Source organism: Convolutriloba macropyga, chromosome 12 (assembly GCF_964194025.1).
Source record: "Convolutriloba macropyga chromosome 12, txConMacr16.3, whole genome shotgun sequence".
NCBI classification, from domain to species: Eukaryota; Metazoa; Xenacoelomorpha; order Acoela; family Convolutidae; genus Convolutriloba; species Convolutriloba macropyga.
The window spans coordinates 23,634,725-23,706,813 of record NC_134479.1 but is presented as its reverse complement, the minus strand read 5'-3'; the positions used below and the strand labels follow the sequence as shown (position 1 = coordinate 23,706,813).

Sequence of the window (72,089 nt, the reverse complement as noted above, 5' to 3'; positions counted from 1 at the left end):
ATCAAATGCCGAAGAGTTACAAAAATGTCTTTGAAAAAGACAAGTTATTGAACCAAAAATGTCAATTCTACAACGCTTAGGTTTTTCAATTGTTCTCTGAGAGGTAGTGAAGTTGTTGAACGCAGCAAAACAACTTTTCTGAATAAAAAAAAACAGCTATTACCAAAGTTTGAGGTCAGTTGGACGAAAATGAGAAAATAATATTTGAAAAATTTGATAGCAGAAAGAATTTTTCTAATTGTCTAAATAAAATAAACAAAATAAAATTTTAGTGTCTCTGTGTGCAGGTTGCACATTCTATTGAAAAAATCCTTTAAAGCACGTTTCTCTGATAATCAATTTTTTTTTAAAATGGGTAACTTGTTCGAGATGTTCATTTGGCCATTTCAAAAAATTTTTTTCCTAAAGAAGAATGAACTACAATTGTACTATCCCTGAGACCTGGTTTATTTTTGAAAAAACCCCTCCATGTTGGCCAAAACTAAACGCGATGAAAAATTAAAAAAAAACAGAAAAAACCTAATGCCTAAGAAAAAAAATTCTACGACAGCAAAATTAAAAAAACAAAAAAAGTTATAGTGTTCTCATTTTTCTGATCAACAAAACCTTTTAATTTTTACTCAAACTCATTCAACGCAACGAGAAACCATTTTTTGAGTTAAAAACAAACCAAAATCGGCAAAAATTTGCCAAAATCTGCACAGTTGTTAAAACAACATATACAAAATTGAACAACACTTGAAGCTGTTTAACTTTGTTTTTGTTAAAACTCAACGCCCTATTCTGTTTCTCAGGTTTTTTAAAAAACAATTATGGATCAATTACTTCCTCTAAATATTTTTGAGACAAAAAAGTTACATTTTTTCCATTTTGGTCAGAAAGTGGAATATGGGTAATGGTGAGGTTTTTGAAATCAAATGCGGAAGAGTTACAAAAAAGTCTTTAAAAAAGACAAGTTATTGAACCAAAAATGCCAATTTTAAAACGCTTAGGTTTTTCAATTGTTATCTGAGAGGTAGTGAAGTTATGGAACGCAGCAAAACAACGCTTCTGAACCAAAAAATACAGCTACTACCAAAATTTGAGGTCAGTTGGACGAAAATGAGAAAAAACTATTTGAAAAAATTGATAGCAGAAAGAAGATTTTCTAATTGTCTAAATAAAATAAACAAAATAATATTTTAGTGTCTCTGTGTGCAGGTTGCACGTTCTGTTGAAAAAACTTTTAAAGCACGTTTCTCTGATAATCAACCTTAACGTTTACAGTTGAGCAAAGTTGAATAGGCTTAAAATGACGAACAAAAATAGCAGTTTTTAATGCGGCCAAAAAAATGGGGGACCATCCCGAATTGGAGGCCCAGCCTCCAATTCGGGCGGTCCCCCATTTTTTTCTTTGAAATTTTTTTCCTATTTTTCAAGTTTTTCAATTAAAATCCAACTTTTTTTGCCAATAGCAGGCACACTGTTGCCTACACAAGAAACTGAAATTATTATTAGTAACCGAAGAAATGATTTTTACAGTGTTTGCTGCAAAACTTAAACAAAAATGGGCAAAAGAGAACAAGAAAAAAATGTTGGACACAAAGGTTGGACCTTATCACAAGAGACCTAGGTCAGCAATTCTAAATTGGATCAGAAACACACACAGTGATAACTTCACTATAAAACGGAGCCATTGACGCTTACAAAATATTAAAGCTTGCAACATAAGCTTTGGCTAAATCAACCTTAACGTCTACAGTTGAGCAAAGTTTTATCAGGACAAAAGCTAAAACAAGTCACAATTTATAGTTGTTTCTGGTTTCTAGAAATAGGCTTAAAATGACGAACAAAAATAGCAGTTTTTAATGCGGCCAAAAAAATGGGGGACCATCCCGAATTGGAGGCCCAGCCTCCAATTCGGGCGGTCCCCCATTTTTTTCTTTGAAATTTTTTTCCTATTTTTCAAGTTTTTCAAGTAAAATCCAACTTTTTTTTGTCAATAACAGGCACACTGTTGCCTACACACATAATTGGAATTATTATTAGTAACCCATGAAATGATTTTTATACTGTTTGCTGCAAAACTTAAACAAAAAAGGGCAAAAAAGAACAAGAAAAAAAATTTTGGACACAAAAGTTGGACCTTATCACAAGAGACATAGGTCAACAAATCTAAAATGGATCAGAAACACACACAGTGATAACTTCACTAAAAATTCGGAGCCATTGACGATTACAAAAGATTAAAGCTTGCAACATACGCTTTGCCTCAATCAACCTTAACGTTTACAGTTGAGCAAAGTTTTATCAGGACAAAAGCTAAAACAAGTCACAATTTATACTGGAGGAGTTTCTGGTTTCTGGAAATAGGCTTAAAATGACGAACATAAGTAGCAGTTTTTATTTCGGCCAAAAAAATGGGGGACCATCCCGAATTGGAGGCCAAGCCTCCAATTCGGGCGGTCCCCCATTTTTTTTCTTTGAAAATTTTTTCCTATTTTTCAAGTTTTTCAAGTTAAATCTAACTTTTTTTTACCAATAACAGGCACACTGTTGCCTACACACAAAATTGAAATTATTATTAGTAACCCAAGAAATGATTTTTACAGTGTTTGCTGCAAAACTTAAACAAAAATGTGCAAAAGAGAACAAGAAAAAAAATTGGACGTATGTATGTATGTATGTATGTATGTATGTATGTATGTATGTATTTATGTATGTATGTAAGTTTTATTAATATTTCTCCACTGCTAACAGTGTTCAAAACCCTGATAACACTTGCAAATAGCAGAATAAGATAACAAAAATGTTTGAATCTAAACTGTTAAATGTCATAGAAGCTTAGGAAACAAACAGTCTTCCAGTCCATGTAAAAATTTTACAATTGCTCTTCAAAACTTCTTTTAGAATGAACGTCTTGTAAGCAAATTTATGTTGTTTACACGTAATCAAGCATAAGAAGTGACAAGCAGAAAAAAATAGTTAAAGCAGGCCACAGTATTTAGGCTCTTTGCAAAATGTTTAACCAAGTAATAAAATTAAAATCCATCTTTTGCTTCGCGCTCTGAGTGCGCAGCCAAACTTTTAATGAGGTTTAAACAAAGTATTATCCACTGACAAAAGAGGGCAACAATTTCTGCAGCATAGATTACAGTGTTACTGAGAGAACGGAAAAACGTGTGGTAAGAAACACAAAAAACTGCAAAAATCAAGAAGATATTTAACGTTTTTCTCTAGTTTTCTTTTTTCGAATTCCATAGAATTGATTCGTAGTCCGAATTGCCAGCAATTTTTGCGATGAAAGAGCAACCCACAAGGTTAGTTACGCTGTAAATGAGCCTGATTGTAAAATGTAAAGCCCGCAGTTTTTGTAAAATTGTGACATCACATTTCAAACAGACAGATGGAATTTGACTGAAATTGTCTACGCTTCTTCTGTAAAAACCACTCAAATATCTGTGAGTTCGGAATCAATTAAATTTTGTCTTCTGAAGTAAGCGTTTGTAAATTTTCTCTAATTTTCAGCAAAAAATAAGAAGCTGAGCACTGTTCTTACGCGAATGAAACGAAAAGACAACTCACCAAAAAACTTTTTTGCAAAGCAAAAAAACACAATACAGGAGTAACGACACATTTTTCAACATTTTCCTCAAAAAATACTTTATCTAGACTAATTATCGGCCATTGTTTAGTGATTGGCCGCAAAAATACAAAATACTACCCAAATTTTACTCTAGTCAAATAAGTCATATGACTCTGAGTGAAAATGGGTATCGGGCGAAAACTCAAAATGGTCGAAAAAACAAAAGTGTAATATGGGCACCCTCGGATCTTAATATGGGTACCTCTTTCAAAACTTAATTTGGTCATCTTAATATGGGTAAGGGCACATTCTGTGGCCAAAGTGTAATATGGGTGAAAAATGGTCCATATTACCCTCCTGCTACAGCTACTACTACTACTACTACTACTACTACTACTACTACTACGGCATTTCTGAATTTGGACCACCAAATCCACGGATTTAGCATACCCCCGCGAACAATGAAAACGCGTTCCGGGTCCAAAACACATGCCATAACGTGATAGGTCAACGTATTTGTAGCTCAAAAATCGAAAAAAGCCCCGAAAAAACAGTTCATAGGACCATTTTTAAGTTGATCGAAAATTTTTCAAAAATTTTTTTTTTGCAAATTTTGGTACTTTTTTAGACTTTTTCTCACAATTTTTCCAAAAAAATTGCATTCTGAATAAAGTACGGCTCACGCACAATCCGTAGCAAATTGATTGATGGTTTTAAATTGAATATTCGAGGATTTATGATCCGAGCGGAGTAGGGTACCAAAAGCGGCCAAACACCACCAAAACTGCGAAATCCAGAAAATGCATTTTCTCCGCAAATACACGTTCTTTTGCAAAAATTTTTTGATATGTGTCCTGTCGGAGTACTTTAAAGCATATTTGGTATTTGCAAGATAGTGCGTATTCTTTTTAGAAAAGACCGTTTTTTCAGCTTTTGATTCAGGTTTGTACTAGTAGACCTCACCTGCAAAACCCAAGGATCCAAAAATAAGTGATTTGGCAAAAATCATCATAGAAACCTGAAATTTTGCATGTGTCTTCCCTTTAGTACAACAAACTCATATGCAAAGTTTTGAAACAAATGATCTTATTGATTTTGAGAAAAAAGGGTTGAAAAAAAAAGCGTTCTTAATTTGGGAGGCGGAAGTTTCCCTTAGTCTGGCCACTTCAGCATTTCTCCTGAACCCATGAGAATTTGCCACTAAAACAACTCATTTGAAAGTCGAGATTTTAGGCACATGCCGGAGACAAATGCGGCCATTAAAAAAATGCCAGTGACAGTTTTTTTTTAAGAAGTTGTGTTGATGTCAATTTCGAAATCAGACCGTTCATCAGAAAACTTGAGGCCATTTCAAAGCAATAGTTATTTAACTTTTAAAAAAAGCTGCCTTTGATTGCTGCTGTAATGCAGTGATGGTCTCCTTAAAAAAACAGACCTACAAGTTCTAGAAGGGGGCAAATTGAAACAATTTTTCTGCAAGGAAAACCTAGAATTTTTCATTTTTGAATGATCACTGACACTGACTTAATTCGTTCTACGCCTCGTTTTTTTGCAGCGATCAGGTATTTATTTTTACCGGGATGAGGCTAAAGTAAAAAAAATCTGTAAAAAACGTTTTTGGTGATATTTAGAGCTTTTGATTGCATCAGCGAAATTTTTCTGAATTTGGGTATGGAAAATAATTCCAATTCCAATCCGCTTATATAAAAATACTCTAGGTACTCTAAACGTACCTAAATGGTCCAAAAGTGCTATTTTTATAATCTTAGCAGATTTGTCTGCAAATGGCATTGAAAAAAAAACATGAACCAATGGTTCTGCTTTTATATAAGTATTCGCATTTACTGCAAATCTATAAATCAAAAATATTTCAATTTGCTTTTCTCTAATCACTCCTGTACTTGAGATCTTCTACGCAAAAATTGGACACAAACAAATATGTCCACGTCAACTACAATGTAGGAGCTTTGCAACGATATGTGTTTCATTTGGTTAGTTTTTCAATTAACATCCAATATCTTTACTTTTTACAAAAATTTTTAGAAATCAGCACGAAAAATGACAGTTTTGAAAAAAAGTGATACTTACAGCCCTCTTACGATCCCAATTAGCTAATGGCTGCAACAAAGGGATTCTTGTCTTCAAAGTGGACTATATATCAATTCACTTGAGTGATTATTCGTTGAGAAATTTTACATCATATACAAATCGAAATTTCAACTCGCTGACCAGTGCTTCTAGGAGACATAAACGCACCTAAACGGCCAAAAAGTGCCCGTTTCTTTTTCCTTGCGCAATTGTCTACACAAGAGCTTTTCAAAACTTTATATAGGGTCATTGTACCAGTCTTAAAAGTGGGCGGACTCAGCCACTATTTACCAAGTCATAATAGCTTCGATTTTTCTTTTGTCTTTGAAGCCACTTTAGGTACCCTTGAAGCAATCGTTTACAAAAAATAAAACATACGACTGCAAAGCCTATCTAAAATGCATTAAAATGAGCTATAAAGAACGCAAATTGAGCTAATATTCGTTACGTTCTGAGTAAAACAAACAAACATCGAATCTTGTCTATTCTGGGCCTAAGCGTTCAAAGGGTCGTTTCATGGTCAAAGCGGTCAAAAAACGCATGTTATATTATCATCGCGCAATTTTTCAAACAAGATCTTTTCGAAACTTTATATAGAGCTATTGTACTATTAAAAAAAATGGGTAGACTTAGCCAATATTTACCAAGTCATAAACGACTCGATTTTTCTTTTATGTTTGATGCCAATTTAGGTACCCTTGAGGCTTTTATTCATAAAAGTTAAAAAAATGGCTGCAAGTCCTATTTTATGAGCTTTAAAATGAGCTATATATGAAGCAATGTAAGACAATATTTGTTACCTTTTCAAAAAAAACAATCACTAGTTCTATCTTGCCTTTTTTGGACCTAAGCGTTCAAAGAGGCGTTTCATGTTCAAAGCGGCCAAAAAATGCCTGTTTTATTATCTTCGCCCAATTTTCAATACAAAAAAACTTCAAAAATTTATATACTGCAACAATGTCGATCTTAAAATTGGTCAAAAATACCCTCAGGATGACAGAATAGATAGAAAACTTGAAAATATTTCGTTTCTCCAGGTATTTTTGCTTCCTAGAGCAAAAGTTTAGAGAAAGAAAGTGCATATTTATTGTTTTAATATAATCTCCCACATTGAAGAAGTTCAAAAATACAATTTTTAACTCATTGGACGCCTATTTATACACCACAGGATGACAGAATACATAGAATCCTTGAAATTCGTTTCTCCAGGTATTTTTCTCCCTAAAGCAATGTTTTTCCGCAAAAAGCCTGGAATTTTTTTATTAGCGCAAAATGACGCACGCAAAAGAGGTTTGTGATGAGGGGTCAAAAAAATCCCCAGTGGGCCAAATGGCCCACTGGGGATTTTTTTTTTGTTTTTTGCAAATAATTTTTTTCTAAAAATAGGCAATTTATCAATTGAAACTGAGTTTCGGTGCAAAAATTTGACACTTGAAGGAAATTGGTGGTTAGCAAATATTTTTGCAAGGCAATTTGTTTTCCTGGAAAGCCAAAATGTTTGAGATAAAACAGTGATATCGTGCAAACAGTTCTTCAAAAAAGGATCTCATTGAAAAATTTTTCGAAAACTTTTGTGAAAAGAGTGCTTTTACAAATCGCCAAATGCATGAAACGCTAATGTAACAAAACACTTGAAACTCACAAATAACAGACTAATCCAATTGCAGCCGGAACATCCAAAAAAACGCAAAAAACGTTGTTTTTTAGTTGTTTTTTTAATAGGAACAATATTTTTTTTCACGGCTCTCCACGTCAAAACGAAATACGGCTGTCTTTCCGTAATACGCCTGGAATTTTTTATCAGCGCAAAATGACGCACGCAAAAGAGGTTTGGGATGAGGGGTCAAAAAAAAATCCCCAGTGGGCCAAATGGCCCACTGGGGATTTTTTTTTATGTTTTTTGCAAATAATTTTTTTTCTAAAAGTAGGCAATTTATCAAGTGAAACTGAGTTTCGGTGCAAAAATTTGACATTTGGAGGAAACTGGCGGTTAGCCGATCTTCTCTCAAGGCCATTCGTTTTCCTGGAAAGCCAAAATGTTTGAGATAAAACAGTGATATCGTGCAAACAGTTCTTCAAAAAAGGATCTCATTGAAAAATTTTTCGAAAACTTTGGTGAAAAGAGTAAATTTACAAATCGCCAAATGCATGAAACGCTAATGTAACAAAACACTTGAAACTCACAAATAACAGACTAGTCCAATTGCAGCCAGAACTTCCAAAACAACGCAAAAAACATTGTTTTTTTTTAATAGGAACAATATTTTTTTTCACGGCTGTCCACGTCAAAACGAAATACGGCTGTCTTTCCGTAATACGCCTGGAATTTTTCATTAGCGCAAAATGACGCACGCAAAAGAGGTTTGGGATGCGGGGTCAAAAAAAATCCCCAGTGGGCCAAATGGCCCACTGGGGATTTTTTTAATGTTTTTTGCAAATCATTTTTTTCTAAAAGTAGGCAATTTATCAAGTGAAACTGAGTTTTGGTGCAAAAATTTGACATTTGGAGGAAACTGGGGGTTAGCCGATCTTCTCTCAAGGCCATTCGTTTTCCTGGAAAGCCAAAATGTTTGAGATAAAACAGTGATATAGTGCAAACAGTTCTTCAAAAAAGGATCTCATCGAAAAATTTTTCGAATACTTTTGTGAAAAGAGTATCTTTACAAATCGCCAAATGCATGAAACGGTAATGTAACAAAACACTTGAAACTCACAAATAAAAGACTAATCCAATTGCGGCCAGAACTTCCAAAAAAGCGCAAAAAACGTTGTTTTTATAGTTGTTTTTTTATTAGGAACAATATTTTTCTTCACGGCTCTCCACGTCAAAACGAAATACGGCTGTCTTTCCGTAATACGCCTGGAATTTTTTATTAGCGCAAAATGACGCACGCAAAGGAGGTTTGGGATGCGGGGTCAAAAAAAATCCCCAGTGGGCCAAATGGCCCACTGGGGATTTTTTTAATGTTTTTTGCAAATAATTTTTTTTCTAAAAGTAGGCAATTTATCAAGTGAAACTGAGTTTCGGTGCAAAAATTTGACATTTGGAGGAAACTGGCGGTTAGCCGATCTTCTCTCAAGGCCATTCGTTTTCCTGGAAAGCCAAAATGTTTGAGATAAAACAGTGATATAGTGCAAACAGTTCTTCAAAAAAGGATCTCATCGAAAAATTTTTCGAAAACTTTTGTGAAAAGAGTAACTTTACAAATCGCCAAATGCATGAAACGGTAATGTAACAAAACACATGAAACTCACAAATAAAAGAGTAATCCAATTGCGGCCAGAACTTCCAAAAAACCGCAAAAAACGTTGTTTTTTAGTTGTTTTTTAATAGGAACAATATTTTTTTTCACGGCTGTCCACGTCAAAACGAAATACGGCTGTCTTTCCGTAATACGCCTGGAATTTTTCATTAGCGCAAAATGACGCACGCAAAAGAGGTTTGGGATGCGGGGTCAAAAAAAATCCCCAGTGGGCCAAATGGCCCACTGGGGATTTTTTTAATGTTTTTTGCAAATAATTTTTTTTCTAAAAGTAGGCAATTTATCAAGTGAAACTGAGTTTCGGTGCAAAAATTTGACATTTGGAGGAAACTGGCGGTTAGCACATCTTCTCTCAAGGCCATTTCTTTTCCTGGAAAGCCAAAATGTTTGAGATAAAACAGTGATATAGTGCAAACAGTTCTTCAAAAAAGGATCTCATCGAAAAATTTTTCGAAAACTTTGGTGAAAAGAGTAAATTTACAAATCGCCAAATGCATGACACGCTAATGTAACAAAACACTTGAAACTCACAAATAACAGACTAATCCGATTGCAGCCGGAACTTCCAAAAAAACGCAAAAAACGTTGTTTTTTAGTTGTTTTTTAATAGGAACAATATTTTTTTTCACAGCTCTCCACGTCAAAACGAAATACGGCTGTCTTTCCGTAATACGCCTGGAATTTTTTATTAGCGCAAAATGACGCACGCAAAAGAGGTTTGGGATGAGGGGTCAAAAAAAAATCCCCAGTGGGCCAAATGGCCCACTGGGGATTTTTTTAATGTTTTTTGCAAATCATTTTTTTCTAAAAGTAGGCAATTTATCAAGTGAAACTGAGTTTCGGTGCAAAAATTTGACATTTGGAGGAAACTGGCGGTTAGCCGATCTTCTCTCAAGGCCATTCGTTTTCCTGGAAAGCCAAAATGTTTGAGATAAAACAGTGATATAGTGCAAACAGTTCTTCAAAAAAGGATCTCATCGAAAAATTTTTCGAATACTTTTGTGAAAAGAGTATCTTTACAAATCGCCAAATGCATGAAACGGTAATGTATCAAAACACTTGAAACTCACAAATAAAAGACTAATCCAATTGCGGCCAGAACTTCCAAAAAAGCGCAAAAAACGTTGTTTTTATAGTTGTTTTTTTATTAGGAACAATATTTTTCTTCACGGCTCTCCACGTCAAAACGAAATACGGCTGTCTTTCCGTAATACGCCTGGAATTTTTTATTAGCGCAAAATGACGCACGCAAAGGAGGTTTGGGATGCGGGGTCAAAAAAAATCCCCAGTGGGCCAAATGGCCCACTGGGGATTTTTTTAATGTTTTTTGCAAATAATTTTTTTTCTAAAAGTAGGCAATTTATCAAGTGAAACTGAGTTTCGGTGCAAAAATTTGACATTTGGAGGAAACTGGTGGTTAGCCGATCTTCTCTCAAGGCCATTCGTTTTCCTGGAAAGCCAAAATGTTTGAGATAAAACAGTGATATAGTGCAAACAGTTCTTCAAAAAAGGATCTCATCGAAAAATTTTTCGAAAACTTTTGTGAAAAGAGTAACTTTACAAATCGCCAAATGCATGAAACGGTAATGTAACAAAACACATGAAACTCACAAATAAAAGAGTAATCCAATTGCGGCCAGAACTTCCAAAAAAACGCAAAAAACGTTGTTTTTTAGTTGTTTTTTAATAGGAACAATATTTTTTTTCACGGCTGTCCACGTCAAAACGAAATACGGCTGTCTTTCCGTAATACGCCTGGAATTTTTCATTAGCGCAAAATGACGCACGCAAAAGAGGTTTGGGATGAGGGGTCAAAAAAAATCCCCAGTGGGCCAAATGGCCCACTGGGGATTTTTTTAATGTTTTTTGCAAATAATTTTTTTTCTAAAAGTAGGCAATTTATCAAGTGAAACTGAGTTTCGGTGCAAAAATTTGACATTTGGAGGAAACTGGCGGTTAGCACATCTTCTCTCAAGGCCATTTCTTTTCCTGGAAAGCCAAAATGTTTGAGATAAAACAGTGATATAGTGCAAACAGTTCTTCAAAAAAGGATCTCATCGAAAAATTTTTCGAATACTTTTGTGAAAAGAGTATCTTTACAAATCGCCAAATGCATGAAACGGTAATGTAACAAAACACTTGAAACTCACAAACAAAAGACTAATCCAATTGCGGCCGGAACTTCCAAAAAAACGCAAAAAACGTTGTTTTTTAGTTGTTTTTTAATAGGAACAATTTTTTTTTTCACAGCTCTCCACGTCAAAACGAAATACGGCTGTCTTTCCGTAATACGCCTGGAATTTTTTATTAGCGCAAAATGACGCACGCAAAAGAGGTTTGGGATGCGGGGTCAAAAAAAATCCCCAGTGGGCCAAATGGCCCACTGGGGATTTTTTTAATGTTTTTTGCAAATAATTTTTTTTCTAAAAGTAGGCAATTTATCAAGTGAAACTGAGTTTCGGTGCAAAAAATTGACATTTGGAGGAAACTGGCGGTTAGCCGATCTTCTCTCAAGGCCATTCGTTTTCCTGGAAAGCCAAAATGTTTGAGATAAAACAGTGATATAGTGCAAACAGTTCTTCAAAAAAGGATCTCATCGAAAAATTTTTCGAAAACTTTTGTGAAAAGAGTAACTTTACAAATCGCCAAATGCATGAAACGGTAATGTAACAAAACAATTGAAACTCACAAATAAAAGACTAATCCAATTGCGGCCAGAACTTCCAAAAAAACGCAAAAAACGTTGTTTTTTAGTTGTTTTTTAATAGGAACAATATTTTTTTTCACGGCTCTCCACGTCAAAACGAAATACGGCTGTCTTTCCGTAATACGCCTGGAATTTTTTATTAGCGCAAAATGACGCACGCAAAAGAGGTTTGGGATGAGGGGTCAAAAAAAAATCCCCAGTGGGCCAAATGGCCCACTGGGGATTTTTTTTATGTTTTTTGCAAATAATTTTTTTTCTAAAAGTAGGCAATTTATCAAGTGAAACTGAGTTTCGGTGCAAAAAATTGACATTTGGAGGAAACTGGCGGTTAGCCAATCTTCTCTCAAGGCCATTCGTGAGATTTACATGTCAGTAAAATGGTCATCAATGTAGTGTTTCCCCTCCTCAGGGGTCAATCTGGGGTCAAATTTCCCGGTCAATTTCTCGAAAACGGCTGAAGAAAAACAAACGCCCTTAGTACCGTCTGTAGCACTGCTTGAGATACGCATCATATTAAAAAATGAGCCCAATCGGTACTTTTTTTGAGGAGTTATAGCAAATATAAGGTACCGTACCAAATGACCCCAGAGCAGAGATACAGCACATTCAGAGCTAAAATTGACCTTCAGAACTTCATAAAATGGCCTGTAAAATATATATGGGGACAATCCGCATTACAAAACGAATCTAACGAACTATCTATCGAGTCTAAAACAGCAAATTTTGATGGTGTAACATGTACATACACGAAAAGTACCGGACACGAATTGGTGAAAATGGAGGTATGTGTCCTGGCCAATTTCTCAAAAACGGCCGAAAGAAACAAAACGCCATTTACAGGGATTCAAGTACGGCTCAAGCTGAGTTCAATTCAACAAACAAATCAAAAATCGGTTCACTATACGAGGAGATATTCCAACATAAAGGTACCGTACCAAATGTCAAAATTGACCAAGTACGGCTCATGTTTCGCTAAAATTCACCATCTGGACTACATAAAACTGCATACGAAATATATATGGGGAGAATCCCCACTAACTGAGGATTTCAAAACACCCAACTTTCATAATATAGTTCAAAGCTTCAAGGTTTCACTGGTGTCAACGGGGTCACCCGCTGGTGTCAACCGCTTCTGGGGCTTAAATCGAGGGCAAGTTTACTGGCTAATTTCTCTAAAACGGTCGAACCAAAATAAACGCCCTTAGTACTGTTTGTAGCACTGCTCAAGATACGCATCATATTAAAAAATGAGCTTAATCGGTACATTCTTCAAGGAGTTATAGCAATTATAAGGTACCGTACCAAATGCCAAAAAAAGCGAGGTGACCGCTCTGCAGAGTCAAAATTGACCATGTCAACTACATAAAATACTATATAAACTATATATGGGGATACTCCTCGCTAACTGAGGATTCTAAAACACTAACATTTATTGGGTAAATCGCGTGTTTTGTAGTACCGAAATTTGGGTCACCCATAATAGCCCGAAAATTCGAACTATTTCAACTTTGAACATATATAACTTTTTGATTAGGCCGATTTGGGAAACCAACCAAACACTGCAAGCAAGAGGGGTTCAGTGCTAACAAAATGCGACCACTCTCGTTTAATTTGGTCCAGTACTTTAGCAGATATTAACAAAATACTGTTCTGTACCCCATTTTTTTGGCTAAAATCGAAGCCCAAGATCTCCGGAACCGACGTAAAACAACGTGAAAACGCGTGCCCGGCGTATTTGTGGGTGTAATTCTGGTCCACTGCCACGTTCTAGGTCACGGCAAACATTCATGACAAGGTGGGAAAAAATTTCCCACCTCGCCATGAATGTTATGATGTTTTGTGTGTTTGGACACAAAACAACATCCACAGAAATTTGATGAAATCGTGAAAAAAGAAAAATTGTTGAAATAACCTCATCCTTTCATACAAGTAGCTCCAGGGACATGAATGGAGACTAGAAAACACATACTGCACGCTGAAAAACCTGTTCTTTGCGCAAAACACCACTGAGCGATTAAAATTTGAGAAATGTTATGTTTTTCAGTATTCACTGTAAAATTAAACATTCACAAAATTTTTTAGGGAGAAACTAATAACCCCATTAAAGATACGCTTAAAGGGAAGAGAATGCAACCTAAATTACGTAATTGGATTAGTAATTGACAGAGAAATAAGAAGAAAGTACAAAAACTAATTGCCTATTTTATGCGACGAAATAAACTTCGTTCCTCAGCATTTGCAGACTCTACTTGATTATCCACCGTAAGTACTTCAAATAACCCGGGTATTATCTTTTTATAGGCTTGGAACAACGTAAATGATCAAAAAGATACAATTGAGAGAAATTTCTAACTGCCAAACCATTGCTTTCAAAAGAGTGTTTTACTTTTATCAGACAAAAAGTTTGATTAATTTTCATTTCAAGAGAAAAATGTTGTTGTTCTTAATTACCAATAGCTAAGAGAAAAATTTCAAGAAGCTAGTGAATGACATTTGATGAAACAAACATTAGCACTTGAAAGAGGCGCCAAAAAACTAAAGAGAGTCAAACAATTGAAAAGCATGTAAGAAAATTTATTAGAGACTTTAATTAACTTTTCTAGTTGTTAAAGTGCAGCACAGTCATAGCGCTGCGTTCTTTCCACAAGGGAAGTTGTAGAACGTTTATAAATGTTATGAGGACTATGCTGAAGTGGAAATTGAGAGTTTGAGTTCACTTGCAACACAAAAACTTTCCTTTGACTTATTAAGGATGAAAAAATGTTAGTTGAAAACTTTTCACTTTTATAATCTTAAAAATCAATGAAATGAAGTTTCATACTTTAAAATATGTGCACTGTTGAATTTTTGTCGATTGTGTAACCAATGAAGAGCAAAGGCTTAATGAAAAAGTAGCAAAAACTATCCTTGATCCACTTTACCCTAACTTTTTTACAACTTCTAAAAATCAAAAAGTTTTCAATTTTATTCAATTTTCCCAACTTTTTGAGCCTTAGTTCTCACTTCAAACTTGTGTAGGGTTCAACGCAGGCCCAATTCTGCTTCTGAATGAGTTTAAAAGGGATTAGAACGTTGGGGGCATTTGACCAATTAGGAGTTTTGCCAGGTATCTATTTCATCAGAGAAAAATAATGTTATCGCAACAAAAAACGTATGATTGACAACTTTGCCGCAACTTTTTGATTTTTCTCGCTCAACTAACTACTGACAATTTGTTTGTAGTACTTGCTATCTAATAACAATTTAAGATAAAGGGACTCTCAGAAAATGCTTTCTACAGAACAAAAAGTCGAATAAAATATTTAAAATCACAATCTGGAACACACTGGATGCTTTTGTTCGATCTTTGTACTACCTGCCACTTCACTCAGTTTTGTTATGAACAGAAAAAATTATTGAAACAATCATGAAAAAGTATCAAAAACTATCCGTGATCCATTTTACCCTAACTTTTTTACAACTTCTAAAAATCAAAAAGTTTTCGAATTTTTTCAATTTTCGTAAAATTTTGAGACTTAATTCTCACCTCAAACTTGTCTAAAACTCAAAAGAAGTCCTATTTGATTACAGAAAGAGTTTCAAAGGGATTAGAACGTTGAGACTTTCCACCATTTAGGATTTTCGGCAGGTATCTATTTCATCAGAGAAAAAGATGTTATCGCAACACAAAACGTATGATTGAGTATTTCGCAGCAACTATTTGATTTGTCCTCTCAATTAATTACTGACAATTGTTTTTTGTAGTACTTGCTACCTAATGATAATTTAAAATTAAGGGACTCTCAGAAAATGCTTTCTGCAGAACAAAAATTCGAATAAAATATTTAATATCACAATCTGGAAGATTTTTTTATCAAGTTTGGCCGTAAATAACTTTTCTATTACAACGAATGAAGGAAGCAGCCAGCCGGGTAAAAAAGAACAGCTCAGTATCATAAAAATGCGACTATGCTGAACACTTTTGAAACAGTACTTTAGAGATATTAACAAATTCCTCAAATATACCCAATTTTTCATAATCTTCATGTTTGAACGGTATTTAGGAAAAGTCAATTAGAATGAGTTCTGCATTTCGATATGCTCTTGAAAAACAGTTCAGCTGATTTTCAATTAGGTGCCCAAAATAATCAAAAAAAGTTTGCCAGAAATTAAAAATTCTCAAGATTGTTGCCAGATTCTCGCAAGATTTTGAATCTGGATTAAAAAAATTTCTCTTGATTATCAATTTGGTAACTTGTTTTTATTAGCGATATTGTGTCTCAAAAAAGTTTTCTAGAGTGTTTTTAAATTTATTTTACTTGTTTTTTCTTGCGTTGATATCTTGCAAGATTGCAGCAAGTATCTTGCAAGTTTTGAATCATCTCAAAATATTCTAGCAAGATCTGAATGCGTTCATCTTTAGGAAACGACTTCACTGATTTGAAAATAAACGCAAAACACGCCAAATAACCCATGAAAACATCATTAGCACAATCTGAAAGACCAAAACACGATGAGAAGCTTGCTCGAGAGAATGCCCAACATAATCTTAGAATTCTCCCTACGTGGACAGATACATCACGAGGAAGTCATTTCCTAGCTTCACAACTGCTGCCGACTGCTTCGATTTAAATAGAGGAAAGACATGTTTGTTATAGCTGTTTGTCAATGTTATGCCTGTTATGTTTAACAATTGACCTGCTCTGCCACATAAATTTGGGCGAATTTTTTTTCGTGTTTGGTGTTTGTTAAATTTCTGGTCGAATTTTTGCATTTTAATCATTAAACTTTTGAAAGTCTTGAAAATGAGAAGTGTCTTTCTTTTGTCGTAGTTTCACAACCCTTTTTAGCCCAATTTCTGATTCGGCCATCATCCCCATAACACTTACCCAAATTCCAAGGAGTAGTAGGAGTGGAGTAGGAAAATGGGCACCGGGCCAATTCCGAAATTGGTCAAAAAATCCATTTCTGAATTTGGGCAACCCTCTTCTGAATTTGGGAGGCGGAAGTTTTTCGTAAAATGGTCTTCTTAATTTGGGTAAAATGTTTTTCACGGCTATTCTGAAAATGGTCGAAGAAATTGCCCAAATTCAGAAAAGGCTACTACTACTACTACTACTACTACTACTACTACTACTACTACTACTACTACTACTACTACTACTACTACTACTACTACTACTACTACTACTACTACTACTACTACTACTACTACTACTACTACTACTACTACTACTACTACTACTACTACTACTACTAATACTGTGCGGTGTTCCGCCTTCAATTAATTTTGAATGTGTAGTGTTGGCGGTGTTAGCACGTGCCTCCTGGTACAACTAGCACTGAGTTGTTTGGTCACTGCGATTAACCCACCCCTCCCTCCACCCCAACTTCCTTTACCTCCACCAACCCCCCTCCCCCCATTCCTTCCCACCTCCCCCCCCCCTCCCCTCCCCCCCTCCCCCCTCCCCCCTCTTGTGAGTTCATGTGTGTTTGTGTGTGTGTGTGCGTGTATGTATGTGTTTGTCTGTATATGTGTAAATGTGTGTATATGTGTGTGTTTCTGTGTGTATCATGTGTTTGTGTTTCTGTATGTGTATAAATTTGTTTGTAAGTGTGGGTATGTATTTGCGCGTGTGTATATTTGTGTGTATGTGTTTGTATACGATGTATGTGCGCATGTGTGTGTGTGTGTGTTTGTGTATGTGAGTGTATCTCTGTGTGTGTGTGTGTTTGTGTGTGTGTGTGTGTGGATGTGTGTATGTCTGTATATGTGTGTACTTGTGTGTGTTTGTGTGTTTGTTTGTGTGTTTAAGTGTGTATATATGTGTGTATATGTAAGTGTGTGTGTTTATGTGTTTGAGTGTGTGTATGTGTTTCTGTATGTGTGTGTATGTCTGTTTGTGTCCGGGCAGTGAATTGAATCCAATGAACGCTTAAAATGCAAAACTATTTTGGTCGTATTTCCCGGGCCGAGGTGACAACGCTAAAAAACGCAAAATTATGTAAGATTGGCGTTGAATGCGTAGAATTTATGTAAGATCTACGCTTGAGCGTAGATTTTACATAAATTCTACGCATTCAACGCTAATCTTACATAATTTTGCGTTGAATTTTGGCGTAGATCTTACATATTTAGTGTTGGATTTTAGCGTAGATCTTACATATTTAGCGTTGAATTTAGCGTAGATCTTACATAAATTCAACGCATTCAACGCTAATCTTACATAATTTTGCGTTGATTTTTGGCGTAGATCTTACAAATTTAGCGTTCAATTTTAGCGTAGATCTTACATATTTAGCGTTGAATTTAGCGTAGATCTTACATAAATTCAACGCATTCAACGCTAATCTTACATAATTTTGCGTTGAATTTTGGCTTAGATCTTACATATTTAGCGTTGAATTTTAGCGTAGATCTTACATATTTAGCGTTGATTTTAGCGTAGATCTTACATAAACTCAACGCATTCAACGCTAATCTTACATAATTTTGCGATGAATTTTGGCGTAGATCTTACATATTTAGCGTTGAATTTTAGCGTAGATCTTACATATTTAGCGTTGAATTTAGCGTAGATCTTACATGAATTCAACGCATTCAACGCTAATCTTACAAAATTTTGCGTTGAATTTTGGCGCAGATCTTACATATTTAACGTTGAATTTGGCGTAGATCTTACATATTTAGCGTTGGAGTGTGGGGGGTAGGGGGTGTTGTTTAGGGGAAGGGGGGAGGGTGGAGGGGGATTGGTTTAATTTTTAGGTGGCTAGAGATCATAAAAGTCGGTTGTTCATTGCAAAAAAATTGAGACCATTTTACGATTTCAAAACTTTTTCAAGTTTTTTTTTCGAAAAACTATTTTTTTCACTATTTCGAACCCTATACTCCAAACGTGAGTAACAAGAAGTCAGAAAAAATCTTTTTTAGTGCTCTTTTATAGTTTTTTTTCGAAAAAATAATTTTTCTTACTGTTTCGACCCCTATACTTCACAATTGAGAAAAATGAAATCAGCAAAAAATAACCATTTGCTCTCTTACGGTGCAAAAACCATTTCAGACCATTTTAGGAATTCAATTTTTTTCAAATTGAAATTATGTAAGATCTCGGCTAAATTTAACGAAAAATATGTAAGATCTAGGCTAAATTTAACGAAATATATGCAAGTTCTACGCCAAATTCAATGCAAAATATGTAAGGTCTACGCTAAAATCAACGCGAAATATGTAAGATCTACGCTAAATTCAACGCAAAATATGTAAGATCTACGCTTTATAAGGATTGCGGCTCTTAAGGAAACCAAGGTACGGTGGCGCAATGGTAGAAGAGGCGACAAGTAAACAGGAGGTCAGTGGTTCGAGTCCCATACCAAGAGTTCTACGCGTTGATTTTTTGTAAGATCAACGCTAAATTCAACGCAAAAATATGTAAGATCTACGCTAAATTCAACGCTAAATATGTAAGATCTACGCTAAATTCAACGCTAAATATGTAAGATCAGCGGCAACTAGCGTTGACAAGTTGGAAAATTCACCGCCATTTCTTACATAATTTTGCGCTGAATGCGTTGAATTTTTGTCTTTAAATTCAACGCATTCAACGCAAAATTATGTAAGAAAATTGCGGTGAATTTTCCGACTTGTCAACGCTAGTTGCCGCTGATCTTACATAATTTTGGCCAAATTATGGGTTTATGTCCGCATTTCTGCTTCCGCATGGTTGTTGAGAGCTCGGATTGTGCTGTTTGAACTATTTGCGGTGTTTGATCAAACAATTGGTGACATGAACACATTCCAAGCCATGAAAACATTCCATGAAAACATAAATGAACAACCAACCATCCTTACAGCATTGAAATGGTTCAGAACTAAGGTTCGCAAACCGCTCACATTGTTTGTTAAAATAATGATCCAGCGCATTTTATAACATTCCGTCCAATCATTGGATTGACTCATTTAAACTTCAAAGAATTGTTCGCGCAAATCATCAAACCTCCTTTGCTTTTTCTCTGTTTCGATATTATACAATTCTCAGTGTTAGGTGAAACTATGAATTTTTTTTCAATTATTGTAGCATTAATCATCATACTTTATGTAGGAAGGTCTTCAAGTTACATGCAGGAGAGGATGCAATTGATAGTAGACCGAGTGAGACTAATTCAAACGACAGATTTCACGCAAGATCGAAGTGATTCAGATTATCTCAAAGGAATCTTGATCACTTTTATTCAAAATATAACGATAGATACAAGAATGATAAATACTGAAAGGAAATTTTTGCTGGATGCTTTTCAACTATGAAGTATTTATTTTCAAAATGCGTCACTAATTAAAATTTGCGAAAAAAGATTGGCGTACAAACAAGAATCTGATTCAAAACATCGATTTCATGCAATCCGTCATCCCTACCAACTGTGCGATAAAGTTTCTCGCTGACTAAGAGGTCGTGTTTCCTAAAAGATGACTCCAGCATGTCATTGTTTGTCACGTGAAAAACCTATAGACTCAGAGAAAGTAAACAAGATAGGTATTCCCAACTTTTTACAAACTTATCCTCAAGTTCTTGAGAACATTTTACAACTTCGAAACGACAGTCGGTGTTACGATGACTGGCAGATCATTCAAAGTTACGGGAGTCCCTTCGATGTTACGGGAGTCCCTAACAAATTGCAATTTCTATCTGCAATTCCTGATTTAAGTTTCTTCTTTTGAAATGGTATTAAGTTGTTATTCTAACATGTAATTGATAAATAGAGGTAGGTTAGCGTTTTGAGTAGTTGAAGAAGTTTTACGATACTTGTAATTTATGATGTCCAGAAGATGCAGCCACTGTTCATAAGTTGCAACCGCTCAGAAAATTGATATTTTGCTAATGTTTTCTTGATAGTAAAGTGCTCAACAAAAACCTTTAGACATTATTGAAAAAATAATGTTGAAAACTTGTAGCTTGAAAGTTTATGCGAAATGTAAATTTTCATAGTAAAAAATTAGTAGTAGTAAAAATGCAAAGTTTTGAGTTAAACAATGGGTCTGAATTTTGAGTTTATTAGCGCTGTTTCCAAATATCAATTATAACTAAAATATTTGACTACAGGATTTGTCAATGCGTTCCCACCAGCCAAAATTTTACGGAGCCTGAGCTTTTCTAACTTAGGACCAGGGTTGTTGTCGTTCGATAGAATATCATGAATACTGATACTCGAAGCACTGTCATCGAGAAAAATTTGCTTGATGTTGAATTGTAAAATGTGCGTTTCACTTTATAAACAGGACAACCGACGAAAATTTTGTCATGCTCAATAAAGAAAGATGATGCGAACAAATAAGATCATTGGCCCTGGAAATCATCGTTAGAGCGAAACAAAAATTGAAAACAAGATTTTTTTTTGTAAAACAGGGGCTCGCAAGTACTGGCTTGGCATACAGAGGAAATTGAGTAGATTAGCGTTGATTATAGTTCAAGATAGGAATTTTGTCATAACGACCTTCTACACGTTGTTGTCGGTTGATAAACAACAAACTATTTCAGTAGTTGAAGACGGCGTTCAAATTCATGGAATAATTTAACCTGCTGCATTAATCTTTAAAAAGACTTGATTAAGGTTTTTCAAACAATAGTTGTTACTTTTACCCTGCTCGTTTAAAGATATTAAAACATATTTCGATGTTTTTATACGTCACTTGTTGTCATTAACGCACCCACATGAACGCACTAAAGTCCGATAAACGGACAAAATTATGCATGAATGCAAGAAAATCTGTTGAACACACGAAAGTCGATACATAAAGTCTTTCCGTCTGGGGTGGTCTGGACATACATGCTTTCGACTGGCACCTCAACATGGGTATACGCAAAAATGTTTTCGTCATTATGCAGGACATCTATTGCACCCTGGACAACCCCAGGAGTGTTTTGATGCCAAGAGTGGATACACTGGAATAACAAACACATCTTTTCCAGACACTGAGATGTTCCTGGTTAAATTAGCAGACATCAGTGTGGGTGTGTGCATGCCGTCGAGTTGTTCTATTGAAGATGTTTCGTCCATATTTGAGGTTAGGAACGTAATTATTATGTTTAGATTGGATGCTTCTCTTATTAAACACTCGAACTTTTGTAATGAAATCGCTCTACATTACAGGGCTATGAAACCAAACTTATGATTAATAGATAGAAGGAAGCCATTGTAAATGTAAGTGAAAACGACAGTGAAAACATAGTATTGTATCGGAAACTTATATTTTCAAAATATTCTGATGTACCAGTATCTGCATGTCCCCCTCTTTTTAATAGCCGCCCTCATCTTCTCAGCCGGCTATTATAGCGCTCCTATTTTTTACAATCAAAGAATTGGATTGTATTGGTGCTCTGTCTTTTTTTATTTTTGTAAGATGTTTTCACACCTGTTTTAATGACTTTGAGCTTTCAAAACGGGATAAACAGGTAAAGCTCAGCGGGCATCAAGTTTCATTAGAGGCCCGCGTTTAGTAGTCCCTCAAGTACTCAGAGTGGTGAAGCTACTGGGAAGGCAGTAATTCGAGGTTAAAAAGTAATTTTTGGGGGTTTTTGAGCCTAAAATAATTAAATTTTTAGCACTTTTTCGTCATTTTTTGGATTTTTTGTTAGAGTTGATAAAGGTCCATTGCATGACGTAATTGCTTTTTATGGCCACTTTAAGCGCTATATCTATTGCTTCTCCAATCATGAGCACGGTAATTTATACTAATTTTTTCCAACTTGTTTGAAAATTTTTGTCATTTTTTGAGTTTTTTTCAGACTTTGATGATAGGTTATTGCATAGTTTCTTGTGATAATGAAGTGGTGTTAAACATTTTAACTTCAAGAATTTTACCAATTTTTTTTCTATCAAACTTGGTTTTTTTTCAAATTTTCGTACATTTATTCAAGTTTTCCAGCCCCAAGGGGCAAGAAGCCTCATCTAGGGTTTGCTAACAGCTAACTGAAAGTATTTTCTCGCCATGGAATGGTATTCAACATTTTAATGTCTTTTACCAATTTTCTGATAAAGTTGCAATTTTTTTCTTTAAATTTTTGAAATTTTTATGCAGTGGCCAGTAAACCTCCTATAGTGTTTGCTAGCATGTTACTACATAATTTCTAGAGGCAATAAATTAGTTTCCAATTTTTAATTTTTCAAGTGTAATGAATTTTTTAAATAAAGCTTGCAATTTAAAATTTTCGATTGTTTTCATATTTTTCGATTTTTTTTTGTCATTCTCTTAGTTTAACTATATTTACTGGCCAAAGAAACTTTTAAATGTTGCAGACGGTTTACAAAACAGAACTCCAGAGTAAAAAAAATGCTGTGATTTTTTTATAGCCCTATTTTTGGAAATTTTCTTTAAATTTTTTCTTAGTTTCTTCGATGCATTTGTCATGTTTGTCTAGTTTATCTAGTTTTAGTGGCAGATTCATCTCTTTCAAGGTTTTTGCGTGAGTTAATGAGTGTTTTGAAATGAGTCATATATGGCCTTCAAAATAAAAGCTTCAAGGGTTTTAGCAATAATCGTTGTTTTTGGTTAGTTTGATTCCTTTAGTTTCTCAACTTTTGAGATTTTGTCTTGTTGGCTGGGATTGTTCAATTGATCTGCTGGCTAGGTTCATTAAGTCTGTTTTTCATTCAATTACTTGGATTGTTTTCAGGACTTGTCCTGCTATGTTTTTTTTACTTCGTTGAATAAAAAAATGTTTCGCTTTACCTCATTTTGCCGCTTTTTCAACATTTTGCGTGATATCTCTATGACTTCTCTATGCTAGTTTCTCTCTTCTCTCAATCTGCTAAAAGTGATTTTGAACGTCAGTTGCTCAGCAAAGCAATTCAAAATGAACATAGTCAGTATAAAAAATTGAAGTCAGAAGTAGAAACGGGATAAACCCATAAAGCCCATTTTTAGATGCCCGCTATTTGAACGTCGTTCCTATAAGTCTTTAGTTACCATCTCTAATGCTTATTTGTATTGATAGTAGCCCCTGTAGCCTCTCTCTAAGAAACAGAAGTACGTTATGTTCAACTACGAAATGCCATCAAAATAATTCGGACTTAAATAATTTTTTTGTACAAAAATCTTTCTTTTTCAATATCTTCTATTCTTTCAATCCTAATCATGCTTATTGGAATCAACGGCAGCTATTTTCCGGCAATCTGCCGGGTATGTTTTTATATTTTTTCCTCCTCAATTTTCATTCAAACCTTAGGAAAGAATATGTTGGGGTTAAAAATAAATTTCCAAAATACCGTCAGGGCGGCACATTTTTCTATTTGCAACACAAAGACGAAACTTTTAAACAATTTTTGTTATGTTTCTCAGTTAAACATTTGGAACGTTTTTTGATTCATTTTTCAATATAATTTTTAAAATGTTTTCCCAGACTCTTTTATTTGCCAGCGTGGGCGAAATAAAAACTATTTAAAAACAAAGCTGCCGACAGAACAGTTTAAAAAAGCAAATTTTTTAAAAAAATAGTATAAAACTTTCGGTTTCAGAAAATCATTGCTCTCTGACAAAATAAAATAAGCGAATCTTGAAGCTGATGATACTAGAAAAGTTGTCAAAAACTACCAATCAATCTAAATTTGTCAGACACAGCAAAAAGAATAAACAAAAAGTTTCAGGCATAAAAATTAGGAAACAAAAGACGCGCTTAGCAGATCCATTGTTAACAACAGTGATTGTTTCTGACATCAATGTATCTTAAAGTGATAACAGAGGTTTGCAAACGTCAAAATTTGATTTCTTTGGGAATATTTTTGTCCTGTTTTAAGATTACAAGAAACTTCTCATTTAACTGAACAAATTATAAAGAAGGCAAAAAAAGTTAAGTGTGATAAAGTTTCCTCAGAAAAATTAAGAGAAGATCGAAGATTGTGTTGATTATGGGTAAGAAATTCAAGTTAGGAAGCAACTTCTGCGCAACCTTTCTCGGCGTCCAAATAAATAATTTAGCCCATAAGCTTGGGCATAGTCTGGACAAGGTTTGATAGCAGGATTTTAAATTCCGATGGTTTTCGAAATGTGCGTGAATTTCGAAAAATCATTCGAACCATATCCTCCCTCCCAGAAATCCTTAAATCTGTTTCAACTCTTTCTCCGTAATGTTTTCACTATATCAAAGAAATATCCTGTCATGAATTATGAAAACAGTTTTGAAATATTAAAATCATGAATTCGTTCAAAGTGTGCTTTCTAAACTTTCTCCCGCACTAAAATCAAACTTTTCTAGTATTTTATAAGGTTGGAAAAACCTTGCAAGAGTATTGCAAGATTTTTATCCGCTCATTGTTATGTTTTCTCATTATCAGATACATTTTGAAGAAAAACAATCAATTTTTTTTGCGGTAAATTTGGTAGACAGCTTAACGAGCTGGGTTTTTGTGGTGATTGCGGGGAAACATTTTGTCAATGCTAAAATTTGAAACCTTTTCAAATAAACTCGAATTTTTTCTCAACCCCTTTTTTACGTCCTAATTGAGCTGCCGAGTAATCGAAAAAGTATATTTCGCTAAACTGCAGTCCTTAAAACAATTGTCTACTTTCAACTGACGAAAACGTATAAAAAATCGTCTTAGATCTCTATTTTAGGTAGAAATTTCATTCCTAAATTATACTTTTAAAATAGTAATTTTTTTGAATTCTTTGTAAATTGAAAAAAAAATAGAATTTTTTTGGGGCAATTTGGTAATTTCTTTTCTTGTCTCCGTAAACTTCTTTCTTTTTTTGACCATATATGAAAAAACTAACCCAATTTTTCTGCATAGTCAATCTATTGTCTCGTGGAGGCCCTATGTGGTGCGAACAAGAGTCTATCTTTTTTTGCTAAAGGGCAGGGCATCTTAGCGCTTCTCAAAATTAGTTAGTAACAATTAAGCTTTTTAAAATATTGATCTTATCTTTTGTTTATACAATTTTACTCAATTCTGTAGAGGCGATTAATTTTCAAACTTGTCAATAATCAGAGTTTAGATCGTTAGTGATTAGGCTTTAAGCAGACTTGGATTAGGTATCTCCTCCAGTAGAAAAAAATCTCTTCCCCACCCGTGCATTCTTATTTTTATTTTCTGATCATTAACGAGCACTTAAATGAACCACATTTGAGCTTGATGAGTAGCATTGAACGTGTTAAACCGTTCAACCGGATAGGCAGTAAAAAATTTTTATGATCAGTCAAAGATATTTTTTATGCGGCCACCCACTGCAATTTTCAATCGTTCTGGCGAAGACTCAAACCAATTTTATAAACGTCTCATTTCGGGAATCTCTGTTGTCTTTTCCAGAATGAAGAACGTCCCAATGTAATAACACTTGGTCGTGAGAAATTCAATGCAGACGCTGGCTTTGTGATTGGTGTGTTTGTTTTCGGTACTATTCTACTACTCACTATAATTGCAACGTCACGTGGAGCGTTTCTGAAGCTTTCAGGTTAGTTAATTTATAATGATGAAGTTTTACTTAAAGAAATGATATCAGAAATATTAGAATAGTAGCTGGGCGAGATTCATTTTAAAAAATTGTCCATCGATTTTGGATTTTGTTTTTCTTTCACTTAAATTTTCTGTCGATTTTCAGCTAGTTTGGAAGATTTTTTGGCCGACAAGAATTTTTGAACGCGACAACACGAACGTGGCTGCCAGAGCGGCGGAATTTATTCTAAACTATCCATACTTGGCCAACATCTAAAATTTCGCAGAGATGATGATTAACAACGAGTGTCGTTCGCAAATGCCCTCATTTGCTGGTGTAGCCTGGGGCCAAAGTTATTCGCTTTCATTAAATAACTGGCCGGCTCAAAGTGTCAAGGTCGGACGTCGTCAGACTTAGTCTAACCAGAGTCAGGCATTGGCCGATCGCAGTCTCGATCAAACCCTGGTTTAATAAAAGACCTGGGAGGTCTCGCGGATGTTACTGTCGACATTAATGGCGCCACTCTGCATCCTAATTTCATTTGAGCAGATGCTTTTTCATGAGTCGAGCTGTGCTTATCCCATAGACTATTGAAGGCAAAGGTGGACGAAAAAAATCATTATATCTCTGTAATTACAACGGGAACTTGATATCATTTATAAGGAAATTGAGCAGCTCAAGTGACAAAAATAACAGCAAGCATAGCTGAGTCCGTAAACCCAACCGTAGATATCTGCTTTTTTCTCAATCCATTGTCGAAAATAAGAAATGTAAGTCATTGCAATCGGAGGAAAACAGCCTTTCTCAAATATCTCGAGTAGCTTTTCATTAGTACAAAAGAGATTTTGTTGCATTTGCTCGGATATCTCTGAGGAGAAAAGTTTAGAGGATATCTTTGTGCGAATGAAACGATGCATTCTGGCTTTAGCTATGTCAATTATTAGTCAATATAACGCTCTACAGAAGTCTCCCATGGACTTAACTAAGACGGACTACTATAGATACGATCCAACCAGACAATAATCAGGCATGAGTAGATGATACATAGCCCATTATCACTCCATTGGTTTAGATGCTGTATTGTATGTTCTTCGTATCTGATCAGAAATCAATCTTTGTGTCTTTCAGAAATCATTCAAAATATGACGGACAACTACAAAGCGACAGAGCTGGGTAACGAATACAATGTTCAAGATGAGTCGAACCGAGAAAATCATTTACGACAAAAATCTCAGGAGACGTCGTTGCCTCTTAAAATGTTGATGTGTTTTGATTTCTATGCAAATATCTGCAAAATTTTGTGTAAGTATACATCCAAGTGTTTTCAAATCTAAAAGATCATTCGGATTGATTCTGTTTCGGCCCCACAGCTTTGTGAGGATAAATTTTTTATGACCCCCAGACGCACGTGCTATTTTATTACATAGTAACGTGCTATATAACAACATAGAATTTGTAACCGGGGGTCATAAAAACTAGGGGACCGAAACAGAATAGATCCGATCATTCTTATCAAATTTAGACAAGAAAGCCTGAATATTGCCGACAGGAGCATCCTTTCTATCGCTTTTTTCTTCTTTGATTGAATGCCATATACTACTCACTTTTGTTTGATATTTTTTTTTCGTTTCAACTGACATTTTTAATATTGCCCTAACATTCTTAGACGGTGTAGAAATGAAGTACACCCATTCAGCCGAGTTGAGGTGTCTACAACTCTTTAAATTAAAATTGAAGCCCCAAATTGTGCGGCACCAATTACTGAAAAAGCAATTTCTTCAATGTTTTCAAATTTCCGCAATTAATAGTGTTAAAATTTTTCCAAAATGATTGTCATATAAGCTTGAAATCTGACCAAGACATGAAATGAAGTCTAATTTTTGCCAAAAATTCAGTCAAAAAAGTTGCCAGAAGTTAAGTATGTTAAGTCGGAAGTTAGTCGCATGCGCATTTTGTGAAAATACACAAACAAACCTCAGCTTTTTTGAATACAATGACAAGGTGCAGAAAGAGAGGAAACTTTTCCAGGAAATTAGAAAAAAGATTTAATTATTGAATATTTCAGTTTTAGTAAATTATTATTACACCTAAAAGATGAAAATGCTTTCCTACGTCAACAAAAATAAAAAAAATGGTGGAGAATCTGATCGAAAAAATTAACGCAAAAAGATATAAACAAATCAATCACAAGAACAGAGTCGACCAGCATCAACAACTAAGCATTTTTTAAATTCAAAATTACCACGATACCAAGATACAAAGATCGGCAAAGATGGCTATTCTATCGGATAGCTCACACAAGAAAATCCAAAAATCCAATTGAGAGATCTAAACTCAAGTACATCTATCCTCTCCTATCCTTCAACAAAAGTTCAGAACCTATCCAGTATTTTAAACCAATGCAACAGATATCAATATAATGAAAAACCTATTATTCAAGTTGGACGTATTAATATGGTTCAAGAATGCGTAGTTTTTAAACCGCTAAAATTTAAGGTAATCTGTGTCAGAAAATTTAAGGAAACGGTCACCTCTCAATGCTGCACTTTGCAAAAACCCAACGAGTAGAAAATGGATTTGTGGTCTCAAAGAACAAGGAAAAATTACACATAAATAAGGAAGGATTTGAATTTTACAACACAGTTATGAGTTTTTTATTTTGACGTTGTTTCCTTGTATATTTACTGGAAATGAAAGATATCGGCATTGATGGAGTACATTCGTCAACCAACCGTGGTACCCTAAAAATGGTATCCCAAAAGAATTGAGGCTCAACGTACATCATGGTATTACAGTATCAAAAACCGAAAAAGACCCTGATCTTTCAAGAGAAAATTTAACATTTTGTGGCTCATTATGATAGCAACAATTGTTTTGATTTCAATTCAAAACAAAGATTTTTACCTCAAACTTATTATTAATTTGGCTGATAGTTTGTTGAAACAAAGAGCAATGCAAAATACTCTGATTTTTTATCTTTCATTATACTGATGGAAAAGAAAGTCATACTAAATGTCAAAAACAAAAACTAAAAAAACTTATTCCAACGAAAATAGGTTGTGCTATTTTTCGAAACAGTTCATACACTTAGGTTTTCCTTCTAGTTTTGTCATTTTTTACTCGCTCGTACGTCTCATGCAATCATGGGACATAGAAGTAAAGCCGGGCCCTCGTTTGGATAGGTTGATTGATTGTTCCAGGTAACTGGAAAACACAAGATCAGACAGTTTTCAAAGAATTTTCAAAATATCGCAAACAAAAACCCATTATTACATTTGTCGCTGTTACTGAAAGATGGCTGATCAAAAAATTTAAAACACTGGAAACATTTTTTACGGGCTTCACTTTCTTTTTTGGGAACTATAGATCAAGCAAAAGAGGGGCTTCAAAGGGGGAGGTGTAGTAACTCGTGTCACAAAAATTTTTCAGCTGGTATTAATTCAGGTAGTGAAACGGCTAATGAAAATTTTTTTTGAATCTGTTTCAGTTGAGAAAACTTACTCTCTGAATAAAAAAAACCGGTTACGGTTTCCTATTTCTCGACCTCATATGTTGAAGTCTATATTCTTGATCAATTAGGTTTTGATCTTCTAGGGCATTTAGAATAACAGACAGCGTTCTGTTAGCAAGAGATAACAACTTGATATAGGACAGAAAAAAATAAACTAGACATTTTTGTATAAAACTCTTGACTACAAATTGTTATAATCGTGGATGCAACCAGATGTTCTGATAAAACAATTAGGCCAATAGATTAATGATTCTTTTGAAAGGATGAGATAATGGACCACAGTTTTACAGCGAATTCTTTTAACTCTGGCCATTTTCCTTTATTTTTAAGGTAAGCATCTCTTTCAAGTCTGGTAAACGAAAACAACAAGAATTTGACTTTTCTCAATTTCTGAATTTAACAGATCTTGCTAGTGCAGAATGTTGGAAAATGTACCAAATTGAGAGTGACAATGATATGTAAAACTCAATATTCGAGGTTTTCCCCAAAAATGTGTCGCAAAGCATTCACCGCTCCATCCTATTGGGATACAGAACAGAAGGTTTAAGAACTTTAAGCCATGAATCACAAAAAATTTGATAATCTTTAGTGATCAAATACACTTTCTCTTCAAAAATGGGAAAGAAAACTGACAGTGAGACGTATAAATGTTTTAAAAGATTTAGTGAAACAAACACTGAAACGAGAGCACAAAAATGTTGACATAATATATTCAAAAAGCTATCAGCAAGTCGCAAACAATGTAAATTCATTATCCAGAAGTTCATTCTGCCTGGAACAAAGTGTCTTAGTTGATGCAATCAGATAACAGTGATATTTCATGGGATGCAACGATTATCATCAATTGTCTGATCAGATCATTCGTAATCTATAGGTTTTCAAAGGTTCAAGTAAGGCTTGCAAACACGGTAAAAAGTGTTTTATACTCGAATTAAATTTCAAAGATGTAACATGAAAAGAACTGTTTTCAGTCCTTGGCTGACTGCATGAAAACCAAGCAGCAGGACCTGGTAAATTAACAATTGTTCACATAAATTACTGCAAAATCTCTTTTGGTAAAGATCTAGAGTTAATATCAAATGAATGCAATATTAATTTTTGTAAAAGATTGGAAATTGGCCTATATAACATCAGTTTTTTGCAAAAAAAATTATAAATTGAATAGTGCCGAATATCGTTACCTTCTTGTAATTTCGAAATTAGCAAAAGTTGTTGAGCGCCTCCTTTTCACTCCGATGACGAATTTCATTGATAAGAACAAACCTCTTAAAAAACACAAAATCTGATCTAAAAGCAGTTTTACAAATAGATCAAACAGATTAGTCTAATTTAGATCAAAGCGAAAGAGATTGAATCGTATGGTTTTTCAAAGGAAGCAAAGGAAATTCGCTCTTCAATTCATGCTAACAGCAGACAGACAGAAAATAAAACCTAATGACCTGCTTTCTAAACGTGAAATTGTAAATCATGGTGTGATCCAGGGGACTGTTTTAGGACCTCAAATTTTCTTTCTATAAGTCATAAATTTTTCATCTAACATAAACACAACGAAGAACTTATCGAGTTCGCAAAATGTATGTAACAGTCGGGGAATTCTTACAGGAAACAGGGGAAAAGGTAAATATGGACAATCTTTGAAACAAATAAACCGAATTCACGATTACCTCACGCAAAAATACGAGTTAAGATCCTTTTCACAACACAACGAAGTTTTCACCACACATACATGCTGTAGAGATCTTGCTTGCTAAATCTGCAGTCTGTTTTTTGATTTAAACTTTTAATGGGCACAGTAACCGGGCTATAAAGGTATGATTCCTACGCGAAAAGTATGAAAGGGCCAGACCTCAACAATAACGACAAAAATCCTTCCAGCTTACCTCAAAATATCCAAAAAGTCGCAAATCACATTTCATTATGACTTAGTCAAACCAGATGTTGAAATTTCTCACGTGTATCTGAATCTCCATCGCAATGCTCGAACAAAACAATTCGAAATTCGACTAATTGTCAAAAACAATTTTGGAATGATTTCAGTCGCATTTCAATTCATAAAAACTGAATAAATTACAACCATGCCTTCGGCTAGCAAGAAATTGAAAAAAAAATTGAGAAAAATATAATGATATTTTGGGTCTTATAACAAGAAAAAATTAAATATGAGAAACTATATTGTCAAAAGACCAAATCCTAAGTTCAGAAGGCCTCAAGTTTTATATTAATTGTAGTGAAAGATTGCAAATTTGTGTTAAAAACGGCACAGAAAGTGTGATACCCAGGTTGAGATCCCAGACGGAAAGTCCATATGTCCAGACCGTCCCCAACAAAACATGTCTGTGTCCAAACCACCCCAGATGGAACGTACTAATGTCCAGACTTTCTTGCGTTCAAAATTAAATATGACCAGACTTTTGTGCGTTCCAAGCCAAAATTCTTGCACTCATAAATTGTAAATTTTCGTGTTCGTGTTCATACTATCGTGTGTTCAAAAACACCTATGTCCAGATTTTCGTCGGTCAAAATATTTTGTTCGTTCTACGTGCGTTCAAAAGTGCTTATGACCAGACTTTCGTGCGTTTATGTCCAAACATATTGCCATTTTTTATTCAAGTAATTTGTACATAGCGTTTTTTAATGTATTTAATTCAAGCATAGATATCTTAGGGTGATGATTGTGATGAATGGCCCCCCAGCAGTTGGTAAAATTTAAACTAAAAAAAGAAGCTCGATGAAAATGTTGGTTGAAGGGGGTGCCAGCCACCTAGTAATTGAAGCTTGTTCTTGGTTTGCAACCTCAGCAATGGTCCACAATTCTAAGCGTTAAACTGTCCAAAACAAAGCAAATTGTTTGATGCAACTTTTCCTGCATTCGATGTTTTGAAACTTTTGAACTCAATTGAATTGAGTTTTTCTCCCTTGAAGGCTTATACTTGAGTGAGCGCTCTCGAAATAGCGTTTAGTCAATTTTTGGCATTCTTGTTTCCATTCGCAAAAAAAAATTTCGTGCGCTCCAGGTCAACTATGTTCAGACTTCCGTTCGTTCAACGTTGCCTATTTGCAGACCTTCAAACTTTCAAAGCTGCCTATGTCCAGACTATCGTCCGATCAAAGCTACCTATGTCCAGTCTATCGTGCGTTCAAATTTGCCTATGTCCAGACCATCGTGCGTTCATTCGTGTTTCCACCAGACCGTGATCCCTCCTTTTTGCGTTCATTTCGGTCTGGACATATCAGCTTACGGTTTGAGACCTCAACCTGGGAGCATTATAAAAACTTTTGACTTTCGCAAGAGAAGGGCCTCACTTGTTATGAGAAGGTTAGAACCCACTCCCGTTTGTTCTGCATTTACATTTGTCTTTTGTGAAAACGATCAGAATCAAACCTGTTATTTATACCAAAAACAGTCTCAAATTTGCTCTATTTAACCGGTCTAGAGGTACCCCGTACTAAACGCCAAGTCAGTATCAGTACTGGGCATGTCTAATTCCAAGTCTAAGTATCAGTAGTGACTCAGAGTCAGTAGTGATCATAACACATTTAAGACTTGTCAGACTTGGCCAAAACTTGGCAAATCTAACCCAAGTGCGAAAATAAAGTTCAGTACAGGGCTCAAACCTGCCCGTTCCGTATATATGTTTGCCCTCCTTACTGCGCCACCGTAATTGCTGCAAGGTACTCTTTTGTCCCGTTGTTCTACGCTTTAAATACGCATATTTCAAGCGAGAAAGCGAGCAAATTATATTTGTGGGAGACTTGCATTCACAATTGCCCAATACTGATTCACACTTGGAGTTCGGTACGGGTCATGTAAATGACCATACTAAATTTTCTTTAAAATGGCATGCGCTTTGATTACAGCTGTGAGTCATGTAGGAAACATTTAAGAACCATATATGGACAATATAAGAACCATATATGGACCATATAGGAATATATATGGACCATGTAAGAACCATATATGGTACCAATATATCATAAGTCGTGTAAAGCGTTTGAAGCTGGAACTGCTGCATAAGCTTTGTATGGGCGTTGAAGGAACGCACAAATGACCATATTGGATTCTTGGATGCCATATAAGAATCATATATGGAGATCTTGGAAACCATAGCAAGATCATATACGAAAAATTTGTATGGCCTGTATGGGACCATATATGGTTCTGGGATATGGTTGCCAAGAAAGGTCAACCCGGGCGCACGATTGTATATATTAGTTGGTTTATCAATCAACAGATGATACATTTATAACAGATTTACTGTAGGTATAGCTGTAACTGCAACCGCCTGTAACTACTAATATCATGTGTTTTATCTTAAAATGCCTGTCATATTGCTTCATGATTCAATCATTTTGTCTTTCTTGAACTAGAAAAAGAGCCTCAAGCAACGGTTGTTCATTAGTGCATATAATTATGGTGAAATATCTAAAAGTTTAAACAGTTTCTTTTTCAATTTTTGACGTTTGGTTCTCACTCATTTTCCTTTCAGCAATTCCCAAGACCTCCAATCAAGATCAGCTATCTGTTTTGAACGGGATGCGAGTACTGAGTTTGGGGTGGGTGATGATAGGCCACTTGTCACTTCTACAACTAGGAACGCAATCTGCTTTCCATTGTTACTAAATTTAACTAAAACGGCAAGATCCGAAGCTGTTAATACATAAAAATATTAAATATAGATATTAGATTTGATGACAACTATCATGTAAGCATATTTTTACTCTTTTGTACTAGATTCTCTTGAGAAAATATTCTCTTGTACTAGATAAAAACTTTTTAAATTTTTTATCTTGCAAGATTTTTGGGTTCTCCTACCTAATCAGCTCTAAAACATTACGTTAGTTGTATAATCATTTCATATCACTCAGAACGTCTCTTAAGGAGATAAGCATAATTCTCAAACAAATTTGTACCAATTTTTATTCTACATCTTGTAACGAACGGTTTAAATTACGTGATCATAAGAAAGCAGCCAGACCTCGGTTTAAAAATTAAAGTTAATGTATTATTATTAATGTGGACCTTCTGGTTTCGTTTTTTGACAACTTCTAGACAACCGAGACAACCAAATGTCTATATCCAGAACAGTCAAACTAATGACCAGACAGCTAAGACAACCAAGACAACGCAGACAACCCAGACAACCAGGACAGCCCGGTCAACAAGTCATTATGTCAAGACAATCGAGACCACTCGGGGTGAGTTGGTGGTCAATTGAACCGGGTAATTCAGACAAAAGTATCGTTGCTTTTGTCGGTATATATAAGATAGATCGAACGCCCATCGATAAAAACTTAATTTTCACAGCAGATTGCTCCAGGCGTAATGGACAACTTCATCTATGTGTTGGAAAGGACTGAGAACATGTTATTCCAAACCATAACAAATAGTTTCGCATCTGTTGATACGTTTTTTGTCATGAGTGGCTGCTTGGTTATGATGGGAACGCTCAGAACGCTGGATAAAATTGAAGGTTGCAGAGGAATTGTTTCGGATCAGCTGCGATTGTTTAAAGGAATTAAACTGATTTGCCTGACACCCAGTATAATGGATAGTAAACAAAAATTGGATCCCTAATTTTTTGAAAAGTCCGAATCAATGATTAGTTGTAGTTGGCATAAATAGATGCTCAAGGGATTTCTGATGTAGGCTGTTTTTCTAGTAAGTTTTTTCCGCACATTGTCCAAATTGCAAAAGTAGGTTTTTAAGCTGTACAAGTAAAACTTTCAGGTACTACCCAGGTTTTGGTCCAGACCCAAATTGAGCTATGATCAGACCCAATCGAGCGCACACCCCTGTGTTTCCAGACCGAAATTACAGGGTCTGGAAAGCGGTTCGAGCGCACAATAGTCTGAACCATGGTCTGATTTCGGTCTGATCAGAGGTCATTTCGGTCTGGACGGTCTGATCATAGTCTTTATAGTCTGAACCATGGTCTGGGTTCGGTCTGATCAGAGGTGAATTCGGTCTGGAAGGTCTGATCACAGTCTTTATAGTCTAGACCATGGTCTGGGTTCGGTCTGATCAGAGGTCAATTCGGTCTGGAAGGTCTGATTTCGAGTGGATTATTTTTTCAATTTTTTTGTTTTTTTACTGAGGGATGTTGGCTCTGCCAAGAGGCAACAATAAAGCAGCGTTCCGATCAGAGACTCATCTAAAGTCCGATGACTCTGAACAGAAACAAGGAGTCCAGCTGATATCAAATGCCGGTCCCCTCAAGAGGAAATTTTGATTAACTGAAGACCACGAGGTTTCTTGTGGAAACTGTCTAAGTTCATCCATTTAGTCAGAAATATGATCTAAGGGGTATGGTAAAATATTTTTTTTCTCAACAGTTAGGTTTCGTTTTCATTAGCAATATTTTCAGAATTGGCTTTTCCTTAGATGATTTTAATACAGCAAAGGCCAGTTTTTTATGAAATGAATATATTATAGCAAAATTAAGAGATTTGTTCATAATTAAAACCTTTCTATGCTCAGACTATTTTGAGCGCACATGAGTCTGATCATATTCTGATTAAGGTCTGGGCAATGGTCTGAAATTGAGTCTGGACCATGGTCTGAAGATGGTCTGATCATAGTCTGTTTATAGTCTGGACAATGGTCTGAGTTTGGGTCTGATCATAAGCGCACTATAGTCTGATCAGAGGACATTTTGGTCTGGAAAGTCTGATCAGAGATCATTTTGATCTCGATGGTCTGATCAGAGGTAACTTCGGTCTGGAAAGTCTGATCAGAGGTCATTTCAGTCTGCATAGTCTGATCATAGCTCAATTTGGGTCTGGACCTAAACCTGGGTACCAGCTATTTGATAAGTTTGCGAAACTATGCACGTTTCGTTAATTGCAAGTTTTTCAATCCCCCCATTCCCTAACGACGTATGTGTGAATTCTTTTCGGTCATTTAGCAGACATGTGACAAACTTTACTACATAGTTAGGTAACAAAATAATATTTGTAATTGTGTCTTTAAAAGAATTTAAAAATGAAAAAAAAAATGTGTTAGGGATCAATCGCCGCTGCTCAAAAGAATCCAAAGGGAAGTTTGGAAATTTTTCTTCTTGGATACTGTTCTATGTTCACCGACTAATCCGATTATGGCCAGCTTTACTTCTCACGATACTGTTTGTGGCCGGAATTTACCCAAATTTGGCACCTTTATTCTACAGTCCAAAGTTCCAGAATACACAGACTTCTTCTATGTCGTACCAATGTAAGGGCACAAGGTGGATCTCAACTGGTTTCTTCTACAATAACTGGATTTCTGATCCGGAAGTTATGTGTCTAGGTAAGTTGATTTGCAAAACGTTCTTACCAGACTGCTTCGGACCCCTCATAAGCCCCATTCCGAGCAGTTACGATCAATTTGTTAAGGTCTGTTTAAATCATAAAGCGGTGAGAGGAGCCTTAGTAATTCCCTTTTTTCTTTCCCCCGGTGCCAATTGGCTCGAGTTTATTGGATAACGTCACACATATTTGCCTCACTTAATGCCATCAGACAGCGAATAAACTTTCAGACAGCGAATAAACTTTCAAACAGTATAGTTTCTTTTGAAACATTCATCGATTTGGCACTTATGCAAACACAGCAAAAATAAATTAGACCTTTTTCATTCAAAGATACAGAAATTGCAATGTCTATCACAAAATCTATCAATATTCAACTAGAAAGCCAGGAGCATTTCAATCTAAATGAACAAACAGATTTCATAACTATCCCTAACGGAATGGGTTCAACTGAAAAAGTAAACTTCATACACCTTATATCTTGACTTACATCAAAGATTACAAAAAAATATTGAAAATATGCTCGTTACTTATCAGCGACAACTGCAGGACAAAACATTGGAACAGTCATCCACAGAAGGGGAGGGCACAACCAACCATGAATCAAAATCTCGAAAAAATCAGGTTCTTTTAGAGAAAGTCAGCGATTTTGATTCTATCCCCCTCAAACAAGAACAATCAAATCTGGTTCTGGGAAGCAGCATCATTGGTAAACTTGAAAGTGATGCAACTATATTACTGGACACAGCTAACCATGAATAGCGTGCGTCAACCACCAAAGGGAAAATAAAAGTTGTGGAAAAATGTGTATGCAAAAAACTTAAAACTTAATTCTTCAAGAAGGAACAAATACTGTTTCAAAATTACAAAAAAAGCAGCAATGATATATTAGATGACATGTTCGGCCTTATTGATGCCTGTAAAAATATGTTCCAATCTGATGTGTTCGTAGTCGTGGAGGCCCAGGAAACTGACTACAACAGATCAAAAAATAAATTAATTGATGAGGTTAATGCTGCACTTAAAGAAAGACCGGAATCTCTTGGTGAAAATATTGTGTTGCTCAAGATGAATGAATTAATACGATCAATTCTCTCCATCAATCAAAGATCAACCCATATAATTTCCTCTATCATGACAATGTACGTTTGAATTTCAATCATGACATTCCTTTCCTTAAAAATCATCTTCTAATGTTGTTACTTCAGACATCTACTGGCATTTGTGATACTAATAAATTCGTCAAATGGAGCTATAAAATGAACAATCGGTTTTTAAAATTCCAAGAGCAGTACTGGCCTAATTCATGTAGAACCCTAACTTTCACTTGAATAATTATTACCGTTACCAGCCATATTAGTAATGATGAATTTTTAAAAAGCCGAATCAATTGTATTTTCTGTTGTGTTTGATTGAATTGGGTCTCAACTCTTTCATAAGCTTAATGTTTTCCAACAAGATCTGTTTAATAATTTGAAGAATAATGTTGTTGAGTTCTCAAGTGACTTCCTCTTTTCCCGCGTCACTTATCTCAATAGCAATTCCGACTCAAATTTGGTTTGAGACCAAGTCATAGAGCAAGAAGCCAGCTTTGATATCACTAGGATTTTTTTAATTCTAATTAACTTATTTTTTTTTGGTTATACATTAATATTATCTGGCTAATTTTTTAAGGTACGGAGATATTGAAACCAACTCTGTGCCAATTAAATCAATGAAAGACATATTCCTTGATTGCTAATCTTATTCCGACGATTTAAAATTTGTTCATTCAAATGTACGAAGCATAACAAGAAAAAACTTCAGTTAAAAAACCTAATGAATGACTTTGGCGCAAATTGCATCAATGGTCTATATGAAACATGGTTAGATACAAATATTGACACTGATTTGATAAACCCGAACAAAACAAACTGTCTTGTTTTTCTCAGTTGGTCTAGCTTTCAAAAGTTTTCTTTTCATACTTTGTATGAAATAACTTGCCAGAATATTAAAAAAAATAGCTAATAAATATTTCTTATAATCCAAAAAGGCTTCTTTACGAGGAAATTTTAGAGCAGTCTGCTAGATCAATTGATAGAGCAATTACTGATAACAAAACAATAATTATGACAATAATAATAACAAAACAATAATAATAACAAAACAATAATAATAAGTTTTTGATAACTGATAACAAAACAATAATAATAAGTTTTTGAATCTCTTATAACATGTTTTTGAATCTCTTAGTAGACAACAAATTGATTAATATGTACATATGAATGCCTTGTCTTCTAAAACTTTGCTTGGTTTCAGAAAAAAGTTTTCTACAACAGATGCGCTCGTTTATTTAACAGAAAAAATACAATGCAACAAAAACTAGAAAAAAAAATTCTGCAACAGCATTATTAGACTCATTTTTATCAAAAGTTTTCGACTCCATTAATCACGAGCTCATGATTTAAAAGTTTTCAATTCTTGGATTTTCGCTACCAGCTGAAAGTCTAATTACCAGCTATCTTTTAATCAGAACACAAAAAGTCGTCGATTGATGAATAATGTTAAATCAGAGTCGATTGAAGTGGCCCAAGGAATTCCGCAGGGAACAGTTTTAGGTCCTCTCTTGTTCAATCTATATGTTAATGATCTCAGCAATTTTTTGTCGTGTGAAACAATACAATACGCAGATAACGCAGTCCTAATGATGATGACGCAGTCCTAATGATGACGCAGTCCTTAAGTTCTCATGATGAAGTTCTCAAATGCAAAGACGAGTTTGAAAAGGCCATAGAAAAATGTATACAATTTTTAAAATTACATCATCTAGATTAATCCGGATAAAACAGAGTTTAATTTTTTCGGTAGCTCTAATCCTCAAGACGAAACGACATTAAAAGTTGGAGACAAATTAATATAATTGAAAGCAGAAATCAAATATCTCGGTGTTTATAATGACAAAGACCTCAAATATCGGAAACAAGTAAAAATTATTTTTGTTAAAAATGGACAGGGGCGTTAATTGCAAATATGCACTCAGAAACGTAATTCCCACTGTATACAAAAACAATTTTTTGAACTATTTTGTTCTCAGTCGTGTAAACTTTTCTTTATTACTTGCAACTATCAATCAAACTCGCATAACAACGCTAGAAAAGCAGTTGAATTGGGCCATCAAAGCTTGTTTTCACAGACATAAGTTTGATTCATCCTCAGATCCTAAATTGAATCTTGGTATACTACCTATTTCGCTGCTTTTTGATTTCAGGGCTGCCCCTTATTGTCATAGCATCATGTATAAAAAGAAGCCTGCCTTCTAAAGTGCAGCTTTGAAATTACCAAGAGCAAGTTTTTTATACACGGGTGAACTCAAAAAATTTTTACCCACACAATTTCAAAATGCAGTTTACATGAAAACAGTATTATTAAGAGAGCTATTCTGCAGTACAATTCTTTTCCAGGAAATTATTTGTCAATGTCATACAGCCTTGCAAAGAAGAAAATAAGCAGTTTTTTCTTAATGAATACAAAAAGGACCCGAAGAAAACTCAACATGGTTCAATTACTTGGAAACATTTTGAGTTCAATTAAAATTCTTTCTTTTTTGTATTGAATTCAGGTTACTGGCGTCCCTCCCCGCCAATACAAGTGATTTCTCTATTCTGTCGATCTTTTATTTATTATAAATTATTAGTTCTCTCTGTTTATAATTACCAAGTTACTACGCTGCCTATCTCAGTAAGTTTCGCTATGTCTGAATTATTTACAGATAATAGGAGAAAGACAGTGTTCCTTTTTTTATGTAATGTTTGATATATTTTTCCCTTCTTAAAAACAGGTATGGTCTTCCTCTTCTCTTAAAAACTTAAATTAATGCAGCAAATTTGTGATGATTCTGTTTTACTTCAGTTTATAGATATGATGTGCGTTTCGTGTTGATTATACTGACGCGTTTGATAATCTAGAGAAAATCAAAAAATGAAAAATTTAATAGAACTCGAATAAAATAGACGAATAAGATTAGCCTCAAGAATTCGAAGATTAGCCTGAAGAACGTCAAATTTTCTGATGCCTCCTATATTTTAAAGAGGGCCATAACTCTCTTCGTCTCAAGATTTGCAAAATTTTTCTACCACAGGGGCGTTTTACTTTGGTGACCTCAGTCACCACTTATATATTATTTGAAAACAATTATATAATTCTGCTATTGGTTTCCTGGCAATAAACCACTACCATCGCAACCATCACACAGAGATCCAACTGATTTTTAAATCCATCACAATGCATTGAAACCAATTTCAGAGGTCTCTCTTAAGAAATAGTGTCTGTGGAATGTTTACGATAGAAGGGTTCTCTAGCCGAAGTGCGGAAATCGTTATAAAGGGAACACTTTTATCCGGTGGTTAGTTCTTTTCTTTGGCTTACGTTTTAAAATTTTGATTGCCACTAACCTATATCGAGAAAAACTCGAGAGTTAAACAGGGCCTGGCAAAATCTTGCTAGTCTACCCGGGTCGATGTTTTAGGATAATTTTTTGTAAGAATTGCGGTGAATGCGGTGAATTTTTGTAAGAAATGCGGTGATTGCGGTGAATGCGGTGAAAATAAATAGTTCTGTACGTGTTTGACCATGAAATTTTCACCAAAGTTTACAGATGAATGAAGTCATCTTGTCTGTAAATTTTTGTTGATAAGTGAGCACAATTTTGCGCAAAATTGCATTAGGTGACCAAATAAGAAGAACCCGGACATAGTTCTAGGTCAATTTCAATACGGGGCTTCCGTCAAGTCTCTTTTAACACTTGACAGTCTAAATTCAAATCTTGGTCAAAACTTGGAAAGTCTAAATCCGAGTCTCAATATTCCAATTTTTTCTCCAAAAATTTTTTCGAAAAATAACAAAAATTTATTCAAACTAGGTTCAAAAACGAGAAAGATTAAGCCAACCAAATCATTCAAATAATGTCCAGAGAATGCCAATAGTACCCGAGCCGAAAACTAATGCATGTTTTGTAAAAAAAATATATGAATTATATGATATCAATTTGGTATCAATTTTTAAGATACAGGGAAAGTGGTTGAGAACATCAAAAACGTGGCACATTATAAAAAACTTTGAAAATCAAAAATTTCGAATGAAAACTTCTAAAATCTGATTCTGTCTTGGGTATCAACTTGCAAATGTTGGACAGTTCTTGGCCAGAACCTAACAGACTTGTAAGACAAGTAAATAGAATTGCCTAGTAGTGAAAAACAAGATTTCATTTTAACTACCTCAGAATTGATATTGACTTGTAATGCTCCACCGGAATTTAAAAAAACGGGACCGAATAAAAGTCTGAAGCAACGTGACAAAAACTTCTATGTCACAAGAGGACAAAATAATTTAGGAAAATAAGGATTTCTCCAGACAATCTACAACAAAAAAAAAATTTAAGGTGGGCTTTCATTCGACTGCCAAGGGAGCTCTTTTCTGTAAATAGAATATCAAAGTCTATCCTAAGGCTCTCTCCTTTGAATTTCAAAAAATTTGGATTCCTTGGAGCGTTACCTTCTGAGATATGTTTCTGTTTACAAATTTTTCGACGTTTTAACGTAAAAGAGACGTCAATTTGGAGTAGTAAATTCAGCCAAAGAGTGAAAAAGATAGCAAAAAATAAAATTGTCGGAAAACTAATACTTCTCTTGCTCCTGGTCGTCGAAGTTATGGCTGTGTCTTCACCTATAAACTTCAATAAGAAAAACTTTTGGTTTTCCAAAGAATCATAACTAGTTAAAAGTTACAATAAATAGTTTTCTCTTTTTCATTTGAACGCTTGTTTTCAAAAATTATAATGAAATTTACATCTTAGCCTGCATTTCGTGAACTGTTTGATGTCAGGGAAGTTAATCTAATTAATAAAAACGCTCATCAAAAAATCGAAAAAACGTTAACTGTTGATGTCAATTTACTGGTTTTTATTATTTTTGGAGTTACTGGTTTTTAATATTTTCAGAAAATAATTTCTACATTTTTTTAGTATAGCACGTGTTTGTTGAACTATGTGGCTACATTTGCTGGTTTAAATTCATAAAATTTGGTTTCTATGACTTTATCAAGACTTGCTCTCCAAAAACTTTCCGTGAACTTTGATTTTCTTTCAATTTTTCTCGTTCAGTGTTATTTTCAGCTTTAAGACACCGTTACCTAATTTTACGAAACACAGGTATTATCTTTTATTGAAGTATTTGTATCTCTATTTAGAGTTTTCGGTTAATGGCTAATGGTTTTGATTACCGTGACACTACGTGTTTTCATGCAATTTCATTGCGTTTTATCGCTATTTGAGGTTCTCTGATATTTTTTTGCTTACGCTAAATACTGACAGGTCTCATTGGCTCTCTAATCAAGCTTTAATGACTTTTAGGGGTTTCAGTTGTTAGACAATGACTTTAGTATGGTCTTGAATCATTTTGTTTGCATTAACTTTGTATAAAAAGTTATAAGTTTGAAATAAATCAGTGTTCTGTTTGCTGTTCAATTTGATGATTTTAAGTTGTTTCTTTTAAGTTGGCTCTTCAAGTGTATTTAAGTTTTTCATAATAGTGGTTGCTCTTTTTTCATTCGCACTGTTTTTTTATTGACAAAGTATTCTTTTCTTAGTTTCTCTTAGTTTGACGTTGCTTCTGTTTTCTTGTCACCCCATCAACGACAGGTATCAATTGATGACGCTCTTTTATTAGTTCATATTGAATGTGTTTGAGTGTTACAGTTATAAAACAGTATTTTCAATGTATAATAATTGCATTAGTTAATAGTTTTAAAACATACAGTTTCGATTTTTTTTTGTCTGACGACATTGTTTCAAAGAAATAGGTGAAATTTGGTTTTCTCGGCATTAATGTTTTGTTTTATCTGATCACCTCGTATTTATTAGGTTTCGTTGATTTCGTTGTGTGCTCTTAGACAACGCGTATATGTTAGTGGTATATTAGTTGATGTTATTTGATTAAATTACTTTGGCAGTACTATTTTTCTGAGAGAAGAAGATCGAACGTTACTTCTTTTTATTATGTTCCAATTTTTTGCCTAGTTTTTGCTGTATCTACAGCTACATTCCTTGCTGAAAGCCGACTTTGATGTTGTTGATGGTAAGGTCTTTGTTATATTCATTTTTTTAGTTTGTTGATCAAGATTTCGCCAACTATTGAGGACTTTCTTAATTAAATTCCTTTTTTACTTAAAGTAATTAAAATTTTCACGTTCGACCTAAGTTTTATATCGCTCAATGTTTCAACTGAATGGAACTTCAAATAATACCGAAAGTTTTACGTGATTACAATAGATGTCAGAAAACAAAAATCAATAGAAACGAGATGAATTGGTAGAGCTTATTGTATAAAGACTTTGTGCAATAAATTAACAAAGTTCATTGGAGTTTAATGCTTTAAGCTGTTATTTTAGGCTAGGCATTTTGTTGACCAATTTAGAAGTTGAAATCAACGTAATGATATAAATCTAATGAAAGTACACGTACCAATTTATAATTGTTACAAGGCAGAAAAATAAAGCTGTTTTCAATTGACCTCTTTACATTTTTTTCCAATTTTTATGCCAAAGTCTAGTTGCACGATTAGGTCCAGCTGGAGTCTTTTCATTGGCTGTTTGAGTCGAGCATGGTCTATTCATACCACTTTTGGTCGAGCATGTCCTTTTCATAAGTTGAGGTCTAAACCTGGGCAGTTCAAATAGTAGAAAAAATGTCTATATTTACTGCTTCCCACAAAAAAAATGACGGAGAAACGGTGAAAAGAAAGTAACTGCAAATATGTTTAGCCTGGTCTTGGTATATCCCCAATGACGTCCAATTCTACTTCTTGTCTCCACTCTTCATACTCCTTGCAAGGTGCAAATTGTTCCTCTCTATTGCTGCTATTGGATTCTGTCTTCTTGTAAACACCTTGACGGTTCTACTTGCCTCTGGAATGAACGATGTCCCACCATCAGATAATGTTAGTTAAAACTTGATTAAAATTTCGCCAAAATATGAAATTATTGCTTTTGTACCCCAATCAAAGTATAAAGGCTAAAAACTTCAAAAATTATGGTTTCCGATAATTGCTATTATTTATCGCAATCAAAAAGCAATTAACAGCTTAGAATGCATTGACAAAACTCCATCGCTAACATTTGCAAAAGAGTTTTCACTACCTATGAAGTAAATAATTGCCCACAACTAGGAAGTCAGAGAGTTTTCTCCGCTACAAGGTATGTGCCCGGGTCGAAAAAAATCGGAAAAATATGTAAGATAAGCGGGGAAAAGTTGTTTTTTTTTTCACCGCAAGTTTTGCTCATAATTTTGCGGTTAAATGAGGTGAGTGCGGTGAAATTATGTAAGTTTACCGCTTGAATAAGCGGTGAACTTACAAAAATTCAACGCTTACTACAAGTTACCGTCACTGCACGGATTTGAACCCTTCACCTCTTGCATGTCAGCCACTTCTTCATCCACTGCCCCAAATTTGTTCTAGCAAATTTGTTTTGAATTCAAATCAAAGATTAGCGGTGAAATTACAAATATTAGCAGTGAAGTGTGGTGATTTTTTGTAAGTTCACCGCTTACTCTAGTGGTGAAGTTAAATTCACCGCTTAAAAAAATTTCGAAAAGATGGTTGATTATTCATGATTAAATTTTCCGTGCGTTTTGAATAAATGTATCTTAACATCGTTGAACAAAAGACAATATTCCGAGAGTTTTTTTAATAAATGTAGCTTAACTTCGTTGAATAAAAGACAATTCGAGGCATTTTCATAGCGCTGAATTTATGTTATTTCACTACTAAGCTAAGCGGTGAATTTGTGTAATTTCATTGCATTAACTGCTGATCTCACACAATTTAAACACTTTTTTCCAGGCGGTGAGTTTTTGTTTTTGCACCACAAAGTTAAGCGGTGAATTTATGTAATTTCACCGTATTCACTGCTGTTCTCAAACAATTTTAACACTATTTTCTATGCGGTGAAATTATGTAAGTTCACCACTATGTTAAGCGGTGAACTTATGTAATTGCACCGCTAAATTCAGCGTTGAAATAAGGTAATTTCATCGCTACCAGACGATAAAGGTTTTTTCACCGCATTCACCGCTTGATTTATATAATTTCATCGCATTCGCCGCTTATCCCACAAATATTTCCGCATTCACCGCTTATCTTAAATAATTTTGCGTTGAACTGCGGTGAAACCTCGACCTGGGTGGAGAATAAAATTTGATATTGCTTCGCAGCCTCATGAAACAATGAGATCCCGTGAGCAGCGACAGGCTGCGAGGGAGGGAGGCGGTTGAAGGGCTGTGATAACCCGGATTGACCAAACTTACTTACCATAAAGCGAACCGTTTATGGTCCCTTACTTACCATCAAACGGACCATAGATGGCCCATACAAGTCATAAATTGTTTTCTATTATATTGCTATGATTGTTAAGGTTCCATATATGGCTCGTTTTACGGTAAGTAAGTTTCTATAACTGTTTTCCATTGTATAGAGAAGATGATAATTTACGAATAACATTTATGGTCCGTTTTATGGTTAGTAAAATACCATACATGGTCCGTTTTATGGATAGAATGATACCATATATTGTTAGTTTTATGGGTAGTAAGATACCGTAAATGGCGCGTTTTATGGTGAGTAAGATAACATATATGGTCCGTTTTTTTATTAGTAATACACCATATATTGTTGGTAATTTGGTAGGTAAGTTAACATATATGGGCAGTTTTATGGTAAAAAACAGAAGCATATGTCGGAAAATCCTCTTAAGTGCAGTTAAAAACTGAATTTTCGAGTTTCCAGTATTATGGTTTCCCTCTTCCCTTTTCATTCCGGGCTGGGGAACGGCAGTGGCGAAGTTACTGAATTAATTATTGGAGAAATGAATGCGAACAGAGGGTAAAACCGCGCCCTCAAGCTCTCCCCAAAAGTAAAGTACAGAAACGTGAAATTTCGTTCCCAGATACATTGTTTTGCAACAGCAGGTGGCCCTTTGGACTGTTTTTCAGCGAAACTCAAAAATTTTCATGATTGTTTTATGTTTAGTAAGATTCAATAAAATCCATATATGGCGTTTCATGGTTGGTAGGTTTCTTTTATGGTTGTCAACCCGGGCATGTATGAGGTAGAGGGTGTTGTGGACCAAATTGATATCGGGATCAAATTGAAAGAAATTTTACATTGGCAACTGTTCACATTATTGTTTAAAGTTAGTCAAGTTATTGCTTTTCAGAGCATCTTGATAGCTCATATTCGTACTCGAAGTAGAAAAATTTAAGACATGTTGCAAAAAAGGAAAGTCATTATTGTAAAGGAAGTCATGTAGCGACAACAATTTTCTAAAATTCACACGGGCAAGTTCGGATTAGAGCTTTAGTTTTGAAAATTAATAAAACAATGAAAAAACTCGACTTATTGCGTTTGATAGTCAATATAATGGTGTTTTTTTCTTTTTCCACAAATAAAAACAGTTTATTCTTCGAGAAAACTAACCTTATCTGGCACCTACGTCGAATTTATTTAGCTAAATAGTTGATGAAATGTATTCAGCTGAACAATTGATACGCACCTCAAATTTGTAACAAGCTATCAACTTTGGAGCTTTAAATCTATCGGTGCCTAATGAATTGGTCATATCAATGTCTCGAGAATGATATCTGATGCAAGACCTTCTGTTACGCTAGTCAACTTCTTTTAGTTGAGGACGTTTCTTGAACACTTTTTGCCCTTTCAAGGCAGCCATGCTAGGTTTTGCTAATTCTCCTCTCAATTTTTTGACAAGTGTCGTGGCTTTTTTCTTTGTTTCAGATGTATATCTTTTTGACTGTTCATAAAAATTTAAAAATCCTTCTGAATGGTAAGATGCTGTACCATTGCGGAAGATGTTCATCAGCCATATTTGTCCGGCTTCAATTGGTTGGCATCAAGGCCAATGATTTACCTGAGGCCAGTTGTCAATGAATGCTGTCACGTGATAATGGGGTATTTTCAATTTGTCAGAGAGTGCTTCAGAAGAGTCATAAATGGCACATTTATATTTTTCAAATGCACATTGAAAAAAGAGATGCTGCGAGAAAATCAATATCTATGAACACATTTGCAGAAAACAAAAAAAGATTGCATATATCAGCTCAAATATAATTCCTTTTTTGCATCATTCTGCAAAACTACATTTTATGAGCCATTTATTCGCTAGAATTTCGGTCATTTTTCATCACACGAAATGTTTTGAATGCCTTCTTACTCTCTCTATCTCTTAGTAACACTTTTTTTATGCAAATTGTTCCAATATTAAATTACCCAGGATGAGGTCCCAGACGGAAAGTCGATATGTCCAGACCCAGATGAACGCACGACGGGGGTGTCGTGCGTTCAAATTTACATGGTCTGGAAACAAGGAAAAACGCACGAAAGTCTGGACATGAACGCACGAATAGTCTGGTGAACGCACGAAAGTCTATTCGTAGCCAAAATCGTAGCCAGATTTAATTGTTTCTTAAAATAATCGCAACCACTTAAAACAGTAGCGGTTTAAATTGAAAAGATATACAATGATATAAGTTTGTAGCGTTTTATTCATGCTTCTATAAGATTCAACCGCGCTATTTTTTTATTCTCCTATAGGATTGAGATGCGCTTTCTTATTGCGCCGATTATATTCAGCAGCTTCTTTTTTCGGATCAGAAAAAATTCACAAAACAAATCGTCCGCGGTTTTTATGAACATCGATAGCAAGCTGCGAATCTCAAAGTCTCAAAGAGCATTATAGGATCATAGGAGAACAGGACTCGATCATCAACAAATCAAATAAATGGTAAATAAATTTTACTGATGATATTAGCCTCATTCTCGCCAATTTTTTTGTTGGCATGCTTTTGTGATTCCTATTGATTACCAACGCAAAAAGTGGAGAACTTCATGTTTACTAAAATTTTAAACTTCACCTCAAAAGTTAATGAAAATTTAAAACAAAAAAAAAGGGAAAACAAAGAAACATTTCGATGAACTTGAACTTTTGCAGGCAGTGAAAGAACGCATTGATTGAATTTGACAACAATGTGTTGCAAAAACTGTTTTGATGATCTTGTACAACATTTGAACGATTCCAACCATTTTTTATCACGTCAAAATTTTCGGCTTTCGTTGCTGTCTACTGAAATTTTTGCGCTTTTCTTCTAGAACATTCTTTGACTTCTCAAGTATCTTTTTAATGCTTTCGTTCATCATTTTTGAGTGATTTCTATTGCCTTAACTTAGAAGTAAATCTTGTTGAAAGTATAAGATCGTTTGCAGCATATAAGGGACTGATAGCCATGGGCAGTACATCTGGTTATGGACCGGAAGTTCAAATGTTCGAATCCCGGCGTTGTTACATTGTTTTCTAACCTCCTTTTGTTCGAGAGCAATTCTTCCGGCATTAGGCGATATCTATTTTATCGATGCTAATACTGTTATTGCTCCCAAACCGCACTAATTGATGGATATTGACAGAGATTCAGCGATGTGAACTACCTGAAAGATTTTTTCCGGCCCTCTCTACATTTTTTAATTATCATAGGTTATTTAAAACTTGACTGCTTCCATTCTTGTTGATTAAAAGTGATGATTAAAAATGTCTACCCACTCAAATTTGACAACATGTCCCAACTAAGGCTTCCTTTCATTCGGACTTTTTCATTGCATTGTGATTGGACGGAAATCAATTTTTTTCTATCACTATCTTTTTTACGAGTACCACTTTCCCAACAAATTCCGGGAAAAGGTGCCGGAACAAATGCAGGCATGTTCGCACGGTGCCAGATGGAACATGCTTATGTCCAGACCGTCCTGGACAAAAAATCGATGTTTGTATTTTTGTGCACTGATCAGATTTTTTTTGCGTCTTCGTGCGCCAAAAAATGAGTATGTCCGGATTTTTTTATGCGCTCATGTCGTGATTTTAGTGCGTTTGCCGGAAGTTTGTGCACTCACCAGAACTTCCTGTGTTATCAGTGCGTTCAAAAGCACGTATGTCCAGGCTTTCGTGCGTTCAAAGACTTTGCAAGTTCTTCGAGCGTTCAAAAAAGATCATGTCCAGAATTTCGCGCGGTCATCAATTTTTCGACATTTTGTGTCTTTCGAGCACAAGTGAATTGGAGACTTTCGACACAGAAAGCTCTCCTTTCATTTTAATCATGAGATCAACAGTTTGCTTTTTTGTCCAATTCCAAAAATTCTAGTATGGTTTGATGGTCACTATTTCCAGACATTCGTTCAATCAAAATGTTCTGTCCTAAGACTATCGTTCGTTCAAAGTTATCTTTGTCTAGAATTTCGTGTGTTCAAAGATGCCTATGTCCAGACTTTCGTGTGTTCAAATTGAACACATACGTCCGTTTATTTGTATTCGCTCCCTTGTGCGTACTTTTTGGTCTGGACATATCAACTTCTGGTACAAGACCTCAGCCTGGGTTTTATTGGAAGCTCCTTTAACCGCTCATATATGTTATTTGCATGATCTGCAATTGTCTGATAATTGAAGGTTTAAATCATTCTAATTATGATAAATGCGCTGTTGAAGATGATAAATTTAGTTCCAAATTATTGTTTTCAATTAAGCAGTACCATGCCTATATGAGTTAAAAGTTTGCATTCGAATTGTCTGTTGGCGAAAACTTTTTCATGCCTAGCATTGTATTTACATTTAATCCAGAAAAACCCAAAACTTAATTTTATTAGCTTTCAGTTTTTGATAATAGCGACAAATTTTACACCGAAATTGTACCAGAGGAGTTCAAAGCGTTGTAGCTTCCTCGAAAACAATCGAAAAAAACTTCTTTTCATATTCCATTTATTTTTATATATCGTTATCAGATTGGCTCGGGCAATAAATTAAATAGCACAAGAACGATGAGATCGATGCGAGGAAACTGATCGTGCACCATAAGGAGGCTGTTTGTTGAAACGAACAGCCTCCTTATGGTGCACGATCAGTTTCCTCGCATCGATCTCATCGTTCTTGCGCTATTTAATTTATTGCCCGAGCCAATCTGATAACAATATATAAAAATAAATGGAATATGAAAAGAAGTTTTTTAAATGGAATATGAAAAGAATTCACCAAAACTTATTAGACTCAACATATATGAATGGGTCATACTTTTCCATACTTTTCCATTCAACTGTTTTAAGCATAACTGAAAAAAATAATAAAGCAAAATATAGCTTGCTCTCTTTGCAAGAATTTGCTCTCTTTGCAGTAAAAATCAGAGACAAAAATATCTTGTGGAACAGATCGAGTTCATGATTGTAGCTTTTCAAAAGTAGAAAAGAAGTGTCGTTTCATGTGAGCAGAACAACTGATCATTTCTATTGAGACTTGTAAGCTTTTCACTATTCCATTTACTTCAGTTATCACTTCACTGTCAGTTTTAGTATGTTGTGGGCAGCGTGTGTGCTGGTCCCTTAACTCTTTTTTAGCTTTCACTCATTCCATTTTTAGGGATTTCCGATTCTCGGGCGACTCTTCTTTAACCATGATAAGACATTTGACCTGACCGGTACATGGAGATGGAACACATACGTTGCTTTTTATTGTCGATTTCAGACGTACGGTGTTGGTCTTTTACTCGGTCTAGCGCTGTATCAAAAGGAACGCGTACTGCGCCTACTGAGAAGATTTATTTACCCAGTCCGATTATTAATCATATGCTCAATATGGGTTTTGGCGTTCGTTGCAGGAATTGTCAACGTTTACGGCTGCTACTTTTGGGCAAACGGGTATCCAATGGGAGTTTGGTCAGTCGCATTTTACAACGCAACAATGCGAATTTTGTGGGGAGTTTTCATCAGCGTTATCGTATATATGAGTTCTACTGGCTACGGTGGAATTATCGAAAAAATTTTGGGTGCGAAATTTTGGATTCCATTCGCCAGAGTCAATTACACGACTTATGTTATACATTTCGTGCTACTGGAGTTGTACGTTCGAACACTGGAAACGGTGTTTCATTTTACGACCATCGAATACGCTTTGATTGCGAGTGGAATGCTAATGTGTATTAACTGCCTATCGATTGTAATTAGCTGTTTCATCGAAGCACCGTTTATTCAACTCGAAAAAGTGATTCTTGGAGGCAAGCGCTGAAAATTTACTTTACGCAACTGTTATGATTTTCGTAAAAACTTCAGAATGTAATAATGATGTCTGAGGGGAAAACAAATGAAAAAATCACTGCATGATAAAAATTAGTTTTAAGTTCAATAATGTTTAAAGGAATCTAAACACCTCACTTAAAGAGCGGTCCAAAAACTTCGGAGATTTACTTCGATTTACTTTAATTTTTTAATATATAATTATTTTGACTTTTATAAATTGTTATAATGATGTACCGTATCTATATACTGTTGAAATCCTATTCCACCGTTGAACCAGGTCGAGCAAAAAAAAGCTGAGAGACTTATCTCTACGAGCAAAAATGTGTTCTTTTTTATTGTACAACACGGTTGACAGCCCACCTTCACTAATTTATCTCTCTCTAACTCCATTTATAAATGCAGAGTTTAAAAATTTGCTAAAACAACTTTTTGAAGAGAAGGAAAGTGACAATTATAATGCAAATGAGAGAGCAGCAAAGGAATCAAAGCAGAATTTGTTCACAGAAACTGTGGAAATAAGTGGCATATCAAGCCCCTTCCTAGTATTTTAAGGTAACAGCGTCAATCTAATCCCACCTGGTGTAGCAATTTCGATGGAAAAGAAATCAAACGTCAATCACGTTTTAAAACTCCGAAACAAAAAATTGAAGACCTATTCTGTAAAAATCCTCAAGAATTTCGGAAAAAGAAAAACAACTCTGATATTAGGACACTAGTCGGCAAATGAAAGGAGTATAACATTTGAGGAAGCAGAAAAAAAGCAATATTTAGAATAGATCACTTCGAATAATTGAGACTGGAAATACAACAGAGAATGTGTTGGTCGGATAAGTTGTTTACAACATATCCGACCAGCCCCTTATAGAACAGATCATAAAAGATAAAAATGCAAATTGAATTCAACTATAAGTAACAGGAAATTGTCTTACGAGAAATCATATAGAAAAATATAATTTAAACAATTATTTTTAGTAAAACACCAGAACGGAAAACAAAATTCACAACGCCCTGAAAGTAGCGTAGATTAAGAATTGAAAAGACTCAAAAAAAATCGAACACGTAAATAGGCGAAAGATAGTTTTGTGAAATTTTACATTTCATTGCAGGCAATAACAGTAAAAAGTTATCATTCTGTCATTCGCAATCTGAGAGAACTGGAAAAAGCAATATAAAATAATTATCAAATGCCCAATACAAAACTGAGGAATTATTAGGAAATGTAGGCTCAATTGGCTTTGATTTCTGCAATTGTATATCGGAACAGTGGTTCAACTCCATTGGCTCAAAATATGCAGTCAACCAACTTCCTCTAGGCAAAAGTACGAGCAATCTGGGTAACTTCAACTTTTTTGGAGGTAAACATAATGGAAAGTACAGTTTTTTACGATTTTTGACAGAGTTATTAATTGCTCTCGTAGAGAAGCAATTATTGTAAACGTTTGTTTAACGTTTGTAAAATTTTTGCTGGACCGTTTTGACTTTTTGAGTGATTTTTACGCCCTTGCGTTTTGAGTTTGGCGTGATCCAAAATTCTCTCTCAATCACAATTTCCAGCAGCTGAACTCAATTGGTGGCAATTCAAAAATAAAAATCAAATGAAAAGAGCGCCGAAACTGGGGCCATTTTCACTTTAAATCTTAATAGTGGTGTATGTTAACCTCTACTGTGGTTATTTGAAGCCCACTATTGAACCTCTTAGTCCCATTTAGGCTTCCCCCGACTGACGCAGGCTGCAACTGATTAGAGCTCCCACTAGTCGTTCGAGAGCATTTATTGCGACGTTTAGTCAATCGGTTATATTTGATTGACTTGCACGTGTAGTGTCGAGAAAAAGGGATTCACTGTTGGTGTTTAAATCTTTACTTGCTGGGAATATCTCCAATGAGCAAAAAATGGTCCTACTGACTCAAAAATCAGCAAAATAACGAAAGTAAAGTCGACACTAGTAGATGAAGTTGATCATTCAGTAGCAATTTGACTAGACTCCAAACAAAGTCAGCTGTGAACTCTAATCAGCCTGAACCCCCTCGCCAGTAGGCAATGAATGCAGGGTTAGTTAGGTTGAGATTTGAGGGAACCTTGGATGACTGCTGTACTATATGACCGATATTTGATTAGTAGTGGATGAGATAACTGTGTGTGGGATCCCTGTGCACAATTAGTATCTGAAATGATTATTTTCCAGTAGTAAAACTATGTATAGCCCAGACAAGAATGTTTTTTGTGACAGTTACAGAAATAACATTACAGAGCAGTGTTTCATCTGTGATAGCAGTGTTGAAAAGGTAAAGAGTGACCAAGCATGCTCTGGTCTTCATGGCTTGACGCTAGTTCTTCTTAAAATCTGATGAATAAATACCAAAGGCCCCGGCTAAGGGGAAGGTAAACTTGTTTCTTGACCCTGATGCCAATTTTTTTTAAAAATTGTTTGTTTCCTGAAAAAAAAGTAATTGTTGTATTTTCCACCCTTTTGCTTTCTCACTTCTTTGTCTCGATGTTGCTGCTTCTGGTAACAAAATCTGAACTTTCTCAAGATAATTTGGTTGATACAATCAATATTTTGTGATTTTGTTTCGAAAAAACGGGAATTTTATGTTTTCCTTAAGTATTTTCTATTTTTATTCCCCCTAATAAGATTTGGTCGCAAACAAGTGCTGACGTTACTGTTAACACATTGACATTTGCGTAATTGTCTTGTCTCTTATGCACGTTTTCCTTTGAGCCTTGAGCTAGTATAGTTTTCTTATCAGTTGTTTGCCTCAATTTTAGTTATGGCGGCAACTAAGAAATCAAAAAATGATTTTTCGCTAACTTCTGAATTCTGCTGTTTATTTGTTCTTGTTGTTGTTGCTGCTGTTGCGGGTCTTTTTGTCAGTCAAATGAAAAAATTTCGGCCACACTCGACAAATCTAATTTCACAATGCAAACTATAATTAAATTCCTTTGGATTTAACCAAGCCGGATGGAGATAATTTTTTCCCTGACAAAAAGATTAGTACAGCTTGAAAGATTAGTACAGCTAAATTTTTCAACCTCGTTTGTGGTTGCGACGATTTTGTGTTTTCTTGGCCATATCGGAAATTTTCTGCTCGAGATGACTTACTTTAAAAAGTTTGACTTTTTTTAAATCAAAATAAAATGGATTTTTGACCCTGTGTTGGTCTTTTTTAGTAAATTGAGATAACCAGACTGGCAAGTATCTTGCTGTTATATGTGTTAGTTCCACTTTGCTTATTTGAAGATACATCACGTTATAACGTAAAAGCTTGATCTACCTACCCTTTGTTTTACAGCTTCAAGCTTGGAATAGTGTGCTGGACACTATGGTATATTTCGTCACTCATATTTCTGACAGAAGCAAGAATGCTAAATTAATCAAACTTTCAAATTCAAAAAAACTATTATTTATTCAAACCAAAAATATCGGGATATTGATGTGAGTTAAAACTAGAAAATCATTTGAATGATCTTTAGTTTTATAGGCATGCACAGAGGTAGGGAAAACTTTTTCAATTAGAAAAAAAATATATAGTGTATTCTTTTTTAGATTGCAAATACTACGTCGCTTTGATTCATTCCATTAAACGCGCCACCAACAACTAGTCGGATCTTTGAGTTTTTCAGATATTTAAAACTTCATTTTCACAATAGTAAAAAGCAAAAACAAAAGACAGCTGATAAACTTTTTAATAATGGTTTCTGAAGAAAACGTAAAAATATAGTACTTTGCAAAAAAGGAAAAATACAAATTTGTTTAAGGTTGCAGTTTTTTTTAAATACCAATCATTGATTAAAATAGAGAAAACACCTGATCTTGATCCTAAACTGTTTTAAAAAAACATTGCAGGAGTTATAAAATGGAATGATATACAGTTGATCTGTTGTCCTTAAATTAAAAAAATAATGATAAAAATTCGTTCAAAAAAGTGTCTTAACCAAACTCATGAGGGGATTGATAGCATAAAACCTCATGGGTGCTCACGTATATTTTTTGCCGCAGATAAAAAACAGTTTATATCATGCAGTTTATGCCATATAATTAAAGTGCTAACTGAGAATTGATTAGCAAAAAATATCTTGCCGCGGAGAAAATGAATTGAAAACATTGAATTTATCTTGAGCTTAACCCTTTCCCGTAAAACATGAAGCCGCAATGTGATGCCAAAGCACCTTGTATCAAATTGAGACACAGCTTGTTTTTATTTTGTGGTGAGATGGGGTACATCTGAGCTGCCAGAAAACATAGGAAAAGCAATTCAACAGTAAGTTATACAGAGTTTACTTTTTGCAATATCACTAGTCAGTTTTACGGTTAATTTTTCTTTGAATTTTAATACAAACGATCTTCTCAGCAGTCTAAGCACTGTTTGGACCAGAATCAAAAAAGACTTACGTTAGTGAGATAGATAAGAAAACAACAAAAAGGGAGTGAGAGAGCGGGCTACTTTCGAAAAACAATCTTAGTTTTGAAAATAAAAATATTGAGTTATAATTTTTAAGTTTTCCCGAATCAAGCGTAGCAAAAAAACGCTTTAAGAAGCACCCGGACTGACAGTTCAGTCCTAATCCGTACTTATTCAGTGAAATTGCAAGTCATGGATCAGTACTGTATCAGAGCTCTGGTCATGTCATTTTTTAGACTTCGCACGTCTTATATCAAGTGTGAAGTCTTGGCAAGACTTGAACCAAGTCTTGGCCGAGACTTGACAAGTCTTGCGCAACTCTTGACCAATACTGGACAAGTCTTGTTTAGGTCTTGGACAATACTTGACAAGCCTGGGGTGAACTATTGAGCACAGTTTTTATAGTTGGTTTGTCTTCGTTTGGTAACAAAAGAAAAAGGCCGCCTTTTACAGTGGCCTGCATAAAATCTCTTCAACATGAAAAAAGAAGCCTAAGACAACACGAGTACAAAATTAACTTGGCAGAGAATGAAAAAAATTAGATATCGCCAACAGATACGAGCCATTGCCCCATTGAAAAACAGATCGAGGTAGAAACATGGAAACTTGAAGTTGGTATATGTTCAGTCCAGAAATGGCCTGGTCAGATGATCAAATTTCTCGTGAATAATATATACCCCTTTTTGTTCTTTTTGAATAGCATATATTGCTAGTAATTTCTCCCTAAAATTGTACTTTAGCTAACTGCGCAATAATCAAGACTTGTTAAGTCTTTTTCAATAATTGACTCAAGACTAGCCAATTGTTGGCCAAGACTTGACTTAGACTTCACATGTCTTGAGTAAGAATTAAGATGTCTTCACAAGTCTTAAAAGTTGTGATAAATCGTGATCAGTACTGATTTGTCAATCCATGACGTGTATTTCACCGCAGATGTACTGATCGAGACAATAACTAATGAAAAACGTATTGGTGAAAGCATACACTATGGTACCAAAAAACTACGTACACATGAAGATTTTTTTAAAGGAATTAAAAACATCAAATAATACAACATTTTGAATACAACCTTTTTGCTGGTTAAGTTCTAGCAGTTGGTTTTTTCTATTTGCAATACCGGTTGCTAATGACGTCTGAGGTAATTTGTTTCTAAATTTTTGCCCCTTTTTTCTAAATTTTCCAGAACAAAGTCTGTTTTCGTAATTGGTGCTACAAAATGTCCCAAAAGTTTTCGAATAGTTTAAATATAAGGACTATATGTCGGCTATTCCAGTACCTTCCGCTCCTTTCCTTGGAAAAATTTGCCGATAATCTTCGATTTATGCAAAGGAGCGTTTTCTTGTTGAGAAATAGTGTCCTGAAAATTTTGTTTTGTAAATTTAAATATTTACAAATTACTGGCAGCGTTTATCATGTTTGGATACTTAACTTTCGTCCGTCTGAACGTATTGCAAAGTATCGTCCAAACACATAAGTGATCGTTTGTCCGAAATTTTTTGTGCTTTTTTATCTATTTCCCTCTGTTCGAAAAACTCCAACAATTCCGTCCCTGGATATGCGCATTCTTGTTTCATCAGTAAAAACTTGATTTTAAACGGAAATATTTGGTTTGTTCTTCAAAATGACTTTTTGGCAACATTTCATAGAAAAACTCAATATTTTTGAGATCTCTCATAACTGTAGCTCGGTAAATTGTATCGCAGCGTGAGAAAGCGTTATGTGTGACTCTGATTTGCTCCAAAGTGGTGTTGGGATCTCTTAAACATCATTAACTAATTTTTTTCAGATATTTGTGACAATTTTGGGTGTCTTCAGCTCAAAATTTTGGCCTGGAAAATGTTATTCTCCAGATACGTTTGTATGTTTGCTGTGCACTGCATCGTGATTTAAAATTGAAATGTTTTTGTAATTTGGTCCATGAAAATGCGACATCTCGTAGCGTAACAACATGGCAAACAGTGAATGAACAAAACGGTTTAACCATCTTTTTTGCTTAAGCTGAGAAACAGGAAAACAATTTCTGTTAAAGTTTCTAAATTTCTCGCCCTTATTCACGCCTTAGCGCAACCCATTCTTATGAAGCGCGAATCATGCTTTAAAAACAGAAATCATACCGTACGTATCTTTTTGGTATCATAGTGTATAACTACTAAAGTCTCTAGGAAATAAACTCTCACAGAATTAAAGCTGGCCCATAAGAACGTACAATTTTGGTCGACATTACTTCGATTTTGATAAAATCTCATCAAATCCCCCGAATCGCTAGGGCATGGCTATGGCCCGAGAGGCGTGACCAAGCCCCGCAACGCATGGCCTGATGCGCTAAATACCCAGCTCTTGGACAGTCGAGTGGCGAGCTATTTTTCCTTTGTGGATTTTTACCACCTAAAACTAGCGATTTTTATGTTCGGTTTTCACCAAACCCGTAACAAAAAAGTTGTAGCTGACGGATGAAAGAGAAAGGGTCACTAGAAGTTATTAGAAAAATGTTTCTCAACTTTACTTTTGAGTGAATGTCTGTGAAAATGGACTTAAAGAGTTTATCTATTAAAAAAAATTTCGAGAAAGTAAGAACTCAGTTCAATCAAGCAGTAATCAACGCAGTGCAGTAATGACTAAATTTAGGCATTAGCTCCCAAATAGTTCCAATGAGCATAAAACAAACAAAAACAGCTGGTAAGAGAATTCAAAGTTTCTCAAGCTATTTGAGAAAATCTTATGCAAAAATGGCTTTGATGGACAAAGATTTTGTCCGTGGGAAAAATGCGCCAACTATTAAAAAATCGAAGAACTTGCAAAGGTAGAAAATATTGAAAAAATTAAAAGAAGAAAACGGTTAAAGATCTTCCTACCAAGATTCTCAGTTTTCAGATAAAACTGCTGCTAAAAATGCAGTTAGCTTAATATCAACCAATGATATTCTAGCCTAAGGTTCAAACGTAGTAGCAGCAAAACCTAAGTTTCAAGCAGAAGTTAAGCGCTGTTTTCTTTCAAAACTAATTTCTCTCAGTTTTTGTAGAAAAAAAGAGATAATATTTCTTATATTAGAAGTAGTTGAGTGCCTTTTCAAGAAATCTTGCCGGAAGCCATCCCAGGTCTATATTTCAACTTACGAAAAGAAATTAAAAGTCTATTTTTATTATCCTTCGAAAGTTGACTTTGGGCAATTCAAGAATCGAGCATCAAATTTGTCACCAGATAAAATATAATTAAGTTTGAGTCAAGCTATAGGAAGTCAAAAATCGAACTTTGGTACAGCTATACTCCAGCAGAAAAAACTTGGTTCGATCTAATTTCACGGTAGCCATTAATTCCATAACCAACAGAACAATCTCCTGTGTGACAAGATATAGAACCCTAAGTTCCCAAATTAGAAGTTCAACGCCTGGATCGAGGTGTTAACTTTAAAAACGCAAATCGATGAAAGATTGTCGGTGAAAGCGTTGAAATTATCGAAGATCTGCTCATGAGGCGTTAAAAAATAACACCTGATTTAATTTTGGGTCTCTAAGCTAAGCTCTTACAGAATTTTCTTTGAAATTAGATACGATCTTATTTGACTTTTCGTTGAATATAGCGTTGATCTTGCATTCTTTTGCATTTTTAAGTGTAGATTTTACAAAATTATGCCTTTAATTTTGCTTTGGTCTTACAAAACTTTGCTTTGGATTTAGCGTTGATCTTATTTAATTAAGTCTGATTATGTTACAGTGCGATTTATTAAGAACTGATTTTTGAAGCAAATTGTTAGATGAGGCGACAAGGATGAAAGAGCAACCACCTTTAATTTCTCCACTCAGCTCAAAAAATTTTAATTAGATGCGTTTTTTTCACTGAGTCAAAAAATGTTGTTCAATGAGGTTACCAGGAAACAATCAAAGATAAAAAGTTTTGGCAGTCAAAAAAGGTCAACAATAGGCAAAATCAAATCAGTTGAGCCAAAAAAATATTTCCGGGAAAATTGCCATTTTTTTGAATTATTTTTTAATGATGAAAACTGGGATATCCATCCATTATCCAGATGACGGTTTTTCAGTGAACAATTGATACTGGTTTTCTGACTATATAGGAAATTTCAAGTTAGCACTCAAGTACATGGCTTCTGGAAGAATTATTAGGCTAGCCACTTTGTCACACATGTACAACTTTGATGCGTTTCTGCTCCAAAAGTGCTTTTGACATGATCTTATCCCTGATTCCGTTCGTCAAACTTAAAAAAAACAGCAAACTAACTTAAAACAATTTTTCAGAATCGTCTGTATTTGTATAGTTAAAGAGGATCTTTTCCGTTTGTGCCCCCCCCCCCCCAGCTTAGTGGGCACATATACATATTATTTGCACCCCCCCACGCACGTGCCATATCTTTACATAATCATTTACCATAATGACACGTGCTCTGTAATTGGGGGGAGCATAACGTACTGGGGGGCACAAACGGAAAAGATCCGTTAAAGACAATGTAGATCATCTTGTGGTTCTTTGTCTTAAGATTTCGATATGTTCTTTTCATTGTTGTTTTAGTGTACCTTTTCTTAGTCCTTTTTATGAGAACCTAATTATAATTACGTCAACTATGAAATCAAAAATTCTAAAGGTTGCTTTAGCAAACAAGGGCAATACATGTAGCCATGCACTCGAAATGTCATGCTCTAAATTATTCTGGATAGTAGTTTTGTTGGAAAATCATTGAACTTCATTTCTGACCTTTTTGATAATGACTTCCTGCCTGACAACATGATACCAATCAAAAACAGACGGTGGAAAAGGAAATGTAAAAAAGTTTTGAAAATTTCTGCTTCATTTTTTCAACATGTGATATAAGTGAGATATAACAAGAAAGTTGTTCTGAAAGACAAATCTTTAGCATTTTTTTTGTTTCGAGGCTCCTAAGCCAAAAATAACCGAACTCATATCGTAGTGATCACTAAGAAGCTACTGACAACCAGTCACTCTAAGAACAAATCCATAGGAGGGATTCCATAAGAATGTATAGCCATAAGAGGCATTCTCGAATACTTTTTTGAACTAAGGAAAATAGTTTGAATGAATTTTTTTACTTTTTTTGCAGTTTTCCTCCTTGAAAGCAATAGGATATCTTTTTAACAGTCACCTGACGATCCAGTGATAGGTACAAAAAATGCAAAAACTGCTGCCAGGGAAAATCGCTACAAAAACATGAAAAGTATGAATTTCAACAAGGGTTTTGAGTACTACTAAGCAATTTTTGTACCATATAGAATGTCGAGAGTGATAAATCATTAAATTTCATGAGCAAATTAACAAATACAGAGAATAAATACAAGAGGAAAATAGATTAAATTAAATGGAATTTTTACAAATCAGCTTCCACTTCTTTCGTCTGTCTACTACCAAGTCATTTTGTGAGAAATGGCAGGATCATTCTTGTGTTTTTGATGAAGAAGTTGAATCAATAAAACTACAAAAACAGATAATCTAAAATGGCAAAAAATACAATAACTCTGCGGTCATGCAAAAGAGCCTGACCAGACTCTGAGCGTGAGGAACAATAACCAAACGCATTTTTTCCAGTTCTGATGACAGACTTCGTGGATTATCTTTCATATTACTTGACAGTCAATCACCTTTTACCAAATTTACCATCCATCCAACAAATTGTTAACTCATTTAGGCACTTAGCTGGCCTGTGTCATAAAATTTGACATCCGACCTTTTTTGTTATGTTTCAGTTCATTGTTTTGGATGAATTCCTTGTTTGTGGAATGCTTCTAGCTCATTTCGCAGTAACTAAAACGCAGTATAATCTTTGACATTTGTTGCGATGACTCTTCAGTAATGCCTTTTTCAGACGCTAATCACAAAATTTTACAAAATTCATTTTTAGTTTTCTAGTCGACAGCAATATTATCATTTGGTTTTTAAAAAATTACATTGGTTGGATATTGAATATATCGTAATGTTCATTATCCTCAAGCTCATTAACCACTTTGTGTTCGAGCCCACTTATCTAGCGATTCCTTCATTCGGTATGTTGATGTATACCAGGATGTGGATCAGCACTCATTACGTAACCATAGGTTGGTTTGGTCACTTGGAGCAGACCAACAACTTCTTTATTGTAGAAGAGCATAACTCCCTCTAAACCTGTAGAGAACAATCCAAAATGATTTTGCCTGATGCCAGCAATTTGCGCGTGGTCCAAATTTACTGGCTGTAGTTGTTCTGTTTGATAAACAACAGCGTCATTCTGCTCACCGTTGTGAAACTCAAGAATGTAAGTTGAAGAATCCGCCAGCGTAATTGGACCCAAAACCCAATCATCGCCAGGCACTCTTACTGTTCGGATATCTCCATTGCCCGGGTTGCATAAAATTGTGCCTCCCTGTTTCCAGTTGACAATGTGGAACGAATTTGATTGTGGAAAAAGTAAATAGTCTCCAACTACGGAAAAATTCGGTTGTTTGTCAACCGATACTTTTAATGTGTAGCTCATTGTGATAATATGCCCTTCAAGAATCAAGACCAACGCCGATCTATCGGATTTTCTCTGAAGGACAAGAAGGTATTTTCCAGCACCTGCTATCGAAAAAGTGTTCTGGCTGTCAATTTGAGTTTCGGTCAAACGAAGATCTCCAATTCTGCTGATTCTATTTTGTGGCGTTATCTGCCATTTTTCAACCAAATAAGTTCCATCGGTTGACCTGTTTACAACATGAGGCACGTTTTTGTACATCGCAAAGTCAACAGGAATTTTCTGGAAACGAGTCCTGTCGCGTCTCAACAGTGACGATGTTCTATCAATTGTCCATTTCCATCTCATTCGCACATAAAGTGGATTGTCGTGCATTTTGAGCACTTTTAGTTTGCTTTCCACTGGATTGGAGTCCCTCCATATAGATTGGAACAGGATAATTTCACCGCTGGAATCCATTTCCATTTTGACATGAATGTTGTTCGATTGAGGGAGTAGGTTGGGAACAGGTCCAACTTTTCCAGTTGCAATTATCAACCTGCTACTCAATGATGAAGATAGATTATCACTCAGGTTGCTGTTGAATGTTGCTTCTAGGTCTGTTCGAGCGTCCTCCCCTCGTTGGTTGCCACCGCCAGAGTTACCGGAGCTGGCAAAAACAGCTTCCTGTAACTCCTCATTGTCACTGGTGTGAATTGATGCATAATCTACACTTCGCCGGTTGAAAGTTCTCCTTTGACTGGAACGGTGGGTTGAATTCCGCCGAGGAAGTTGAACACTTAATTGTTCTATCACCTGGTGTTGCTCCCGCTGCTGTTTCGACAAGTGGTCAAAATTCTCTTCTAGAATATTAATTTGCTCATGAAGCTTATCAAGGGCATTTATCAAATAAAGCAGTTGTTCAGCTTCGAATGAGCTGGCCATTGATTGTCGATGTTGACGTCTGTTGGAATAAAGTGAGCTGGCTGTTCCGAATCGTGATTGTTCTGATGAGTGATAAGTCTCATTGTCAACAGTCGGTATATCAGAAAGGTTCGTGTTTTGCGGGTTTTGGCTGCGATGGTCCTCCATAAACTCAATAGGAACAACCCAATGTGCCCTGGAGTTATGTCCCTGTCTCCATTCCGATCGAGAAATTGGACGATTGCAATCATAACACCAGAATTCGACAGTTGGCCCTTCTTGTGTGGCGGTTCTGGTGCCCTGAAACTGATGGTTCATTAATTTTAGTCTCTATCGGTTAACCAGTCTCTACGAGGGTCTCACCGTTTCTGCGTTTCATAAAGTTAGTCATTGGTCGCCAGCAACAATTATGGAACGCTCAATCGATGTTCTCAACTTGATCTAACATTCAATACCCCCAATTTGGGCAAATATTTACATCTGGCCTCGTTAATCACCCTAGTCAAGCTTCAGAACACAGCCTTTGACCATTAGCCGGCTTTCTTTCGTTTCCAGCTTGTCCAGGAATAAAAATATATCATACTGCGTATAGGATGCAAGATCTAATCACTTATTCATAGACTTTTTCAGCGCATTCACCATATTAATACAATTCATTGAAATCTATACGGCTAAACATTTTTCTAAGAAGTTTTCATTCAAAATGTTTGCATGCTTGCATACATAAATGAAAATACCATTCAAATTCCTTAAGCGCATAACTATAAATTTGTCGATACATGCATACATATGCATGCACATATTACAAAACACATAAGAGAAAAATCATAAACACGTGAAGACGCTTACGTACATAAGCAAACGCGCACAGAGATTACATGTAAATTACATTCTCACCAACACACACACACACACACAAACATACACAAGCACACACAAATAACCAAAGCAAATTTTTCTTGTAACTAGTCGTAAGCATCATTCACCGAACACTAATCCCATGTTCTCACCTTAAGCTAACACTTTAAACCCACTATTTGGGTAAATTTCTGATTTTATCTGGAAACGTTCATTACACTAGTTCAGCTTCAGAACGCAGCCCTTTAGCCATTTGCCGTTTCGCAGCTGTCCGGGACTAAAAACTAAAAATACATTATACTGTGTATAAGATGCAAGGTCTACTTGTTTTTTTTTGAAATTTTCTCAGCACATTCAACATATTAATACAACTCATTAAGATCTATATGGCAAAATGTTTTTAAAAGAAATTTTCATAACATATGCTTGCATGGTTGAGCACATAAAACAAACCCCATTCCAGTTCCAAAAGAGGGAATAGCTATATAAAAGCGTAGATGCATGCACACAATTACATGGACAACTTATAAAACATATACGGGAAAAATCATATACAAATGAAAACGCATACGTACAAAATGCAAATGCACACAGGGAACACACACAAAAACACACAAACAACCAAAACACACACACACGCACTCAGAAACACAAAAACCCAGAGGAAACTAGTCCTTTAACTGGTCGTCCGCATCATTCAACAAACGTTCGTTCAATTTAATCAACTTAACCGAGCAACTCAAACCAACTATTTGGATAAAATTAATGATTTTATCTGCCATAGTATATCACCCTGGTTCAGCTTCAGAACGAAGCCTTTTGGCCATTAGCCAGCTGTTGTTCAATTTCACAACTTGTCCAAGACGGAAAATACCTTATACCCTTTAAATGATACAACATCTACCTATTTAATTTAAAACTTTCGCAGCAATATCACTATATTGATACAGCTCAATGAAATCTGAATCGTAAAACATTTTTTCTAGAAGCTTCTTTTTCAAATTTGTTTTCACGCTTGCGTACATGAATAAAAACTCCACTAGTAGGCTCATAAAAGTATCACAACCGAATCATAGGCATAGCCGTTTTAAAAAAAAATTACGCTTTGTGTTTCGCGCCAAATCGGGCTCGAACTCTTGTCCGTCGTCAACCACCCATAGTTCCTACGTCTTAACCCACCAATGGGAATTATTTGCGTCCAATGAACTTTGTACGAGTAATGTTTAGATAAGACTTTTGGGACTTTGCTATGTTTCTTGTTCATTGAGTGCTAAGACTTGTTCTGATAACGAGTTTTTATATGGTGGCATAGCGTTTTTCAAAACACATGCATTCCCCTTTTCGGCCTGTTTAAGGGGCGTTTAAGTTGTGGAGATTAGGAGCCAATAGACAAAATGACACAACAATTGATTTGAATTTAATCTTTAGGTAGATAGAAAGCAAGAAAAAATTTTATTACAAAGAAAGATGGAAAGTAAAAAACAGAAAGAAAGAAAGAAAGAAAGAAAGAAAGAAAGAAAGAAAGAAAGAAAGAAAGAAAGAAAGAAAGAAAGAAAGAAAGAAAGAAAGAAAGAAAAGAAGACAGGATTGTATGAAAAAAAATATCCATCTACTGGGAAAAATCTAGGAGTCATTTTTGGCAAAAACTTGCGTACTAAGCAGTGCCCCTAACTTATTAGTTATAGCTCGTATCCCTTACTCACATGCTATTGCGCTGACAGCCATAGGTCTATTGTGTGAAAAAGGTGAAAAAGGTTAACCATGGCATCAAACACAAACAACACAGAATATCATTTTTTTCCTTTCTTTGGGCGTTCGATCTGCACGACCGTACAAGCCAGTAATAAGTGCGACGGATCATCAATCGTTTGAGCCGGTTTTTATTCCCATCCATTTATCTCTTTCCTCTGTGCGTTTAAGTTTGCTATTTTCTGGTGTGTTTGCTTATACGGGCTGATCAAGACGGCGCTTAAAAATGCGCTTTGAGGGGCCCCTAAACATGCTAACATTTTCCGTTTAAACATACAGAGATTGATTCTCATACATGCACTTTTGGCTCTCGTTAAACTTGGTCCCTTGTCATGCCAAACTTTCAAAAAAATTTTTCAGTGCATAACTATTTAAATGTGTAACTGCACGCATCCATATGCATACAAGCATAAAGCATATACGAAATAAGCAAAAACGAACTGAGAACACACACACATACACACACACACACACACACAAACACACACACACACAAACTTATTTAATTAAACGTTTTGCATACAACTCTTTTACCTTGAACACCATGTAAGATGAAACATCCTTGAGTACTTTGGTTTTTTCGCCTTGTTAAGGGTTGATCTGTTTTGCAATAAATTAAACGAGCTCATCAAACAGTTGCTTGAGCTCATCAAACGTATATATTTTGCACATACAAATAACCGAAAAAACAATTAGCTCTTTGACATATTTTTCGGTGTAAAAATTTTCTGTATACGTAGTTGAAAACAAAACTGTTTTAGATTTCTTCTGATAACTATAGTAATGTATAACAAAATTCTGATAGTTCGTTCGAGTAACTTTTAATGGCTTCAAAATGGGTTGCCTCGAAAACGCTAGTCATCTTTTTGCGTGTTGTCTGTCCCATACCGTCCTATTTTATTAGTTTATTTATTTATCAGGATTATATAGATCTTATTATCTCTACGATGAATTCATTCATTCATTAATTCATGATTTTTGTGAAATTGAGCGAAAGATCTACTACGTGAAAATCGGAGCACTATTAACCATTGCCTCAAACAGAAAAAAAGCCTGTTGGTAGTGCGCCTGACTATCAATCTGTTGAACAATGTTGGATTCCTATCCATAAACTTTATGCTTATGCGTGTTTCAGGTCACTGACAGCTCTCCTGTGTTTGCCTATGCATGCTGTTCAAGCGCCTCTTACACATAGGTTTAGATGGCCGCTAAACATGCGGAAACATTCCGCTTTAACATACAAAAATTGATGATCATACATGCACTTTTGGCTCTCGTTAAACATGGTCCCTTGTCATGCTATACTTTCAAAATTTTGGTTTCCAATTCTCCATTGCATAACTACGTAAATGTGTAACTGCGTGCATTCATATACACAAAAACATAAAGCATACACAAAAACTCACACAAATACTGTACATAAGGAAAACCGAACTGAGAACACACACACTTACACAAACACACACACACGCACAAACACACACACACACACAAATTTATTCATTTAAATCGTCTCGCAAACAACTCCTTTACTTTTAACTCCATGTAAGATAAAACATTATTGAGTACCTGGGTTATTTTCGTATTGTTAGGGGTTGTTCTGTTTTACAAAAATTACGATTACGAAGCGTTTTAGACAGTGATGGCAGAGCTGTGCAAGTTCGAACTTACATTCATTAGATTGCAAGTTTTAGTCTGATAGGGTCCGTTCTGTCGTAATACATAGTGAAAACATAAAAATTGTGTTTTCAACCAAAAAAAAACATTTAATGACCTTGCAGTGAACCTTCAGAAGAAATTGCAGCAGAAATGTGGAAGGAATCTTTAGAATTTGGATGAAAAATCTAGCTCTCTATCTTATTTTACGATAATATATTTTAAGCATTTGTTTGTGGCTGAGCCCATCAAACGTTACCATTTGCACTTACAAATACCAAAAACATTTACCTCTATGACATGATTATCTGTATCAAGTTTATCTGTATACGTAGTTGAAAACAAAACTGTGTTCGATTTCTTCGTTTAACTATATTAAAATTTAACTTACTAATGCTGGTTCGTTCGAGTAATTTTTACCGACCTCACAATAGGATTCTTCGAAAGAGCTTGATGTCCTCTTGTAGTGTCTTGTCTGTCCCATGTTTTCTTATTTTATTTGTTTCTTTTTTATGTGGATAATATAGAATTTATTATTACTACGATGAATTCGTTCATTCATTCATTCATTCATTCATATTTTTCGTGTTCTTTTCCACTGTTCATTATTACGCGTAGCTATTGAATTCTTGGTGACCCAGTAACTACAGATGAAATGACTAAAAAAGTGAAAATATTTTATGAAAGGTCAAAATAATAGTTCAAAAGGTCAACACTCTTGCAGAAAGTGCTCGACTTCACAATAAAACGAATCTGCGAACCAGTGTGGAAAAATTCACATTGGATTGAATTTAAGTGAACTATTGTCAGCTTAAAGAATAAATAGAGATCTATGGCCAAAAAATCTGTGCTACTATAAACGTTACCTGGGCAGATGGCAAAGACTCGTTTCCTGAAAAGTTCTGTTGGGCCATAAACGTACCAGAAAAATTTTAAATAGTGAAAAAAATTTAAAAGACAAATATTTTGATACTGATACAGCTTTCAATTAATTTTTCGTCTGAGGAGGTTATTAAAGAAATTTTTGAAAGTAACGCTAAGTTTAAATTACTGATCTGCTGAACAATATGCGCATATAGAATTTTTATGAAGAAACGTCGCTTTTCATTTAGTCAAGTTATAGTTTGTTTTGATAGCAGTAATTTAGCAAATTCTGCGTACCAGTACAGTGCGCAAAACTGTCGCCAGCTGTATAACAATGAAAGCAAAGTAAGTCTGGGTAAAAGATGACCGACATCAAAACAAGCCAAAATTCATGCAGCAACTATGTAATTAATCTTCGGGAGAAAAATACAGCGCAGACTGTTACAACCAAGACAACCCTTACGAATGCGCCAAGGAAAGTATATACGTTTTTTCGCAAAACATAGATTGCTTGGAAGCACTAGAGGGCCACTCTCTAGGGCCCATGCTTCGCACCAACTGTGAGACGTTGTCCGAACTCCTCTAGTCAGTTATGGCAGCAAATCGCGCAAAATCTCGGAAAATCTTGACTTATTTTGGCCACTTTAAAAATGCGGCTTGCACGCTTATCGGCTGGCTTGACTGCCACTGCCAACCTCTGTGACGTTGTTTTTATTGTGCTTATTAACAGCTATACCATTGCATCTTCTGTTTTTCGATTTTAAACTTTTCAGTTCTTGTAAGCAATCATAATAAACATTTTTATCCAATTATGGTTGCATTATAATCTAATGCGCTAAAGAAAGATAGTTTGTCTCTTGTACGCCTGTAGCAGCTTATAAGTACAAAACAACCAACGATATCTATTACTTGTGTCCAAAACTGGCTTTATAGGTGGTGCTTGAGTCAAAGCTTCGAAGAGGTTTGTTTCGGGCTGAGGTAATACAGATATGATTAGACAGCGGGGTTGAGACGGAATGATTATAAATTGTAGAAACTTGAAAGTTTTCTGCAAAAGATGGTTAACTTGTAAGAGCTTTCAGGTCGAATGATTAACTTGTAAGAAATTGCAAGTCGAATGGCTAACTTGTAAATTTCTTGCGATTTCGTTCCATTGGCACTAGAGTTTTATTGGTTAATTGTAATTAACATTCAGTCACTATCCGTAGAAAGCGCGCGGGAGCTAGTTGCTCTGTTTAGGTAGCATAATTCATTGCGACCTAAGTTGACGAAATGGTTACTATTCAGTTTTATCAACCCAAGAGCCAAGAGGTCCTTTGCAATTTAAATCATAAATAGTAGAACTGAATTAGCTTTTTCATGACGTCTCTTTTAAAGACGTTCCTTTTTCCCCTTTTTTTTTGATTTTCTTGAAGTTGCAAGTGGATATGTCAACAATTTCACAAAACAATTCAGAAACTCTTAGCTTTATACCAATTTTTATTTTGTAATTTTAATTCACACTTTTTCAGATTTTATACTTTAAAACGTTAGTTTAAGCTCAAATTTTGCAACAATTATTTATTTTCTGCTACAATGCTTGCAGAATTGTTATCTTGTAACAGTTTATACTATGGGAACTTATGTAAGAAAATTTAAATCACGTCAAATGTTTAGCTTGGAAGAGCAATTTGAGTCGAATGGTTAACTTTCAAATTCTTTTATAGTCGAAAGATTAACTTGTGAGAACTTGTTAGTCGATTGATTAACTCGTAAAAACTTGTTAGTCAGTTTGTTAACTTGTAAGAACTTGCAAGTTTTTGCACGAAAAACTTGCAAGGCGATGCCTTGCCTTGTAAGAACTTGCAAGAAACTTGCAAATTCTTACAAGTTAACCATTCGAATTCGTCCTGGGCCATTATTGTGTGGCAAGTACCTTACCAGGCATTTTAAATACGTGGGTGTCTGGATGTGAACAGTTGCTCTATTTTGTATCATAAGTCAACTGTCAAACTTGTTTGTTCATAATACCGCTCGTTCGAAACTTAGGGCCTCTATTTCGAATCATACGTCCGCAAAGACGCTTTAATTCATTAACACGTTTCCTAAGAAAAGTTAGCTATGGTGATAGAGAAATAAAAAAGGCGACAAACTTGCAGGTTTCTAGATTACCAGGTACAAAAATGAGCAGTATCTAAAAAGATCTGAAATGAAAGGGAAAAAATTACTGTTTTTGAATACGCTCCGATTTTTGATCAACATAAAACTATCGCACGTTTGAAAGACATCGATCTACCAATTTTGTCTTTCAAATGAGAGTTTTATTTGAAATATCTTTTCGCATTAACGGGAAGCCTCAAAATATTGAAGGAGTAAACAATTAGCTAATCCGTCCAACTTAATGGTGAATACTCGTTTTCGCTACCATAATCCTTCTTGCCAACCATATCCAAGTCATATATGGAGTTTTATTTAATTCGGCAACCGTATAGCTCACAATGAAAAAATCAACATTACTCATAAAGCTCGTGCATTGCCCTCTGAGTGGAGAAAAACACGTCAAGACACTAGAAAAAATGAACTTCATGGTGTCTTGGAAACCATATCCAATACCATACGCATTCAATACAAAAAAATATGCGGAGAACAATTAAACTATTATCTTTTGACTACATAATCTTTCAAAAAAGCGAACTCGGTCTGCTTATTTTTTTTCTTTTCTTGGTAACAATATCCAGACCAAAAATAGCTATGTTCTTCCTCATGGTTGCGAAGGAATCCAAGACTTCTCAAATTTCTTAAGGAGTTCTAAAGCAGCCAAAAATGTTTACAGCTCGTCTCCATATTTGTTCAAACCTACATTTTTGGTTAACTTTGGTTATCTTTCATGAAACTTTAATATTTCAAATAATGAAAGCCAGTTTTGGACAAGAGAATTTTTTTCTCAATCTGTTTTGCTTGGTCGAATTAATGAAACGTATTTTCAATACAAAAAAGTGTCCTGTAATCAGAGAAAATGAACGGAAGCTTCATAATAATTATGACTTATTTTATTTGTGTACAGTCGTTGTATGTGACGTTTTCTTGGCGATCAATCCGTTGATTGACATTACTCTATTGGTTTTTCGTGTTCGACTAGATAGTTATAATACTTTTTTTCCGAACCCACTTGTGGGGGGAGGAACTATATACTCAAGTGGGTTTTTTGTTAAGATGATTTTGGCCGAGCGATATATTCAACGTAGAGAACTGTGAGTA

At 35.1% G+C, this 72,089-nt stretch overlaps 2 protein-coding genes across 2 annotated transcripts; one reads left to right on the top strand and one right to left on the bottom strand.

Moving 5' to 3' along the window:
- The first annotated feature begins 19,517 nt into the window (after positions 1 to 19,517).
- Positions 19,518 to 52,387, top strand: LOC142350612 (nose resistant to fluoxetine protein 6-like). Its single transcript, XM_075402504.1, has 9 exons — positions 19,518 to 19,644; positions 21,481 to 21,659; positions 25,898 to 26,042; positions 27,153 to 27,326; positions 34,023 to 34,128; positions 34,855 to 35,006; positions 36,563 to 36,820; positions 44,614 to 44,789; positions 51,313 to 52,387. The coding sequence occupies exons 2-9, from the start codon at positions 21,573 to 21,575 to the stop codon at positions 51,955 to 51,957; spliced, it is 1,743 nt and encodes a 580-aa protein (XP_075258619.1). The 5' UTR covers positions 19,518 to 19,644; positions 21,481 to 21,572; the 3' UTR covers positions 51,958 to 52,387.
- Positions 52,388 to 62,251: 9,864 nt separating this feature from the next.
- Positions 62,252 to 68,979, bottom strand: LOC142350692 (uncharacterized). Its single transcript, XM_075402620.1, has 2 exons — positions 68,855 to 68,979; positions 62,252 to 64,025 (listed from the first exon to the last, which is right to left on the bottom strand). The coding sequence occupies exons 1-2, from the start codon at positions 68,900 to 68,902 to the stop codon at positions 62,370 to 62,372; spliced, it is 1,704 nt and encodes a 567-aa protein (XP_075258735.1). The 5' UTR covers positions 68,903 to 68,979; the 3' UTR covers positions 62,252 to 62,369.
- Positions 68,980 to 72,089: the final 3,110 nt, after the last annotated feature.

Excerpts from the sequence above, each read along its gene's own strand:
- LOC142350612 (XM_075402504.1), top strand. The coding sequence starts at position 21,573 with ATGTTCCTGGTTAAATTAGCAGACATCAGTGTGGGTGTGTGCATGCCG. Across the intron at positions 21,660-25,897 it reads ATGTTTCGTCCATATTTGAG|AATGAAGAACGTCCCAATGT; the intron begins GTTAGGAACGTA and ends TGTCTTTTCCAG. Across the intron at positions 34,129-34,854 it reads TTGTCACTTCTACAACTAGG|CGTAATGGACAACTTCATCT; the intron begins AACGCAATCTGC and ends GATTGCTCCAGG.
- LOC142350692 (XM_075402620.1), bottom strand. The coding sequence starts at position 68,902 with ATGGCCCAACAGAACTTTTCAGGAAACGAGTCTTTGCCATCTGCCCAG. Across the intron at positions 64,026-68,854 it reads AGTCTTTGCCATCTGCCCAG|GGCACCAGAACCGCCACACA; the intron begins GTAACGTTTATA and ends CATCAGTTTCAG.